Source organism: Gymnoscopelus microlampas (genome assembly GCF_963454915.1).
Source record: "Gymnoscopelus microlampas genome assembly, chromosome: 19".
In the NCBI taxonomy this organism is placed as follows: domain Eukaryota; kingdom Metazoa; phylum Chordata; class Actinopteri; order Myctophiformes; family Myctophidae; genus Gymnoscopelus; species Gymnoscopelus microlampas.
In genome coordinates this window covers 5,740,881-5,812,969 of record NC_139956.1, presented here as the reverse complement: position 1 = coordinate 5,812,969, position 72,089 = coordinate 5,740,881, and the positions used below count along the sequence as shown (strand labels likewise).

General features: G+C 40.5%; 1 protein-coding gene and 2 pseudogenes across 4 annotated transcripts in view; 1 reads left to right on the top strand and 2 right to left on the bottom strand.

The window, feature by feature from the left end:
- The window catches only part of LOC311035235 (hepatic lectin-like), a 12,107-nt gene extending 11,303 nt beyond the window's left edge, over window positions 1-804 (top strand). For both annotated transcript variants that reach the window (XM_084043323.1, XM_084043322.1), the window contains exon 6: window positions 553-804. In XM_084043323.1, coding sequence (XP_083899449.1) covers window positions 553-721 — 169 coding nt within the window. In that variant the 3' untranslated portion in view covers window positions 722-804. The remainder of the gene's footprint in view (window positions 1-552) is intronic.
- A 41,998-nt stretch (window positions 805-42,802) lies between these two features.
- On the bottom strand, window positions 42,803-49,892 carry LOC311035066 (E3 ubiquitin-protein ligase TRIM47-like; annotated as a pseudogene). The gene is made up of 8 exons: window positions 49,647-49,892; window positions 48,347-48,726; window positions 47,367-47,462; window positions 46,329-46,562; window positions 45,155-45,314; window positions 43,500-43,550; window positions 43,250-43,320; window positions 42,803-43,204 (listed from the first exon to the last, which is right to left on the bottom strand). The product of its transcript is annotated as an E3 ubiquitin-protein ligase TRIM47-like (transcript).
- Window positions 49,893-56,998: 7,106 nt separating this feature from the next.
- LOC311035065 (E3 ubiquitin-protein ligase TRIM47-like) overlaps window positions 56,999-72,089 on the bottom strand; it is a 24,634-nt pseudogene continuing 9,543 nt past the window's right edge. The window contains exons 5-11 of the transcript in view: window positions 69,245-69,478; window positions 62,535-62,694; window positions 61,648-61,698; window positions 61,120-61,497; window positions 58,699-58,824; window positions 57,823-57,864; window positions 56,999-57,672 (exon numbers count right to left, since the gene is read on the bottom strand). The product of the transcript in view is annotated as an E3 ubiquitin-protein ligase TRIM47-like (transcript). The remainder of the gene's footprint in view (window positions 57,673-57,822; window positions 57,865-58,698; window positions 58,825-61,119; window positions 61,498-61,647; window positions 61,699-62,534; window positions 62,695-69,244; window positions 69,479-72,089) is intronic.

The window sequence follows — 72,089 nt, the reverse complement described above, 5'->3', positions numbered from 1 at the left end:
CGGACCACTGGTTGAGAACCACTGCTCTAGTGCATCAACAGTCCCAACAGTGCCATCCACTGGCTTGAAATAATCAAGACACAGAAAAACTCCTGCAGCCGCACTGCAGCCATAGAGTTAAAACATAAGGCAATAATGCTTCCTGTGGGTTAATTTGGTAACTAGTAATTTATTACTGTTCCTGAGATCCAGGTGAACCACTCATCATTAGTGAAATATATACAAATAGGCTAATTATATATATATATATTTTTTCTTTCTATATCAGTACTTTGTGTGCACTCATCTCAATAGCCTTAAATACATAGAACTATTTATTCATTCATTTATCCCACACATTTTCCAAAGCGGCAAAATAAGCCGATCTACAAGCTTATACACATGCTTGTAGATCATGTCAACATGTTGTGAGCTTGTAGATCGGCTAATTTAGCAACGAATACGTTTGAAAACCACTGAATATAGAATGTGATGATTAAAAAACAAACGATTTAGAGTGAAAAACCACCCTTGTAAAAGTATTGTATTAATTATATGTTCCTACTTCTACAGGTACTGGAGGCATGGTCAGCCTCATTATGAAGACAACGAGTACCCTAATGCAGACCAAGACTGTGTTGAGTATTATGATGCGTCTGTGTCTGGCTCTCCTGGCAAAGGATGGAACGACATACCGTGTCATTGGTCCATCTCCTGGATGTGTGAAAGAGCTCTGTGCTGAAACCATCATGTTCACCATGTATCAGTTAGCTGGTGTGTTGCTACACTGTATCAGTTAGCTGGTGTGTTGCTACACTGTATCAGTTAGCTGGTGTGTTGGTACAATGTATTAGTTAGTTGGTGTGTTGTCTGCCTTGCAAGTTCTACCCAATATGCACTGTAGGCATTACATAAAATTTATATTCATATTTTCATATTTATAGTTAAAGGGAAGCATATTAGAATGTTAATAACATTAATCTAACAGCCATCTGTTACATTTTAATACCATGTTTCATGTAAATTAATATAATGTTTGTTCTGTTTTTAAAACAGTGCAAGAGAAGTTATGCATCTATTTCTCAACAGTTTTAAGCATTTTATTTTATTTTATTTGCCATTTAACTTTCTTATTGATTGATTATGTGCTTTAACCACTTAAGCCCTATTTTATACTTTGGCTATTGGAAAATAGCAGATCTACAACACACACACAATGTGTTGTGAGGTTGTAGATCTGCTACAGGACCACAATGAAAACAAGCCTCTAGGGATCTTTGTGTTATCCTTTTAGCATCATTGTAAAATCAGACCACTGTACTATTTGCAAACTGTTAATAAAGTATTCAATAAATCAAATGCTATTTTTTTTATTTTAATGTAAAGCACTATCATGTTTTGTATCGAAGGTAATATACAAAGTTGTACAAGTTGCATCATTAGTATTATTATCATCATCATCATTATTATTATGTCTGTAAAGCATTATAAACACATTCATGAGACAACACTCTCATACAGTATGTTTATAATCATGCAAGACATCTTATATCAATGTTTATAAAGTATAGGTCGTGGGCATATTGAACATTATACATAAATGCTATTCTCACGTTGAATTATTATTATTATTATTATTATTAACTCAACAGAAGTAACAGAATTACTGTTTGTACTCATTTGATCATTAATGTCTCTTATGATGGAGCTTTGTTAACATGGAAATGATAGACGTACTCTAGCACCACCTTGTGGAGACTAGATTAAGTGTCACCTTCCTAAACTAAGCCATTTTTTGAGGAAAATGATATTAGATTTGTCAGCTCCTCATGACAAATCTCCTAAATGGAAACAATGAAAAGGATCATGCTGTTCCCTCCCCTTTTAGTATAATGGCCTATCTCCCTAGTGTGACTTAGGCCAAAATAGGCCATTTATTCGGCCTAAGTCAGGTTTAATCCTATTTAAACCTATTTAAATCTCTTATGTTACATAACTGACAGACTGTGTTGTTTTTATGTTAATAGTCATAATGTGTTATAAACGTTTTGGGTGAAATGATTAAGAAATATATAGATATGTTTTGGATTTTATTTTTATTCTGAAAAACCTTTTAAAAAATTACTAAAATGACTAATGGCCTATATAATATATAATACTAGGCCATTAGTAGGAAGGTGATGAAAGGTTAGTAGAAGGTTTATTCAAACATCATCATAGTCAGAGGCATCATTTGCGCGTCTTAATCTATTAAGACCGGGGAAGCATCTGTGTGTCATTTTCAGTTTTCTTTGGCTATTCAAAAATAGCAGATCTACAAGCTCATAGCGCGGCACCAAGTGCCATAATGTGCCATAATATCATTAATGACACTCACGCTTGACATAACTTAAAATGTAGTTAGGCCTACTGTGGTCAGCCTTTGGATGGCAGTATAGATCCGGAACAGTTGCCTTTTCAGCAGTGGTGTAAAGTAACTAAGTACATTTACTCAAGTACTGTACTTAAGTTAGCCTGGTAAACCCTCCCTCCAGAAATCTCATTTCCATTTGATTTCACTCCTGAAATCAAATGGAAATGAGATACTTAAGTACAATTTTGAGGTACTTTTGCTTTACTAGAGTATTTCCATTTTTCAATACTTTTACTTTTACTCCACTAGATCTCAGAGGTCATTATTGTACTTTTACTCCACTACAATTATTTGAAAACGTTAGTTACTTGTTACTTTGTAGATTATGATTATTATTACAAAACACACATTAACCACTTCAGCCATATATACATTTCGGCCATTTGAAAATAGCAGATCTACAAGCTCACAATACGTTGCAACGCATTGGTGGAAAATTGTGTACTTTTTCCACCACTGCTTTTCAGAAAATGTATCATTTAAGTAGTTTGGATATAATTAGATAAAAGAGCAACAACTGATATTGTTGCAGATGTTTTGTACATTCTGAAGTTTGTCCCATATCTGTTGCTCTACCTTTAATGACTCTATACCAGACTCCCTCCTTTTCCTCTATCGTTGCTGTCCATAACAGCTCCTTTTATTATTATTTTAAAAACATTTCAAAATAGTCAAAATAGCAGATCTACAAGCTCACAATGCGACGCAATGCGTTGGGAGCTTGTAGATCTGCTATTTTCACTGCTTTTGTGAGACACTCTTGTATGGTGAAGTAGGGCATCAATTGAAAAAAAAAGTTGAGATACAAGGTTTCTGCCCGACAACAACGCTGTATACACCATATCTCTTCACCAGAAATAGCAGATCTACAAGTTTGTGTTCTGAGCTCAAAGATACGCTATTTTCGACAAGTGTCTCTAGGGTCCATGTTTAATTTTTTATGTTGTGGAACAAATGGAAATTTGACTGATACACACACACACACACACACACACACACACACACACACACACACACACACACACACACACACACACACACACACACACACACACACACACACACACACACACACACACAGTGGAATAGCGTGTGTGTATTATAACATTAAGGTGTGCATAACCACATTGTCCTCATATATAAGTTAACAATTCCACGCTATAATGGACCATGATATCTGTATATAAATGTAGCAGGGCTATGTTAAGCAATGACTACGCCACCCACACATATAGGAGTGAGGGATCCTTTAAACACATTAACCATATACTGTATATATATATATAGATATATAGGACTGAACAAGGGAAGGTTCTCCAGAAAGGTACGGGTTCAGAATGAACAGAACCAGAGGCTGATGTATCAAATGGGTCAAGTTTATTCAAACGGTTGGTATAAAAAATAGTCAGGTTAAAATACAGAAAGGAAGAAAGCGGTTAGTATTACTGGGAGTTCTGCAAAGGGACTAAACTCAAGAGGCAAAGGGGCAATAAGGGTAAGGGCTTTGGGGCCTACTTGGGCCTCTAAACTAAATATACAGAAATTAAACAAATCCAATCCAAATAATGCAAAACCAAAAGCAAATAAAGTAAATAATCAAAACAAACTACAAATACACAAAACCAAACTCATGCAATGCTACTTAATGGCCCAGTATAGCTCTGTCCTCAGTCAACCCTATTGTACACAGTCCAATAGCAAAAACCCATCTAAATAGTATATATGGCACGGTGGGAAAAACAGTGATGGTTAGTTCAGCTCCTACAACAAATCAAATAATAAAGCATTAGGCCAGCCCTCCAACAATTCATCCCAGACATTAGGCCCCTACAGCCAGATGACAAAATACAGCAAAATAACAAACATACCCAATGAGTCAATATATGTTCATGGCTCCCATTGATATAGGCTGCACAGCCACAGGGTACTGCTGCTCAAAGGACCTGGAGGCTTCTGGAAATACAGATATATGTTAGTATAATTAACAACAGGCCTAATATTGTCAGCCTATCTAAACTCTTATATATATACTATTGCTACGATGAGTTATAAAAACCTTGTCATTTGTTTCAGATTGTCTTACCGAGAATTAGTCTGTACCCCTCATGCCTCCAGGTCTCTCTCACAAACACTCAAGCCAGGCTTCTGGCTAGACCGGAGGCCACAAACCTAGCCACCCCTCTTTATGCACTTTCCTTAAAGGGCCAGTGCTACATAAAGATAAAGCCAGGCCAGATATACTGAACCTGAAGAAGAACTACAGCTGTTTATCTGTATATCAGAGATACAACAGTTAAATGTCATGAAACAATAAACAAATAAAAACATATTACCTATAAGTCATTGTTGTCTGTGTAACTAGTGTTTAAGCATTCATTTACAGCAGTGGTTCTCAAACCTTTTCGTGCCAAGGACCCCCGAATTGATATATATTTGGCCACGGACCCCCATCTGAAAATCATTTATGCCAGGGACCCCCAGAAGATGGGATTTGTTACGGTCTCCAAACAATAGTCCAAAAACCAATGGCTCCAATAGGAGACCCCAACATAAAATGGACACCACACAAATGGGCAAAGATTTTAATTGTTTTATTTAACGTCCCACAACAAAAATGAGAATATTGAGGAACAAACATAATGGAAACTAGTAACTCAAAAGGAGGCCTGGAGATGCCGGTCAAACTAAATATAATGGAGGGGGGGCCCAGGTCACCCCCTATAGGGACGTTAAAGCTGCTCCCCCCTCCCTACCTAACAAAACCAAGTTCTACTGAACTAAAAACTAAACGAAAAGATAGAACTACCGGCCGTCTCCAGGCCAAACTAAAAGAAACTAAGTAACTTACCCCTTTAAGACCGGGAACGCATCTGTGTGTCATTTTAAGATTTCTTTGGGCTATTCAAAAATAGCAGATCTACAAGCTCATAGCGCAATGAGCTTGTAGATCTGCTATTTATTTGAAACATCGTGAAAATGTGTGCAAATCTTTGAATACCTTTTTTTTTCTGTAGCGCACATTTTTAACTATGTTACAACTTCTGGGGGTGGGGGGGGGGGGGGGTCCCTGGAACAAAATAGTTTGAGATGGGGGTCCGCGGCCAAAATTCATATAAGGGGGTCCTTGACATGAAAAAGTTTGAGAACCACTGATTATAGCCAAATAAATTCAAAAATGGCAGATCTACAAGCTCATAGCGCGTGAGCTTGTATATCTGCCATTTTTGAACAGCCAAAGAAATCTAAAAAAGACACAGATTATTTCCCGGTCTTAATGGGTTAAAGAAAAGGCTTTTAAGCCTGAATAATCAAGGTATGCTGGGTCTGTGTCTGGAGTGGATCTGAATCTGGCTTTTATCCACCTGTTTCCTAGGCTTTTCACTGTGTTCCACGTCCTGTCTTTTGAGCCAATGAAATCCAATGAAACCGGTCAGATGACTAATGATATCCAATGAAATCCGACAGGAAGTGGAAAACACACAGCCAAGAAACAGGTGAATAGAGGCTGGTAATTGCAATCCCAGATCAGCTGCAGGTGTGCCAGCCTGGGTGAGAGGAGAGACAGTGGGGGTTAATGATTGATTACGGGAATGATGTCATGGTCACACGCAATAGACCATATTCACACGGCGGCCATATTGGAATTTAACATTGAAAGTGCCACCACCCGGGGTGGCTACTTTCATTGACTTCATAGAAACATGACCGCCGTGTGAATATGGTCTATAGTTATTCATTATCAAAATCTTTTTAACATTTTTGATATTTTTCAAATATTTTCAAAAATAGCAGATATACAAGCTTGTGAGCTTGTAGATCTGCTATTTTTGAATAGCCAACATACAAATGGATAACGTGGTTAAAATGATGATGCTATGTTAACTACTTTGGCTGGGGAACCCCCCCCCCCCCCCCCAAGGACCCCTGGGGGTCCCCGGACCCCACTTTGAGAACCAATGATTTACAGCAGTGGTTTTCAACCCTTTTCATATCAAGATCATCTCAGACCCAAAAATGTGTATATTTTGTCAAACAAAAAAAATGTGTACTTAAGTACTGTAGACTACATGAGTAAATGTACTTAGTTACTTTACACCACTGAGGGGGGCCCTGAGCTCTTGGGCCCCTGGGCCTATAGGTCAAGGGTCAGTGTAAATGTTCCTATCCACTTCCATGGAGAATATTCCTCTCTTTCTCTGCACTATAGCGACTCCTACAGGTTGGTCAGGGTATCTGTTCAGCAGGATTAGAACAACTCTATCAAATTATCAACCAAATCCTCAGTGTTAATGTAACTCTGAGAGCGTACAAATGGTTCCATTTGTACGCTCTCAGAGTTACAGAACTTTCCCGACAAACAATATTTTAGCCAGTCAAGGTCACTGGTAGAGAACCAGTGATCTACAGTGGTCCTTCCCCTTGTCCTCACATGGTCCACAGGCTGAAGCTAGGAGAGATGAGTAAACCCACACCCCCTGGGCTAAGCAAACAAGCATGTACACACACACACACACACACGCACGCACGCACGCACGTGTGTATGCACGCTCGCATGCACGCACATATCTTCATTTGTGTTTTAGATTAAAAACATGGATCATATCAAAATCTAAATATATCAGTCAAAATGCAATGCAGATCATGATCAGAATTGTCTGTATGAGCTAGAAACAAGCAGACTACCAGTTATTATGGATATACTGTAGGTGACATCATCCTTTACACATAAAATAAAGGATGATGTGTGTGTGTGTGTGTGTGCGTGCGTGCGTGCGTGCGTGCGTGCGTGCGTGCGTGCGTGCGTGCGTGCGTGCGTGCGTGCGTGCGTATATTAGTGCATTTTTCAGAGACATATCTATTGTACAATTTGTACATCAGTAACCAGCAGTTTTTTTGTCCAGGACTTTGTTGCCAGTTTCAACAAGAGGATACTGTATATTGTCGCTGTTATGCAGAAAATCTATCTCAAATCTTATCTTCATATTTCAACTTTATATGTTTTTTTTCTTTTTTTAAATAATGCCCTACTTCGTGGCGTGACACTGTTGCACAAAGGTAGTGAAAATAAGACATTGTGTTAAACATAGCAAAACAAAAATGTGTTTAATGACATGGCAAAAAAAAAGATGTAGTCACACAGGACTCCAGCTGATATTAGTATAGTTCCGACTGGAACTACAGTATACAGGAAACACTGTAGTCCAAGTAGTCTATAGGAGGAACTGAGGTTCACCCTGTGATGTCACAGAGTAAACATTCCAAATTCAAAATAAAATCATAGAAGCACTGCCAAATCATCTTTATTTTGAAACTTTTTTGACTAAATAAACAAAACAAAATGATACAGTAAATATACTTAGGACTTCTATATTCAATATTATTTTACGCTTAAAAACCCCAGCATCCGTATAGTGGTCACAGAAAATAGCCGATCGACAAGCTCACAACGCGTCACGCTGCGACGCGTTGTGAGCTTGTCGATCGGCTATTTTCAGCGAAAGCTTTCCCCACAATAACCCAGAACAGAAAAGACACTAGTATTGAGCCCTGAGGGACTCTGGTTACCCATATGGGGTTTAAGTGGAATCAGTTTCTGAAATATAATCATTAGTCTACTGTGCATGCATAATATGTCACATTCTGAGATATTATGATTGAATGGTGTTTTTAGAAAAACATAATTTTTTTCCCCCAGATGTTTTGGTTTTGTAGGTCTTGACTTCACTGGACATAAAAAACAGGGGTCCAGGGGTGCAAACATTTTTTCTATACAGATAGAAACTACTCTCAAAAAAGCATTTCATGTTATTGTTTAAAAATTGCACATGTCGGAATTAACAGGGTCATGTTTGTACAATGTAATCTGTAATGAGTGGGGTTTGAACCAGTGACCTTCGGAAGATGAGGCTATTCTTTATTGATTGCGGTATTCAATCCACAGCCTCAGACAGTGAGAAAGGAGAATCCAACAAAACAAAACAAAAGGGGGAATGAAGTACGTCATACAAAAAACTACTCTCAAATGAGCATTTCACGTTATCTTTAACAATTGCACGTGTATTCATTGATACAGTCATGTTGTGTGCAATGCAATTGAGATGAAGTCTGCATGAGGTGGGATTTGAACCGGCAACCCTGTGGTTTCAAGGCAGATGATTAAGCGATCAAGCCATTGGACCAACAGACCTGAACTGGTGAAAAAGGAGTTGACACAGATGACACAGTTTCACCCAAATTGCTCAGAAATCCTGGGTTTAAATGTTTTTCAAACTGCTCAAAATTGCAGACAATCTAAGGGCGGAGCTTACTGGTCAAAGTGATAGATGTGTTCCTCGTGAGTCAAGGCACATGTGTAAGTAAGTGTCACGGCTGTCAGCTAAACAAGGCATGACTTTTGCCTGTTTAAAGTTTGCATTTTCAAAAAATTGCTATAGCGCCCCCCTTTGACCAATTGGAGTAAGATTGGTTTCAGTGATAATAATAATATTAATAATAATAATAATAATAATGCATTTTATTTATAAAGCACTTTACATTTTTTCAAATCTCAAAGTGCTACAGAGTTAAAAATCAAGGCATAGCGGAAAAAAACAATCAAAGAGAAAGTGATAATAATAATAATGAAAAAACAAGTACATAATAATAATACAAGTACATAGTAATAATAATGAAAAAACAGACATTTCTAGACTAAAAATGGTAACACTTTAGAATAACTATCCGTTATAAGTAGTTAATAGATCATTCATAAACTGTTAATTAATGAGTTATCAATGCCTTGTTAAGCATTAGTTAATAGTCAGTTAAGGATTAATAACAATGCCTTATAACATTTTAATAGATCATCTATAAACCATTATTTAATGAGTTATTAATGTTTTGTTAAATATTTGTTAACAGCTAGTTAAGGACTTGTAACCATGCCTTATAGATAGTTAATAAACTACTCACAAACTATTAGTTAATGAGTTAACAATGATTTGTTAAATATGTTTTAGTAGTATGTTAAGGATTTATAAATATGCCTTAGATAGATAATAGATCACTCACAAATGATTAGTTAACTGACTTATTAACTGTCTGCCAATGATGTATGACTGTCTTATCAATGCATTATAGCTAGTTAATAGATCATTTATAGACCATTAGTTAATGAGTTAATAATGTACTTGTTAAATATTTGTTAACAGTTAGTAAGGAGTTATAACTATTCCTTATAGATAAGGGATAGATTACTCACAAACTAACTACACCTTATATATGTTCAAAGGATTATGAGCAAGCTATTAGTAACTCACTTACTAATGGCTAGTTAAGTATTTGTTAATGGTTAATATATGTTATTGGGTAGTTATTCTAAAGTTGCAACTATTCCTCATTTACTAACATGAGTTAAGTATTTGTTAATGGTTTATTTATGTTATTGGGTAGTTATGCTAAAGTTGGAACTACTCCTCATTAACTAACATGAGTTAAATATTTGTTAATGGTTAATTTATGTTATTGGGTAGTTATTCTAAAGTTGCAACTACTCCTCATTTACTAACTATTAACAAATGCTTAACTTACCTTTTACAGATCAATTGTTAATGATTTGATTCCCATCTACTAATACCAGAGACACTTTGTACAACAGCAAATGGGTGGTACAGAAATTTGATGGGATACTGTGGACATATTTCACATTTTGGTACCTCAACCTTGTTCAATATTTTACAAAAGAAATACCACAGATGAAAGTGAACAATTTATTTATAATTAATAAAGAAAATAATACACAAATAATAAATGCATCCATCTAAAATAACAATAGCAAATAAAGAAATAGTCATATCAACAGTAATACAGTAATTAGAAATAACCAAAAGGAATCCCCTCCCATCATAATCCACCTTTACAGTCCAGATTACATAGCTTTATCCAGTGGATACATAGCACACACTTTAGCTTTAGCTTTATAGCAGGCCTTCTGCAGTAAAGCAGTATGGCCACAGCAACACCATGTGCTAAAATTGTAGCTATGCTAATATTGTAGCTAACAGGCTAAAAGTGTTCCCAAATTATAAATCTTACTCTTTTTCATCAAACAAACAAAAACGAATTATTTACATTAACTAATAAACACAACAGTTCATACAGTTGTCATGGTTTTGCACTACATCACCTGAAATGCATAAAATAGAATACACAATGGCATCAGATACAGAACAATGGTTCCTTCTCTTGTGTCTTGTTCACAATAGTCTCGCGTCACCAGACTACTATTCCACAATCTCTGAAGTATATAGAGTCTGGAGCTCCACTTCCCGAAAGCTGTGTAACGGAAGTTGTTCAGACCGGAAAGACATTCGACCAATCACGACGCGGTGCCCGCGGACCTGTAGTCCTAGTGGAAACAGAACAGAGGCGGAAGCATAGTCATAGGAGCGGTAGATTCATGTTATTTGTGCGAGGATTGTTTATCACAGAAAACTGAGAAAGCTATCATGGAATTAACGCCGAAAAAACTGTGAAAGAAGACACTAGTAGACATAAACGATGTTTATGAGATTCGTTGATTCCAGTCGGACTCTGCACAATGCTGAAACGGACGTGGGTAGGGGGAGGGGCATCCGCTTTCCACTTACACATGATCAGAGCTTCCGAGTCCCAGAATGTATGTCGGAAACATTTGTAAATTGTGGGAGGCAACAGTCTGGCCACGCGAGACTATGTTCACAACAACTGAACAACATCCTGCTCCTTTCAAAATAAAAGGCAGTTGAGCTTCAGAAATCCATTGAGACACACTGCCATCTACTGACGCAAAGTGGTATTGGTACTATATTACAGACTAGTGTAGTTACATGAACTGAACTGTATAGGACAATAAAATAAAAATAAATGGAACATACATGGAACATTCTCCATAAATGACAGATCTACAAGCTCACAGCAAGACGCATTTCAACGTGTTGTGAGCTTGTAGATCTGCTATTCCGGATATTTCTGGCGAATGAAGAGAAACGGAAGAAAATAATTGCAACCTCACAAATTTCAAATTGAGGGTTATTGCTTCTAAAAAGGCCCAGTAAACACCTAGGGGTCAATTTATGAGTCCATTTCTGGTCATGGCCTGTAATATTGAAATGGGGCATTTCTCTTGAGTTTTTCTTCACTCAGTAGAAATATCAGATTAGAAATGGCATGATCTACAAGCTCACAGCATGTCTTGCTGTGAGCAAGATTTGTTATTTCTAGCAAAAACATCTGGTGTAGTAGAAGGAAATGAGAGCAGACTAAGATTGATGGTGGCTCTTTTTGTTTTTAAGCTTTAGTCCAGGTTTACGAGAATACTGTTAAAAACACTGCCGTTTTACTGTTCATTGTGTTCTGTTATTTAGCTACAGTAAGTAATGCTCACAATGATCAATAATGCCTAAGGCATAATTACAGTATGTAGCCTATGTGGTGATATGAAACATATTTGGCCATAGCTGTGTTCTTAATGTTAAGTGTTTAATATTGACCCCTCATTGCATGTTTTATTGTATTTTTATTTGATTGTCAGTTCATGTAACTACACTAGTCTGTAATATAGTACCAATACCACTTTGCGTCAGTAGATGGCAGTGTGTCTCAATGGATTTCTGAAGCTCAACTGCCTTTTATTTTGAAAGAAGCAGGATGTTGTTCAGTTATTGTGAACAAGACACAAGAGAAGGAACCATTGTTCTGTATCTGATGCCATTGTGTATTCTATTTTATGCATAACCATGACTGTATGAACTGTTGTGTTTATTAGTTAGTGTAAAGAAGTCGTTTTTGTTTGTTTGATGAAAAAGAGTAAGATTTATAATTTGGGAACACTTTTAGCCTGTTAGCTACAATATTAGCATAGCTACAATTTTAGCACATGGTGTTGCTGTGGCCATACTGCTTTACTGCAGAAGGCCTGCTATAAAGCTAAAGCTAATGTGTGTGCTATATATCCAGTGGATAAAGCTTTGTAATCTGGACTGTAAATTGAATTATGATGGGATTTGAAGGTACTGTATTCCTTTTGGTTATTTATAATTACTGTATTACTGTTGATATGACTATTTCTTTATTTGCTATTGTTATTTTAGATGGATGCATTTATTATTTGTGTATTGTTTTCTTTATTCATTAAAAATAAAGTGTTCACTATTTCATTTGTGATATTTATTTTGTAAAATATTGAACAAGGTTGAGGTACCAAAATGTGAAATATGTCCACAGTATCCCATCAAATTTCTGTACCACCCATTTGCTGTTGTACAAAGTGTCACTGATTAACACTTGATCTGTAAAAGGTAAGTTAAGCATTTGTTAATAGTTAGTAAATGAGGAGTAGTTGCAACTTTAGAATAACTACCCAATAACATATGTTAACTATTAACAAATATTTAACTTATGTTAGTAAATGAGGAGTAGCTGCAACTTTAGAATAACTACCCAATAACATATATTAACTATTAACAAATACTTAACTTTTGTTAGTAAATGAGGAGTAGCTGCAACTTTAGAATAACTACACAATAACATATATTAACCATTAACAAAAACGTAATTCATGTTAGCAAATGAGGAGTAGTTGCAACTTTAGAATAACTACCCAATAACACATATTAACCATTAACAAATACTTAATTCATGTTAGTAAATGAGGAGTAGTTGCAACTTTAGAATAACTAACCAATAACATATATTAACCATTAACAAATACTTAACTAGCCATTAGTAAGTGAGTTACTAATAGCTTGCTCATAATCCTTTGAACATATATAAGGTGTAGTTAGTTTGTGAGTAATCTATCCCTTATCTATAAGGAATAGTTATAACTCCTTACTAACTGTTAACAAATATTTAACAAGTACATAATTAACTCATTAACTAATGGTCTATAAATGATCTATTAACTAGTTATAAGGCATTGATAAGACAGTCATACATCATTAGCAGAGTGAGTGATCTATTATCTATCTAAGGCATATTTATAAATCCTTAACATACTACTAAAACATAATTAACAAATCATTGTTAACTCATTAACTAATAGTTTGTGAGTAGTCTATTAACTATCTATAAGGCATGGTTACAAGTCCTCAACTGACTATTAACTAATGCTTAACAAGGCATTAATAACTCATTAACTAACAGTTTATGAATGATCTATGAACTACTTATAACGGATAGTTATTAATCCTTAACTAACTATTAACTAATGCTTAACAAGGCATTAATAACTCATTAACTAACAGTTTATGAATGATTTATTAACTACTTATAACGGGTAGTTATTCTAAAGTGTTACCCTAAAAATGGGTCTAAAGCAAACTACAACTAGGGCACTGACAAAAGTACAAAGATCACAGTAAGATTAAAAAATCACACCCAGTGTGAAGTGGGCGGTGTGTGGTCATCACAACATGACTCACTTTTAAAAAAGATAAATGACTTTTTTAAAAGGCCATACTGCTATTCATAGGGCTGCACATGTGTCATGTGTTTCGCTAGCCAATCACAGTCCTGAATTTGCAAAGTCAGCCAATCACATTACAGTTAGTGGTGATGACACTAGCTGTAATGTGATTGGCTGATATGAAAAAAGTATCGATTTGCATTAACAATGGAAGGGTTAGGGGGTACATACATTTTTTGGTCGGTGTCCAAAACCCACTTATAGGGGGCGGCTACACCGCCCCAAAAAACACACCCAGTGTGAAGTGGGCGGTGTGTGGTCATCACAACATGACTCACTTTAAAAAAAGGATAAATTACTTTTTTAAAAGTCCATACTGCTATTCATAGGGCTGCACATGTGTCATGTGTTTCGCTAGCCAATCACAGTCCTGAATTTGCAAAGTCAGCCAATCACATTACAGTTAGTGGTGATGACACTAGCTGTAATGTGATTGGCTGATATGAAAAAAGTATCGATTTGCATTAACAATGGAAGGGTTAGGGGGTACACACATTTTTTGGTCGGTGTCCAAAACTCACTTATAGGGGGCGGCTACACCGCCCCAAAAAATGCTTTGTTAAAAAGGTGCGTTTTGAGTCCGTTTTTAAAACTGTCTGTGGACTGGGGCGCTCTCAGGTGTACAGGGAGGGCGTTCCACAGACTTGGGGCTGAGTAGCTGAAAGCCCGGTCGCCCATTGTGCGCAAGTTGGTGTCGGGGGTGAGCAGAAGGTTGGTGTTGGATGAGCGGAGGTTTCGAGAGTCTGGTTTTCGATTTAGGAGTTCTTTGAGGTAGGAGGGGGCATTTCCATAGAGGCATTGGTGAGTGATGAGGGAGATCTTGTATTCAGACCTGAAGGTGATGGGGAGCCAGTGGTGTGAACGGAGGATGGGAGTAATATGGTCGTATTTGCGTATTCGCATCAGGATCCTGGCGGCGCAATTTTGAATATATTGAAGCCTTTGGAGGCTCTTACTGGGGATTCCAAAGAATAGGGCATTGCAGTAGTCCAGCCTGGAGGAGATGAAGGCGTGGACGAGTTTTTCAGCATCTGGCAGAGTGAGTGTGGAGCGGAGTTTGGAAATGTTCCTGAGATGAAAAAACGATGTCTTACAGAGATTTTGGATGTGTGCCTGAAAATGTAGTTGTGGGTCCATTTTAACACCTAGGTTGGTGACTGAGGATGAGAGGGTTTGATTGTGACCGGAGAAAGAGATGCTGTTTATGGGACAGGATTGGATCTGGTGGGGGGTGCCAATTAACATAGCTTCTGTTTTTGAACTGTTTAGCTGACGAAAGTTGAGGTTCATCCACGCCTTGATCTCCTCCAGGCAGGCTGTCAGGGTGGATGATGGACATACTGCTGGCTGGTCTGCAGGGGTGGGGAAGGAGGTGACGGTGGTTGGGTTTTGGGTGGTGGCTGGTCTGCGGGGGGGGGGGTGTTGATTTTTAGATATAGCTGGGTGTCGTCAGCATAACAATGAAAGGAGATGCCGTGCTTGGTGATTATGTGACCGAGGGAGAGCATATAAAGAGTGAACAGAGTGGGGCCGAGTACGGATCCTTGGGGGACGCCGCAGGTGACAGTGTGTGTCCGGGATTTTTCCCTTCCCAAGGAAACGTACTCGGACCTTTCGGAGAGGTAGGAATGGAACCAATTTAAAGCGGAAACTGAAAGACCATGTGTCATGGTGAACTGTATCAAATGCTGCGGTTAGGTCAAGGAGGATGAGGAGAGAGGGGGAGCCGACATCAGCTGCCATCAACAGGTCATTTGTGACACGGATGAGGGCTGTCTCCGTGCTGTGGGCTGCGCGGAAGCCGGACTGGAATTTCTCTGCTATGCTCTTGATGTGGAGATGATCCTGGAGTTGGGCTGCTACCACTTTTTCTAAAACCTTGGAGATGAAGGGGAGATTTGAGATGGGCCTATAGTTTGCAAGATTGTCCGGGTCTAATGTGGGTTTTTTGAGCAGGGGTGTGATGATGGCAGTCTTGAGTGCAGAGGGAACAAGGCCAGACTGGAGTGAGAGATTTATGATTTGGGTTATGAGAGGACTTAATGTGCAGGTGTAGAGTTTTATTAAGGTTGTGGGGAAAGGGTCCAGGGCGCAGGTGGAGGATTTCATCTTATTGATGATCCCCTCAACCTCTCGCTGCGTGGTGGTGGCAAAACAGCAGAGAGGCCGAGAGATCACCGGATCGGGGGCGGGGGGGGGGCTGGTAGTGTGATGGAGCTGGAGAGTTTGGAGCGGATGGTGTTGACTTTAGTATTGAAGAAGGTTAAGAAGTTATTGCATTTCTCCTCAGTGCATTCTGTGTTAATGGGACATTGTGGTTTGAGGAACTGGTTTACAGTGGAGAAAAGCTGCTTAGAGTTTCCAGGGGTGTTATTTATGATGTCAGAGTAATATTTAGAACGGGCGAGTTTGAGGGCTTTAGAATAGAGCTTCTGGTGTTGTTTGTAGATCTGTTTGTGTACTGTGAGACCGGTGGCTTTTAGACGCCGCTCACAGTGGCGGCTGGTCACTTATTGGGACGGGGGTGCGTCCCAATAAGTGCGCGTGCGCGAAAAAATGTTTAGGTTTTTTTTTTTATTATCCTCAAATCTAGCTAATTTGACACTGTGTTATGTTAATTCCCATTATCAGTCATATGACTTGAACATTTTCAAAACTAAACAAAAAGTGCCTTATAAGTGCAAAATAAATCTACAGAAAAATAACCAGTGCCAATAAAGTGGTTAAAAGGATTGTGACACTATATTAACACATTTGGCTGGCGACCCACTGGTACCCCCCCCCCCCCCCCCCATACATACATGGAACATTCTCCATAAATGACAGATCTACAAGCTCACAGCAAGACGCATTTCAACGTGTTGTGAGCTTGTAGATCTGCTATTCCGGATATTTCTGGCGAATGAAGAGAAACGGAAGAAAATAATTGCAACCTCACAAATTTCAAATTGAGGGTTATTGCTTCTAAAAAGGCCCAGTAAACACCTAGGGGTCAATTTATGAGTCCATTTCTGGTCATGGCCTGTAATATTGAAATGGGGCATTTCTCTTGAGTTTTTCTTCACTCAGTAGAAATATCAGATTAGAAATGGCATGATCTACAAGCTCACAGCATGTCTTGCTGTGAGCAAGATTTGTTATTTCTAGCAAAAACATCTGGTGTAGTAGAAGGAAATGAGAGCAGACTAAGATTGATGGTGGCTCTTTTTGTTTTTAAGCTTTAGTCCAGGTTTACGAGAATACTGTTAAAAACACTGCCGTTTTACTGTTCATTGTGTTCTGTTATTTAGCTACAGTAAGTAATGCTCACAATGATCAATAATGCCTAAGGCATAATTACAGTATGTAGCCTATGTGGTGATATGAAACATATTTGGCCACATGCCATAGCTGTGTTCTTAATGTTAAGTGTTTAATATTGACCCCTCATTGCATGTTTTATTGTATTTTTATTTGATTGTCAGTTCATGTAACTACACTAGTCTGTAATATAGTACCAATACCACTTTGCGTCAGTAGATGGCAGTGTGTCTCAATGGATTTCTGAAGCTCAACTGCCTTTTATTTTGAAAGAAGCAGGATGTTGTTCAGTTATTGTGAACAAGACACAAGAGAAGGAACCATTGTTCTGTATCTGATGCCATTGTGTATTCTATTTTATGCATAACCATGACTGTATGAACTGTTGTGTTTATTAGTTAGTGTAAAGAAGTCGTTTTTGTTTGTTTGATGAAAAAGAGTAAGATTTATAATTTGGGAACACTTTTAGCCTGTTAGCTACAATATTAGCATAGCTACAATTTTAGCACATGGTGTTGCTGTGGCCATACTGCTTTACTGCAGAAGGCCTGCTATAAAGCTAAAGCTAATGTGTGTGCTATATATCCAGTGGATAAAGCTTTGTAATCTGGACTGTAAATTGAATTATGATGGGATTTGAAGGTACTGTATTCCTTTTGGTTATTTATAATTACTGTATTACTGTTGATATGACTATTTCTTTATTTGCTATTGTTATTTTAGATGGATGCATTTATTATTTGTGTATTGTTTTCTTTATTCATTAAAAATAAAGTGTTCACTATTTCATTTGTGATATTTATTTTGTAAAATATTGAACAAGGTTGAGGTACCAAAATGTGAAATATGTCCACAGTATCCCATCAAATTTCTGTACCACCCATTTGCTGTTGTACAAAGTGTCACTGATTAACACTTGATCTGTAAAAGGTAAGTTAAGCATTTGTTAATAGTTAGTAAATGAGGAGTAGTTGCAACTTTAGAATAACTACCCAATAACATATGTTAACTATTAACAAATATTTAACTTATGTTAGTAAATGAGGAGTAGCTGCAACTTTAGAATAACTACCCAATAACATATATTAACTATTAACAAATACTTAACTTTTGTTAGTAAATGAGGAGTAGCTGCAACTTTAGAATAACTACACAATAACATATATTAACCATTAACAAAAACGTAATTCATGTTAGCAAATGAGGAGTAGTTGCAACTTTAGAATAACTACCCAATAACACATATTAACCATTAACAAATACTTAATTCATGTTAGTAAATGAGGAGTAGTTGCAACTTTAGAATAACTAACCAATAACATATATTAACCATTAACAAATACTTAACTAGCCATTAGTAAGTGAGTTACTAATAGCTTGCTCATAATCCTTTGAACATATATAAGGTGTAGTTAGTTTGTGAGTAATCTATCCCTTATCTATAAGGAATAGTTATAACTCCTTACTAACTGTTAACAAATATTTAACAAGTACATAATTAACTCATTAACTAATGGTCTATAAATGATCTATTAACTAGTTATAAGGCATTGATAAGACAGTCATACATCATTAGCAGAGTGAGTGATCTATTATCTATCTAAGGCATATTTATAAATCCTTAACATACTACTAAAACATAATTAACAAATCATTGTTAACTCATTAACTAATAGTTTGTGAGTAGTCTATTAACTATCTATAAGGCATGGTTACAAGTCCTCAACTGACTATTAACTAATGCTTAACAAGGCATTAATAACTCATTAACTAACAGTTTATGAATGATCTATGAACTACTTATAACGGATAGTTATTAATCCTTAACTAACTATTAACTAATGCTTAACAAGGCATTAATAACTCATTAACTAACAGTTTATGAATGATTTATTAACTACTTATAACGGGTAGTTATTCTAAAGTGTTACCCTAAAAATGGGTCTAAAGCAAACTACAACTAGGGCACTGACAAAAGTACAAAGATCACAGTAAGATTAAAAAATCACACCCAGTGTGAAGTGGGCGGTGTGTGGTCATCACAACATGACTCACTTTTAAAAAAGATAAATGACTTTTTTAAAAGGCCATACTGCTATTCATAGGGCTGCACATGTGTCATGTGTTTCGCTAGCCAATCACAGTCCTGAATTTGCAAAGTCAGCCAATCACATTACAGTTAGTGGTGATGACACTAGCTGTAATGTGATTGGCTGATATGAAAAAAGTATCGATTTGCATTAACAATGGAAGGGTTAGGGGGTACATACATTTTTTGGTCGGTGTCCAAAACCCACTTATAGGGGGCGGCTACACCGCCCCAAAAAACACACCCAGTGTGAAGTGGGCGGTGTGTGGTCATCACAACATGACTCACTTTAAAAAAAGGATAAATTACTTTTTTAAAAGTCCATACTGCTATTCATAGGGCTGCACATGTGTCATGTGTTTCGCTAGCCAATCACAGTCCTGAATTTGCAAAGTCAGCCAATCACATTACAGTTAGTGGTGATGACACTAGCTGTAATGTGATTGGCTGATATGAAAAAAGTATCGATTTGCATTAACAATGGAAGGGTTAGGGGGTACACACATTTTTTGGTCGGTGTCCAAAACTCACTTATAGGGGGCGGCTACACCGCCCCAAAAAATGCTTTGTTAAAAAGGTGCGTTTTGAGTCCGTTTTTAAAACTGTCTGTGGACTGGGGCGCTCTCAGGTGTACAGGGAGGGCGTTCCACAGACTTGGGGCTGAGTAGCTGAAAGCCCGGTCGCCCATTGTGCGCAAGTTGGTGTCGGGGGTGAGCAGAAGGTTGGTGTTGGATGAGCGGAGGTTTCGAGAGTCTGGTTTTCGATTTAGGAGTTCTTTGAGGTAGGAGGGGGCATTTCCATAGAGGCATTGGTGAGTGATGAGGGAGATCTTGTATTCAGACCTGAAGGTGATGGGGAGCCAGTGGTGTGAACGGAGGATGGGAGTAATATGGTCGTATTTGCGTATTCGCATCAGGATCCTGGCGGCGCAATTTTGAATATATTGAAGCCTTTGGAGGCTCTTACTGGGGATTCCAAAGAATAGGGCATTGCAGTAGTCCAGCCTGGAGGAGATGAAGGCGTGGACGAGTTTTTCAGCATCTGGCAGAGTGAGTGTGGAGCGGAGTTTGGAAATGTTCCTGAGATGAAAAAACGATGTCTTACAGAGATTTTGGATGTGTGCCTGAAAATGTAGTTGTGGGTCCATTTTAACACCTAGGTTGGTGACTGAGGATGAGAGGGTTTGATTGTGACCGGAGAAAGAGATGCTGTTTATGGGACAGGATTGGATCTGGTGGGGGGTGCCAATTAACATAGCTTCTGTTTTTGAACTGTTTAGCTGACGAAAGTTGAGGTTCATCCACGCCTTGATCTCCTCCAGGCAGGCTGTCAGGGTGGATGATGGACATACTGCTGGCTGGTCTGCAGGGGTGGGGAAGGAGGTGACGGTGGTTGGGTTTTGGGTGGTGGCTGGTCTGCGGGGGGGGGGGTGTTGATTTTTAGATATAGCTGGGTGTCGTCAGCATAACAATGAAAGGAGATGCCGTGCTTGGTGATTATGTGACCGAGGGAGAGCATATAAAGAGTGAACAGAGTGGGGCCGAGTACGGATCCTTGGGGGACGCCGCAGGTGACAGTGTGTGTCCGGGATTTTTCCCTTCCCAAGGAAACGTACTCGGACCTTTCGGAGAGGTAGGAATGGAACCAATTTAAAGCGGAAACTGAAAGACCATGTGTCATGGTGAACTGTATCAAATGCTGCGGTTAGGTCAAGGAGGATGAGGAGAGAGGGGGAGCCGACATCAGCTGCCATCAACAGGTCATTTGTGACACGGATGAGGGCTGTCTCCGTGCTGTGGGCTGCGCGGAAGCCGGACTGGAATTTCTCTGCTATGCTCTTGATGTGGAGATGATCCTGGAGTTGGGCTGCTACCACTTTTTCTAAAACCTTGGAGATGAAGGGGAGATTTGAGATGGGCCTATAGTTTGCAAGATTGTCCGGGTCTAATGTGGGTTTTTTGAGCAGGGGTGTGATGATGGCAGTCTTGAGTGCAGAGGGAACAAGGCCAGACTGGAGTGAGAGATTTATGATTTGGGTTATGAGAGGACTTAATGTGCAGGTGTAGAGTTTTATTAAGGTTGTGGGGAAAGGGTCCAGGGCGCAGGTGGAGGATTTCATCTTATTGATGATCCCCTCAACCTCTCGCTGCGTGGTGGTGGCAAAACAGCAGAGAGGCCGAGAGATCACCGGATCGGGGGCGGGGGGGGGCTGGTAGTGTGATGGAGCTGGAGAGTTTGGAGCGGATGGTGTTGACTTTAGTATTGAAGAAGGTTAAGAAGTTATTGCATTTCTCCTCAGTGCATTCTGTGTTAATGGGACATTGTGGTTTGAGGAACTGGTTTACAGTGGAGAAAAGCTGCTTAGAGTTTCCAGGGGTGTTATTTATGATGTCAGAGTAATATTTAGAACGGGCGAGTTTGAGGGCTTTAGAATAGAGCTTCTGGTGTTGTTTGTAGATCTGTTTGTGTACTGTGAGACCGGTGGCTTTTAGACGCCGCTCACAGTGGCGGCTGGTCACTTATTGGGACGGGGGTGCGTCCCAATAAGTGCGCGTGCGCGAAAAAATGTTTAGGTTTTTTTTTTTATTATCCTCAAATCTAGCTAATTTGACACTGTGTTATGTTAATTCCCATTATCAGTCATATGACTTGAACATTTTCAAAACTAAACAAAAAGTGCCTTATAAGTGCAAAATAAATCTACAGAAAAATAACCAGTGCCAATAAAGTGGTTAAAAGGATTGTGACACTATATTAACACATTTGGCTGGCGACCCACTGGTACCCCTGGTACCCCCCCCCCCCCCCCCCCCCCCCCCCAAGAGTAATATTTAGAACGGGCGAGTTTGAGGGCTTTAGAATAGAGCTTCTGGTGTTGTTTGTAGATCTGTTTGTGTACTGTGAGACCGGTGGCTTTTAGACGCCGCTCACAGTGGCGGCTGGTCACTTATTGGGACGGGGGTGCGTCCCAATAAGTGCGCGTGCGCGAAAAAATGTTTAGGTTTTTATTTTTATTATCCTCAAATCTAGCTAATTTGACACTGTGTTATGTTAATTCCCATTATCAGTCATATGACTTGAACATTTTCAAAACTAAACAAAAAAGTGCCTTATAAGTGCAAAATAAATCTACAGAAAAATAACCAGTGCCAATAAAGTGGTTAAAAGGATTGTGACCCACTGGTACCCCCCCCCCCCCCCCCCAAGGACCCATGGGGGTCAACACGCTTGCATTTGTCTTATCTTTGAAACTAACAAGGAATTATTTTAAATGTCTTTACGGTTCAAAACAAAACAAAAAAACAATAAAGACTGCTGCTGGTAATTGCTTAGAAAACTGTATATTTATATTTATAATATATTTATAATTAAATACACAGCAGGAGTTTTTCCAAATGGTCCTTAGCTTAACTTAGTTTTCTGAGTGATGTTGACATCATCAGGTTGATCAGGTCCAAGCTGTTTTATTTTTAGTTTATCTGGCAGTGTTCTCCTCTCAAAAGGAGTTTTCTGCAGTGATTTGACTGAGTTCTATTTTTCCTCCATCCTTTTACACCATAGAGTAAAAAAAATAAGGTTAACACTACTTTACTCTTTACTGTCTGTTTCCACAACGCTTCTCCTCCTCAATATCATTCATTGATGAACGCTGTGTGTCACTGTCTGTCTCTCTCTGTTATGAGCTGTATGCTGCCCCCAAGAGGTTGGTGGTGTGTATTGGTCTGAACGCAGCTAATGTGCGACCAACAGGTCTCCTATCGTTTGCATTGAAGAGGAGCCACTGCGCATGTCCAACTTACAACGAGAGGCACTGAGTAAAGATCTCTGCGCACAAACATGTGACAGTCTGTAACCTATCAGTAACGTTATACAACGTAGAACATTTTGATCAACATTTGACATTTAATCAGGGCATATTATACCTTTTACCCACTGGTTAGGCCTACTTGCTATTATATATTTACCTTGCTCATTTTAAATAAATGACAGGACAACGCAGATATCAAAGTGAAAGTGATTTTTATTCAGCTCGGTGGGGGTGGTGGTGCGGCGCACTTGCGCCCCCTATGGACCAGCCGCCACTGGCCGCTCAAGAACGCGTCCTGCTGACTTCATTTTACGCAGCTCAGAGGTAAACCATGGGGCTGAGAGTGAAAAAGTGACTGTACGTGTTTTGGTTGGGGCATGGAGATCCAGGAGAGTGGTCAGGGAGTTATTGTAGTAGTCCAGCTGTATTGGCGGTTTGGAATTTTGCGGTGGAGAGATGGTGGAGGTCCTGTGTTTATGTTTTTAATGTTCCTGAAATGTATTTGACGTTTGGGTTTGATGGGATGGGGTAGGAATGGAAGCTCCATTGCGATGACACTGTGGTCTTAGATGCCAAGGTCATACACGGTGAGGTTGCTGATAGGGGCAGAGTGAGTGATGACGAGGTCCAGAGTATTTCCTTTGGTGTGAGTGGGGACGTGAACATGTTGGTGGAGGTCGAGGCAGTCCAACAATTGTTGGAGGTCCAAAGCAGAGGGGCAGGAGGGTTTATTGACGTGAATGTTGATGTCGCCTAAAATGACAAGGTTGGCAGTAGTTGCGCAGAGGGTTGTGAGAAGGTCCTGTAACTCTTGAAAAAACGCTAATGTGGGTTTGGGTGGTGGCCGGTAGATCAGTAATAGTGTCATGGGGGATGGTGGTTTACAGGTAAAAGCCAGGGATTCAAAGGTAGTGTATATTGGTAGGGGGAGGGGGGACAGATCCAGGTCAAGACGGTGGAAGATTGCTAAACCACCTCCACGGCTGGTGTTACAGGCTTTCTCAAGGTATTTGTAGCCAGGGGGACATGATTCATTTAATGCCTTGCAGACATCCCGGCTGCTGCCAGGTCTCTGTAAGACACATAAGGTCCAGTTTATTGTCTACAATGTGATCGAAAATGAGAGTGGATTTTTCAGTAAGGGCTTGAATATTGAGGAGCTCACATTTGATTATAGATGGGGTGATGTATTTATTTAGGGGGCGCAGTAGAGTGAAATTTACAGTACTGATGGGGTGAGAGTATGAGGGGGAGGGGGGGTAAAATCTGGAAACTGTGATATGAACAGGAATGGTATATACACTATCATGAGATGAAATGGATTTTATACTGTCATGGTCTGCCAGGCAATAGGTGGCGCTAGTGGCTGTTTGGATTTGATGTAGAGTGACAGAAGAAGAAGTGGGGAGTACATCCGGTGATATAGTAAATAGTCAATAATGAGGAGATAACGGCAGCTGGTCATTATGGACGGTAACGCGAAAATGCTCTTTTAACAATCACGCGCCCATGTCGTTTAAATGAATTCCGTCCCATTTAAACGATTCGTGGTGGTTCCAAAGAAGGTCGAAATTATTTATAAAACCTAATCTGTGGGCGCTGCACTCCGTGTGAAGCCAGTTGTGGAGGCTGAGGACTTTGTTGTAGCGGACGCTTGAACCACGGGGAATAGTAGCAGTTGGACCGGAGATAAAGGCGCTGATGCCGGACTCCTTCAGGACTTTAAAAAGATCCGCAAAGTGCCTCTTTACGTCCTCAAAGAACTGTGATGCTGTGTCATTATATCCTACGTGTATGATCAAGCGTTTTATTGTTGGGGGGAGTGAAGGCAGAGCATCATGGAGGTGTTTTAGGATGACTGGGACTGTGGCGCCTGGGAGGCAGGATGTGATTGAATTTATGAAGCGGACATTCCTGATTATTGAATCACCGATTATGAAAGTTGTTGGAGTGGGAGCGAAAAGTGACGGGATGGAGGGCGGCTCAGTGGCGGCCGAAGATGGAAGAGGGGCGCTGGTCACTTCCTCGTTGCCAGAGGGGGATGTTGGTACTGACTGAGGAGGAGTACGATTTTGTTTATGTGCAGCGGGACTAACATTTACTTCCAATGGGGGGGTGGGGATGGTGGGCGTATGCTTTCCTGACCGCCTATTGACTGCTGACCGCAGCAGCTGGCTACGAGCAGCTTGAGCCGGGCGATGCTCATGCCGTGGTTCCGTAGACGGTCGGGGGACGTTTAGGACGGGGGCATGAGGTGGTGGACAGTCCAGGATGGAGAACCTATTACAGGTGGAGATTTTGGAGGCTTGCGGGGAGGGGGGCGAGGTTTTCCGCGCCCGGCGGCTGGCTTCCACGGGACCGGTGTTGAGCACGCGAGGCTCGGCTTAGCATCCCGCTGGACCCAGCGGGCGTCCTTTTCCAGGCGCATTGGGATGGTGTCGTCCAGGTCAGTTCTAGCAGGGACGACAGCCGGGCCGGAGCCCGCAGCGGCAGGCACGCCGGAGTGCTGTGCCGGGACAGTCTCGTCCAGCTGAGGCTCTGGTCCCAGGATGGAGGCGATGTCGTCCGGGCAGATGAGCAGGGAATCAAAAATACGTTCATCGTCGCGGATCTGGTACAGCCTGGTTATCCTTTCTTCCAGCTCGGACACCTTCAGGGTCATGCGGAGGCAGCTGTCACAGTCGGAGATGGAGGTAAGTGCTGAGGGCATGTTGCTGGTTGTGGTGGTTGTGGTGGGGGTGGCGATGATGACGATGAAGATGAAACCTAGGGGAGAAAAATAGCTGTGGCCAGTAAAAGTGTCTTTGATTTTGGATAGAGAGAGTTTGCAGTGGGAGAGAGGCTCAGGGTAGGACGTACCCGCAAGGGCCACAAAAGTGGCCCACCGTGTTGTATAAGGTATAATAATTATGTTATGGACAGTAGTCAATCGATAGGTCCAGGGAACGAGACTTCCCTGGCAGGCCCAGAGACTGGGCCTATTGCGGTTGATGGGTCTTAGATGGTTTCTTCTCTGTCTGTAGAGCAGCTTGTGCTGTGGAGCTGGGTAGCCGGCTAGCTGTCAGACTGGCTTGCTGTGAAGCCGGTTAGCTGTCACCGGCTAGCGGTGTCGAGTCCACGGGAGCAGGGATCCGTATTTCTCGCGAACAGAGTGGCCGATTTTAAAGATTATTTTGCCAACGTGTAGAAAAAAAGTAAAACTAAACGTGGCTTAGAGTAGAAAGTGAAATTTAATGTTAGAAAAGGTTAAAATGTATTAAAAACGGCAGCAGTACTGAACGCTGTTTTTGCTGCTGCTGCTGCTAGTCCCCGCATGCGCATCGAGGGTTGAACCTACTTGGAATGACCCTCTACATTATTGCAAAGTTTCAAACAAATGTGAGTCTGCATGTACGTGTTAGGGGCAGACGAATAATTTTCATAAAACTGCAATATTCATTGGCTCATAAAAGCTTCATTTTTTTCCACTTATGGAAAATCTGCTTCCCCAGTTTGTCGGCATAGGTCCAAAGCTCACATGTAAAATGTTTCGTGCAGATTGCTCAAAGATCCCAGGAGGAGATAGATTTTGTGGCTGTAGGTCAAACAGGGCATGAGTTGTACCTGTTCAAAGTTGGCATTTTCAATTGACTGCTACAGCGCCACCCTTTGGCCGATGGTTGTGAGTTTCGGGCCTTGGCCGTTTGGCATAGCCCTCTACCATATTGCTGAGTTTCGTAAAAAGTGACCACACGGTTGGGCCAGAACTGAAAAAACTGCGGAAGAAAGCCTAGTGTTTCAAAGAGGTTACGAGCCTGATAGGCCTCGAAACCTCAATAATGTTTTGATCGTTATTTACAAAATCATGCAGTATGTGCATGGGTGTGGGAAAATGCATGTTAAACAGCTCCATTCATGAGATATACGGCGTCCAATATACAAAATGTGGAGAACATCGGCGCGAGGAGCAATGGCCGTCAGTCCGACCTGCTCCATTCCTCTGGACTTGAATCTGATCCTTGCCTTCTCGCTCAGAGGCGGGACTAAGGCGCGAGTGGAGGACGCACATGTGGAAGTTGGAGTGTTGGAATTTGGCTACACATACACTCATAAAACATACTACCTCAGGGTCGTAACATTAGGAAGATCAACAAGCATCGACTTCACTGATTGGCTAATGAAACCCATCAGGCTTTGTGGATTGGCCAAGCTTTTTATGACGTTTGTCCTGTGTCATATAGTATGTGTTTGTGGATGGACGACACACCTTTATAGGACAAGCTTTGTGGATTACTTTATAGAGGTATCGTCGCTGGTCGGTGTATGAAATGTTGCGCATCACAGCGCGTCTCACAAGATGTCCAAGCTTATACTATGCCGCTTCCGTGGTGGTGGGAAGCGAGATGTACGCCTTTGGAGATCTCTGTTACTGTTTTGGGGGGATTTCCAGGGACCAGATGGAGGTGCATGTTTTCTACACAGTCTCTTTGCGCTGGAGGATGTTGCCTCTTGTGACAACTGAACGAAGAGAGCGCCCCCCTGAGGTTCCCCCTAAGTGCTTCGGCCACACAGCTGTGGTAATAGAAGCTATCGTCTACATCTGGGGAGGGGCTAATAGGAGAATGAAGGAGTACTACGACGTGCTTTATGCGTTTGATGTGGACGCCCACAGCTGGTTCAGGCCCGAGGTATCAGGGTCTCTTCCACCTGAGAGGATGTGTCACTCAGCCTGTGTCTTGGAGAAGATCATGTATGTCTTTGGAGGAGCTAGGTGGTTCAATCCAGTTGGTCCGTTCGATGAGCATAGTCTCTCCAAAGACATCTTCAAGTTCGACACCACCACAATGGTCTGGTCTTCAATTAAACTAAGAGGCACTCCGCCACCTCCGTCAATACAACACTCTGCCACCATCATCGGGAGAAAGATGTTTGTATTTGGTGGTTTTGCGGGTCACAGACCTCAGTACGGCCACGACCTCAGTATTTTTGACATTGACACCAACTGCTGGACGAGGATGCCTTCTGCAGACCTCTGGCCAAGATGTGTGTTTGCTCCCTCAGCCTTTGCCCACAATGGAGAGCTGTACTTGCTTAAAACCAATGAGGTATGGAAATATATTCCAGAGATCTCCTCCTGGAAGACGGTTGAGCCAAAGGGGAAGACTCTGTGTTGGGCGGAAGGGATGTACTGTTGCACGGTGGGAGATCGTATCATCCTCTTTGGAAGATTCGATCCACAACACGGTGAACACACACATATCCTGTACATCTTAGACGTAAGCCCTAGTCTGAAGACTTTATGCAAGCTAGCAGTTATTCAGTTCAGCCTGGAGCAGTCAGGACTCCCACATGATATCAGGTGGGAACTGGCAAACATGACAACCGACAGCAACTGATAAGAGCTCCTGGAAATGGAACAGAGGAATGGGAAAGATGAGGAGATTGTCAGCCTTAAAAAAATGACTCCTTCATTCAGATGGGAAAGAAAGATCAGCTCCCCCTATGGGAGACTGGATATGTCACTTTTCCTTCGTTTGACCAAACGGTCTCAAATCCGGGGCATGTGTCTCATAAGAGTCTGAGCGGCCTGAACTCGGTTCTGAGGGGGAGACCGAGGTTAACGACATTTGTGCCGGGCATCGAATAATGTTTATGCCGGCTTTATGCAGAATGTAGAATGCTGGAGGATTGTATTCGTTTTCTCCATCAAAGTGAATGTTTTTATTTGGTTTTGTGAGCAGTGTTACACAACGGTATTCAATCATAAATGCTACGGTACTAGTGATCTTGTGAATACGCAGAGGGGTCTTGTTTGAATATAACGTTTTTAAATGGACTTTTACAACTCTGTTTCCCAATATGGCAGCTACAGATTTAACAAAAACTAAGACGAGAGAACATGTTACTCCAGTTCTAGCTTCACCGCACTGGCCCCCGGTAGTTTTTAGGATTGATTTGACTAGTTTTTAAAGCTCTAAATGGTCTTGCACCTTCCTACCCCTATGACTGCCTGCCTAGATATGTTCCAAACCGCCCCCTCAGGTCTTCAAGTGCTGACCTGCTCGAAGTGCCTACAATGACATATAAAAAACATGGTGAAGCAGCATTCTGCTTCTACAGACCGACAGCATGGAATAAACTCCCATTAAACCTAAGACAGGCAGTCTCTGTGGTTGAGCTTTAAAGCACAGCTCAAGACACACTTCTTCACTCTTGCTTTTGGTTGATTTTAAATCACTCTGTTGTTATTCATGTTCTCACAGTTTTGCTATTATTTTTGCCAGACCCAAGGGGTCGGCCTACAGGAGGCTTTGTCGGTCGGTCGGTCGGTCAGTCGGTCTGCCCCCACATGTCATGCGAAGTCCGGCCATTCAGATTTCAACCACTAGGGGTCTGGCAGTGCTCCGAGGAGCACCTTTTCTAGTAATGTTGTTTTATGCTTTTTAGTTTCTTTCTTTTTTCTTTATCGTTAAATTAGTTGTACTTTTCTGTAATTGTATTCTTGCTCTGTAAAGCACTTTGAGATGCATTTCATGTAATGAAAGGTGCTATACAAATAAAGTGTATTATTATTATTATTATTAATATACAGGAGGGTTCCTCGTGTGTGATCTGATCTGGAGGACTAGGTCTAGGCCTACAGTACATACTCAGCAAGCCTAGTCCAAACTACTGCGAGATCAACTAAAGGACATCATCATGCCACTGGCACGGGAAAGAGGAGAACTGCACTATGATTAAAAAATCCCACCCCGTGTGAAGAGAGTGGTGCCTTTGATGAGCCCCGTATTGATGTTGTCATCAATGTTTGTTTATTGGACATACGGACACACAGACCAAGTCAGATATAGGAGTGGTTGGCACCACTCAAAAAAACACCAAGAGCAAGAGACAACTTTTACAATCATTTCAGCCAGGAGGTGGTCGCAAGCTGTTTGACGACGTGAAACCAGGCGCCAAGGAATCGCCACTGGATTTGAAGCCCATTTCCTGAATCTCTTAAGCCTGCAGTTCCCATTAATGGCCCAGCAGATGTCGCTATTTCACCCATGATTTCCGCCCTGCTCGCTGCAGAAGCAATAATTCTCTATTCAAGCGAATCGTTTTTTGGACAGACTTTACACTTGTTTTTATTACCTTAATAAACATCGTCATAAATACTTTATGCTTTCAGTCACTAGTTTAAAGTCTTCTTTCAATTCCAATGATATGCGTTTAGTAAATTGTGGTCCATGATTCTTTTTAAATTAATAATAAAGTAGGGTTAGGGTAGCTCTGGTCCATAGCGTTCTGGTCCATAAGGAGTTCTCCTTAACGCTATGGTACTTTCGATTCTTTCCCCTCGCACCGCGGTAGCGCAGCCTCTCGTCTTTAGTTAAAAAAAAGAAAATACACCTTAGCTACTCACCAAAACAAAGACGGTTTCATGGAGTTGAAAGCCTACTCTACTTATCACTAAGTACTAGTCCCACTAAGTCTTAGTGGGAACACTCTGAGCCCCCCACCTCACGTGACTTTACAAATACACTTTTTTGCTAGAAGAATCAGGTCAATAGGAAAATTCCATTGACCAGATCTGTAGGGGGCGCAGTGGAGTAGCCAAACACTTTTTTCCTTCCGGTGAAATATTTTCTTTTCTGGCCAAAAAGTGTATTTTAGACGTGAGGTGGAGGCTCAGAGTGTTCCTAATTAGTAGAGTAGGCTTTCAACTCCATAAAACCGTCTTTGTTTTGGTGAGTAGCGAAAGTTTTTTTTTTTTTTTTTTACTACAGACGAGTGCGAGGGGCTCGAAAGGCTTGAAAGTACCATAGCGTTAAGGAGAACTCCTTCAAACGCTATGGACCAGAGCTAGGGTTAGGGTATGTTTTTAGGGCTTCTGCTGGTTCTACCGAGTGAAGACCCGTCTGTAGAAACCAACAGTACTCCCTTTGTCCATATTTTTGGGGAGGTGTAGCCGCCCCCTATAAGTGAGTTTTGGACACCGACCAAAAAATGTGTGTACCCCCTAACCCTTCCATTGTTAATGCAAATCGATACTTTTTTCATATCAGCCAATCACATTACAGCTAGTGTCATCACCACTAACTGTAATGTGATTGGCTGACTTTGCAAATTCAGGACTGTGATTGGCTAGCGAAACACATGACACATGTGCAGCCCTATGAATAGCAGTATGGACTTTAAAAAAAGTCATTTATCCTTTTTTTTAAAGTGAGTCATGTTGTGATGACCACAGACCGCCCACTTCACACTGGGTGTGATTTTTTACAGTCAAAGCACCAAATGTATCCTCAAATCTAAAAACCTGTCATTCAATGAGACGCCTAGCAGTATTAACCAATTAAGACCGTGTCATTTTAAATGTCTTTGGCTATTCAAAAAATAGCAGATCTACAAGCTCATAGCGCTGCACTAGGTGCAGCGCTATGAGCTTGTAGATCTGCTATTTTTTGAAAAATCTTGAAAATGTGTGCAAATCTTTGAATATTATATATGTTTTAAAGCAAACATTTTGAACTACGATCTGTGCTTCTGGGGGTCCCTGGAACAACATATTTTGAGATGGGGGTCCGCGGCCAAATACATATCACTTTGGGGGTCCTTGACATGGAAAAAGCTAGAGCACCACTGAAATAGCAACACGTTTTTTCAAAAAACTGATTTAGAAGACAGTTGTAGAATATATTCAAAGATTTGCACACATTTTTAAAAATAGCAGATCTACAAGATCATAGTGCGGCACTCGGTGCCGCGCTATGAGCTTGTACATCTGCTATTTTTGAATAGCCAAAGATATCTAAAGGGACACATTTGCGTTCCCGGATTGACTGGGTTAAATTGTGAGGGGTCAAACTAAGGGTTTTCATGATTCTGAATCCATTGCAAGCATTTGTTTTGCACCAAAACCTTTCAGATTGGAAGTTTTCCTGATGATATTCCCTGACTAGAGGGGTTGGGTGTGCAGATAGTTGTGGATTTACTCCGTCTTTGTCTATAAAACGTTGCTATATGTATATAGGTGCAAACGGCAAGGCAGTTTTATTTGTGTTGCACATGTCCAGCAACAAGGCAATTCAACGTACTTTATGACAGACAATTGTTCAAGTCGCTCCGGTCCGAGTCCAAGTCATTTGGTCCCATGTCCAAGTCGAGTCCCAAGTCGTTTGGTCCCAAGTCCAAGTCGAGTCCCAAGTCATTTGGTCCCAAGTCGAGTCCCAAGTCAATCCAACCCTCAGGTCCGAGTCCCAAGTCGAGTCCCAAGTCATTTGGTCCCAAGTCCAAGTCAAGTCCCAAGTCTTTCTGTTGTGGGCAAGTCAAGTCGAGTCACAAGGTTGTCAAGTCGAGTCACAAGGTTGTGTCAAGTCCCTCACTACTATTGTCCCCCAGCCCACCCACAAAGCACTCAGGTTTATATCTTGAAGAGAGAAACCGTATCTTAAAGTCAAGAATTAAACCAGCATAAAGCTGTTCATTTATCCATTACAACATTACATGTCTGATCATTTAGTTAGAACTAGGGAAAGGCTAAATTACACTAAAGCAGTGTTTCTCAACCTTTTTTGTGCCAAGGCACACCTGGCATAGCCAAAAGATCCCAGGGCACACCTAGATATACGGTGTGTGTGTGTGTGTGTGTGTGTGTGTGTGTGTGTGTGTGTGTGTGTGTGTGTGTGTGACACACACACACACACACACACACACACACACACACACACACACACACACACACACACACACACACACACACACACACACACACACACACACACTTCTTGATTATCAAGTCCACACAGGTGCAACTAATTATTGGCATGTTACACTGAAGTCTCTCAAACAAAGTTTACATTTGCACATTTTGATAACACACATCAGATACATCACAAATCAATGAAAGGCACAACTACAATAAGCATTTACCGTGTGCGCCTCTTGAACCATGTGCAGAACTTTGGCAATATTATTCTCTCTCTCTCTCTGGAGTTTCTTAAATGTGACCTCTCTGGATCAGCTCTGCTTGCTTCTGACTTGATTGACAAGCTTCACTCTGACCATGTGACTGTGCCCAATTTACCGTGAACCCTCTAAGCAATGGGCACAGCATTTTTACCTTAAATCTTGTACTATATAAACCCTTTTAATCTATTTATTGTAACTTTTAGTACTATTTATTCATAATTAAATCAATCTTTTTAACCCAGTGTGTACATGAATTTTACATAAACAACCATATTTATCATTATAACTGAAACCACTGTCTCTCCTTCTGGGACAGAACACTCCCACCAAATTACTGTAATTCTTTAGTGTACATATTATAATAAATTCAGTAATTTCTTGAACCAAACTTTTAACTCTCAGGTCAAGACCTTTTAACATTTTCTCTCAGGTAAAATGAAATACACCAACTTTTACTCCACACAGGTAAGTATGTACAGCTTGTTCACTTAGAACCCATTTTCATTGTTTCCTATCAACACAACCAACTTAGGAAAAGGACCATTAATCAATACCCCTTTGGCACATTTCTAGGAAGGGAAATAGGACCTCTAGTGGGTCAAACACAGAGGCTACAGTAGTGAATATTCCGCTCTGTGTTAGTGGTTTCTCATTTGTGTCTGATCTGCATGTATTTGCAGATTTTGCACTTTACGTTTCCTTTCCACTTCCGGTTCTGGTACCACTTTGTAAGTGCAGTGGGTCTCTTTCTTTGAGGCTTCCATCTCCTCTTCCAGACTGAGTGCTGTGGAACTTGTCTTTTGTCTCAAGCTCTTTAACTCTGCTGTTCTCTGTGTCTCTATTGTCCTCTGTGTCTCTATTGTCCTCTGTGTCTCTGTTGACAGGAGCTGGTGTCATTGGCAGAAGTTCTTTAACTGATATCCGATGACACAGACCAGTCACATCTGTTGACTTTACTTTCTGTGGTACGCTGCCAACTATGCTCCAGCCCAAGTCCGTCTTTATAGCATATGGCTCGTCATCACCTCCTGTGATAACTCTCCGTGGCGCCAATGCTTTAGAGCAGTCGTACCCTATTAGTAACCCCACCTTGACATCAATCAGCCATGACATTTTGTATGCTATGCCATCCAAATGCTTCCATCTTCTGGCCGTCTCTGCGGTAGGTATTTGGGAACGCTCATGTGGGATAAAATCCCTGGTGTAGGCAGGTGGAAAGTCAATATAGTTGTCTAAGTCAAGTCCTCTAACTCTATCACTCTTGACACTGGAGTCTTTTCCCATCATAGTAGTTAGCTTTAACTTGACTGGTTCCATACCTGCCCCAAGCTTCTCACACACTTCCTCGTCTACAAAGGTGTTGCTACTCTGTCTAATAGGCCATACACTAGGGTCTGTGTTTTAGGGGTGGTGGTCGAGGAAAGCCATACAGGTACTATCATGGATGTGCTCCCACCATCACCTGTGTTTACACTGCAAGTAAGGGAAGAGGTACTTTCTTCTACTTGCTCAACCTGAGAAGATGATTTGTCTCCAACAGGACGGTCTTCATGAAGGGGTGTCGGATGATATTTCTTACATATGTTGCAAGTAGCTTTTTTCTTGCAGTCCTTTGAAATGTGTCCACTTCTTAGACAGCCGAAACATAGGTTATTGTCAAATACAAACTTTTTCTTGTCCTCAACAGATTTGTCACTGAACATCTTGCATTTGTAGATGAAGTGACTCTCTCTACAGCATGTACATTTCACTGTGTTTGAGGATGCTGTTACTTCCTCATCTTCGGAAGCCTCCTCCGAGCTACTCTCCTCTGCACTGTGTGTTTTTGCCACTGTTTTTGGCTTGTCTCTGGTGCTTAGGTTTGTGACAAACACATTTGCCTTTGGGCGCGTCATGTCTCTAGATTGCCTCTCTTCAGTATGCTTCAGTGCATGGAAGGAGGTTATTGGATTGCACGCGATATATACTTCTTGTGCAATATACTCAGCAAATTCTTTAAACCTAGGTTAATCTTCATTTTCCTTTAGACGTTTTGAGACTATTCCACTGAGAGGTAACCCAGTCAGGGAGTTTTTGAAGCATCTCTTGATTACTTTCACAGTCGTTCAACGCTTGAAGCCCCACATGTGGCATGGCATTGCTGCAAGCTTTAAGAAAATAACCGAACTGTCTTAGTTTAAATGACTCTCGAGAGACAATCTTTGGCCAGTTCTTCAGCTTATCTCTGAAGGCACGCTGGATTATGAAGGGTTGACCATAACGCTCATTCAGTGCCTCCCATGCCTGACCGTAGGCTTCCTCATCCTTTCTGAAGAAGCTTCCTTCCAACACAGATCGTGCCTCTCCACTGACGTATTTTTGCAGGTAAAAGAGCCTGTCTGCTGTATTTGTGCATCGGCGCTCAATTAAAGCTTTGAAGCTCACGCTCCACTCTAGGAAGTTCAGTGGGTCGCCTGTGAAGACGGAGGGCTCAGGTGTAGGCAGTCTGGTAAGCACCATTGTGTCATAAAGGGCTTGTACTATTGACACTTTGTTGTTAGTACTGTTTGATTGTACATTGTCCTTATATGTTCTTTCACCTTTTATCTCTTTCTTGAGTACTGCGTGAGGAATGATCACTTTACTGCGAACTGATTTCTCATCACAGCCCTCACCCAAGTCAGCTTCAGAGTATGCCTTATGCTTGGCAGTTAGTACTTGAATATCCCTCTGATTTTCTCGCTTTTTAAGCTCTGCTGCCATAGTTTGTTGCTGCGCTGCCATATCTGCCGCCATACTGTAGCTTGTTGCTGCGTTACCATAGCTTGTTTTTGTGCAGCAATAACATCCTCCATCTGCATTTCTACTTGTTTGGCAGCCAATTCTGCTGCATAATCCGCAATTTTTACTCTAACGTCGTCTTTCCAATGTCCACACAGTGAGTTGAATTTACTCTCCATTTTAGAAATCTCTTGTTGCTTCAGCTCCTGCATTTTTGGAGTGAACCCTCTCTCTCTATTGGATTTCCGTGTTTGATCTTGCTTTTGCGTGGAGGTAAGCTCCTTTTTTGACACTTGGAGTATTTGTATTTCAGCATGAATTTCACCTATTAGTGTCTCCAGCCTTTCTCTTTCTTTATCATCAGTTTCTGTTTCAAGTTGTTCTTTTAGTTTGTCATAGTCCTTTTGAAGAGACTCCATTTCTTTCTCATCACCTTGTGGTGTTCCACCGCCAGCAGGCATAATTCTGTTGTATGCTGTGCTGTATTTAAGATCAACTTAAAAGGTGCTCTTAAACCTCGAGTGCAATGAGTGTAAACCAAAACCCAATTTGTATAGCAATTCAAAAATAAACTTTGTGTGCACTCTTTGATTACAGCGACTCTCAATTATCAAATTGAGAGACCCCTGGGGGCCCCCGGACCCCACCATGAGAACCAATGCTCTATAGCCCATGACTTTGTCATACTGCAGGTTTGCACAAAAGTATAGCAAAAATAGCCGATCTACAAGATCACAACGCCTCACGATACGAGCTTGTAGATCGGTAGTTTTAGCTCCTTTGCCCAAAATAAATCAAATGAAAGTGGAAAGTAAGTAACATACAAGGTTTCCACCCGACAGAGGCGATTTAAAGTTTTGAAGCTCTCATCCAATCTCCTTCCAATTCCAGCACTAGAGTAAGAGAATTCCAGACTAAAAATAACGTGGACTGCGTTTATATACGGCACTTCTTTTTATCCTCGGCTCTCAGACTCTCAAATCAATCTTGGGGGGGACGGGGCTCCCTCCGTGACACGTGTGTTTGATGTTGGATCGTTGTGCACACAACGCATGTCCCCGTATCCATGGCAACCAGTGTCATTGGCTTCTGACAGCAAAGTTTTAGAGGTATAGAGGGTGCTCGTGACCAGTGGTGGAAAGTAACTAAGTACATTTACTTAAGCACTGTAGGCTACTTACGTACAATTGAGGTATTTGTACTTTACTTGAGTATTTCCAATTTCCAATACTTTTACTTCTACTCCGCTACATCTCAGAGGCAAATATTGTACTTTTACTCCACTACAATTATTTGAAATCTTTAGTTACTAGTTACTTTGCAGATATAAATTATTATATTATAAAACATACATTAACCACTTTAGCCCTATTTTATACCTAAGCTATCTACAAGCTCAAAACGTGTCGCAGTGCGACACGTTTTGAGCTTGTAGATCTGCTATTTTTGCTACTTTTGAATTGGAATACAGATTTTTTTTTTGATATGTTTGGATTGGAATCTTGAAATATTTAATTTAAAATGCATGTAGTCATACCTATGTTAACTTTATGAACTTAAATACAAATACATTGGACATAATAAATACAATAGAATTGTAATACTAGTCATTAAGCTACTAAAATAGACTGCATATTAATAAGTCATTAAAGCGGGTCATGTTTGCATGTTTGGAATTGTAACAGCTGAAATCAATAATATACCAGTAATCCGTGTATGTATGCTCTAGTCTACACATTTGAGTTCCGCTTCAACTCCAAGACCTGTCACCTGTACAACGACATACTGTACAACTCTACCTCTCCACCAAGACTGTCACCACTGTCACCCACTCCACCCTCACCACCTGCCTCACAGACATCAACACGTGGATGCAAAATAACTTCCTCAAACTCAACTGTATAACAAATCAGAAATTCTAATCATCGGCCCAGACTCCCTCACCCTCTTCACCCAGAACTTCACTCTCGACATTGACGGCTCCACTGTAACAACCTCCACCACCCACGTCCGTAGCCTCGGTGTCATATTCGATTCCGACCTCTCATTCCTCCCCCACGCAGTGGTGGAAAGTAACTAAGTACATTTACTTAAGTAACATTTTGAGGCATTTGTACTTTACTTGAGTATTTCTAATACTTTCACTTCTACTCCACTACATCTCAGAGGCAAATATTGTACTTTTACTCCACTACAATTACTTGAAAACTTGAGTTACTAGTTACTTTTTCAGATATAAATTTTGATATTACAAAACATACATTAACCACTTTAGCCCCATTTTCTACATTGGCTATTTGAAAATAGCAGATCTACAAGCTCACAACGCGTCGCATCGCAACGCGTTGTGGGCTTGTAGATCTGCTATTTTCAAATATTTTAGTACTTTTACTTTTGGTACTTTAAGTAACTTTTTATGCCAATACTTTTGAAATTTTACTCAAGTAAATTTGGAATTCTGGACTTTTACTTGTAACAGAGTATTTTTATATTGCAGTATTGGTACTTTTACTTAAGTAAAGAATTTGAGTACTTTTTCCACCACTGCCCCCACATAAACCAGATCACCAAAACTGCCCTTTTTCACCTCAGGAATTATTGCCTGCCCTCCGGCCCTCTCTGACCTTCCCAGCTGCTGAAACACTCATTCACGCATTCATCACATCCTGGCTTGATTACTGCAACAGTATCCTCAACCGTGAGTTTGGTGTAGTGTAGAATCAGAATCAGGTTTATTGTCACATCACAGGGTTTACAAGGTAAAAAAGTGGGTGAAATTCGCTTTCGTTCCCATCGCAACGTTATTTCCATAGAAAGAAGGGGAGAAGAGGGGGAGTGTAATAGTTAGACCCTTCAGAAAAATGTGATCGCATAATTTACCGCATAATCAGCAAAATGGCGCATAATTCTAGCCGCAGGGGTAATGTTTTTTTCAAAAAGGCTGCATCGCATCGCATAATAAGCGCTTCGAAGCGTATATGTCCGCATATTTCGCAACTTTTCACATATTTCGCATTTTTTGCAGGTACAGAGAAGCGAGGGTTAGTTATCATTGTTAACATATCGCCACGATTCTTTTTTACTTGTATGGGACATAACAAAACACAGAAGGACCAAGAAAAACAACAGCAGCAACCACAACTGTGAAAAGGAAAAAACTAAAACAGAAACACAAATGAACAGAAAGAAAGTAGATAAATAAATATCCATCTATCACATCTATCTTCAGATCCTGTATAAAACTTCATCTAAACATGGAGACGACTTTCACAGAGAGACAGAAACAGAAAGAGAAACATTCTTCAAAATAAGACACTCTGCTATAGAGGTTGCAGCCACAGTGCTCACATGTATTCCTTTATATGAATTGAAACATTTGTTCATTTAGCCAGATCTTGTAGATCGGCTATTAAAGAAATTACAAAAGTTTTTTTCCCCTCTTTTTTTAACATGCCAGGTTTTAAGTTTTTAACTGTTGAAGCCCTATATTTTAGTTAGCCTTGTAGAAAACAAGGTTTACAATATTTCCACTGTTATCTCAAATAGAGTTCCCAGGACAAGGAGTGACTTTAAACGCTCTGCAAATACAGCAAATTTAACTGGCATTCCATGTAGAGGAAACAACCAAGTAGTTGAATGCCTTAAGCTAAACTTGGCCCTACTTAACATCAGGTCACTTAATCACAAGTCTTCCTCTGTAAATGATATCATCTGTAAAGAGAAACTAGATATTATCTTTCTAACAGAAACCTGGCTTGGTTCTGATGGAGCGGTGCTCTTATCTGCAGCATGCCCACCAAAGTACAGTTTCATTCACTCAGGACGTGAGGGAAAAAAAGGAGGTGGTCTGGCGAATATCTTTTCTGACACTTTAAAATTCAAACCTCTGACAAACCTTGGCAGTTTTAAATCATTTGAATACCAGGCCACCATATTGGAGAGTCAATCGTCTGTGCTTATGATTAGTATGTATCGACCTCCAAAGTGCAGCAAAGCCTTATTTCTAACAGAAATATCAGAACTTTTATCTATCTGTTCCACTAATTATGACAGAACTCTGATTACTGGAGATGCTAATTTGTATGTTGACATTGTTTCAGATGTTGTGGCTATGGGTTTCCTACAGTTACTGCACAATTTTGACTTTATTCAACATGTTGTTGGGCCAACACATAAACATGGCCACACCCTGGACTTGGTGATCACTAAAGGTTTGAATATCACTGTTGACAGTATTATTGATAAGCCCGAACTAACAGACCACTATTTATTGTGTTTTAATATAACTGTCTTTGATCTAAGGAAAAACAATACAGAATATACTATAAAAAAACGTTTTTTTAGCTCATCTGCAGCAAACGAGTTTCCTCGTCATCTGGCGTGTGTGCAGGTGCCCCCCCTACTTGCTCCCTCAGTGAATGATATGGTTCAACATTTTAATCTCAAATTAGAGTCAGCTCTCGACATAGTGGCTCCTATGAAAACTAAAAAGAAACTTAATTCTAGAGTAACACCCTGGATCAACGAGCACATGCGCTCACTCAAGAAAGAATGTCGTAGAGCTGAGCGAATTTGGAGAAAAAACAAACTCACTGTCCACCTAGAGATTTTTAAGAAGTCAACAGTGGCCTATAACAAAGCACTGCGCTTGGCAAGGCAAGCATATTTTTCAGGCATTATCAATGACAACAAGCAAAATGCCAGAGTCTTATTCTCTACCATTGAACATCTCTTAAACCCCCCCCAGGCTTACAAGGAGTCGCTCCCTGCTTCTAAAGCTAAGTGTGATGAGTTTGCGTCCTTTTTTGCAAACAAATTTTTTAGCATTCGAGCTGGTATTATGAATGCTGCTGCTAGCACTGCAAATGCTGCAAATGGTGCATGGTGCAAAAACGTAGATCACTCCAGAGGAAGTCTAATATCTTTCTGCACAATTAATGAAGAGGAACTCCGTAAAACTATATCACAGATGACATCATCATCTTGTTCACTGGATGCAATACCCACCCCGTTTCTCAAAGAGGTTTTAGACAGCGTGATTGGAGATATCCTAAGAATTGTAAACAGCTCTCTACTTTCAGGCGTCTTTCCAGACTCACTGAAAACGGCTGTAGTCAGGCCGTTACTCAAGAAACACAACCTTGATCCATTGGTGCTGGGTAATTATAGACCAATCTCTAATCTGCCATTTCTGGGAAAGGTCTTAGAAAAAACTATCTTTCATCAACTGGATGTGTTCCTACAGAACAATAAGGTTCATAACAAATTCCAATCTGGCTTCAGGAAAGGTCATAGCACAGAAACAGCACTTGTAAAAGTAATTAATGATCTTAGGGTGTCCGCTGACAACAAAAATATATCTGTTCTCCTACTCCTTGACTTAACCGCTGCTTTTGACACGATTGATCACAAAATTCTACTACAACGCATGGAGTACTGGATTGGTTTGTCAGGCACAGCCTTGTCTTGGTTTTACTCTTACCTAACAGGCAGAAGCTATTTTGTCAGCCTAGCTAATTTTGACTCAGACAAACATGACATCTGTTCTGGTATTCCACAGGGCTCAATTCTGGGTCCCTTATTGTTCTCCCTGTATATACTACCACTGGGAGAACTCATCGCCGATCACGGAGTGAACTTCCATTTCTATGCTGATGATACCCAGCTGTATCTTTCGGTAGCTCCAGACGACCCCTGCGCTCTAGACCCATTGTTGACCTGTCTGTCCAGTATAAAATGCTGGATGAGTGAGAACTTTCTTAAGCTAAATGAGGATAAAACAGAAATTCTCATAATTGGCTCCAGTGAGCAGAGAGAATTAATAATAAGTAGACTTGGTAACCTGGCTGTAGGAAGTAACACCACAGTAAAGAACCTGGGGGTTATTATCGACTCTGAATTGAATTTTAATGCACACATTAATCATGTCACCAAGATTGCTTTCTTTCATCTTAGAAATATTGCGCGAATTAGAGACTATCTGTCGTTAGACGACGCAAAAACGCTGATCCACGCTTTTGTTTTCTCTCGGCTTGATTACTGCAATGCACTCTACTCTGGCTTGCCTAAGAAAACAACTGACAGATTACAACTTGTTCAAAATGCGGCAGCCAGAATTTTAACTAAAACTAGAATGAGAGAACATATCACTCCAGTACTAGCTTCACTACACTGGCTCCCGGTTGTTTTTAGGATTGATTTTAAAATTCTTTTAATAGTTTATAAAGCTCTAAATGGTCTGGCACCTTCCTACCTCTATGACTGCCTAGAGAGACATGATCCAAACCGGACCCTCAGGTCTTCAAGTGCTGACCTACTCGAGGTGCCTAAAATGACATATAAAAAATACGGTGAAGCAGCATTCTGCTTTTACGGACCAACAGTGTGGAATAAACTCCCATTACACCTAAAACAGGCAGCCTCTGTCGATAGCTTTAAAGCACAGCTCAAGACCTATTTCTTCACTCTTGCTTTTAGCTGACTCTTTGGTTGATTTTTAAGTCCTCACTGTATTGCCTATTTTAATGTTTTATGCTTTTGCTTTTATTTTATTTTATTTTTTGTTTGCTTTATTGTTACATTGGTTGTAACTGTAACTGTATTCTTGCTCTGTAAAGCACTTTGCGCTGCATTTCATGTCATGAAAGGTGCTATACAAATAAAGTTTATTATTTATTATTATTATTATTGGACTCCAGGGTTCTTACTGCATTTACAAAATCGGAGAAACAAGAAGAAAATAAAAAGGGGGGGGGGGGGGGTGAAAAAAAACTAAGAAACAAAAAAATATTAAAATAAATTTTGAATAAGTGATTCAATCGATTAGTTTGATTAAGCGTTGCACCCTTATTGACACATTGAGGAGTAAGACATTACACCAGTGGTTCTCAAACTTTTCAGGCTGCGAACCTCCAAAATAATACAGTAGTATTTTAACTGCAAACCGCCAAAATAATCAAATTTGAACTGGGGACCCCCCCAAATAATCATATTTTAACTGGGGACCGCCCAACATCAGTATTCTTAACATGTCTACCATGTCTTACACAGCTCTGCTGTATCTCCATAGTTCCCCCAAACCCCTATCCCTGGATAGAGAGGTTGTGTGAACGTGGTTTGAACTGTGTGTAGGAGGGTCATTGTGTCAGAAACACTGTAGAAGGACAGAGTACCTGCCTTGTGGTCCAGGTACACCCCCAATCTGGAGGAGAAAGGCCCTGACACTTTAGTCTGAACCTCGTTGTGTATGAACAGATAGTCATTACCAATGCACCGTAAACACCAGGATTTATCATTGGATTCTAAGTCGGTTTGTCTGCTGATATCTTTATAACAGACTGCTATACGAACCTCTCTACCACTCCACTCTACTTCCCAGTAACAACGTTCAGACAGACCCTCTGTACACATCACCTGAGCGTACCTAGTAAATCTCTATGCATGATCAGGGTAAGGTTGATATTGTTGTGTTAAAGTCACCTTCCTCTTCTCATCTGACAGGGAGAGATGTTTGCTTATTGTGTTCATGTCCAGAGACAGAGGAGAGGAATCTGTGAGAACACACGACAAAAGAAAAATCAAACCTCATGAACCTTATTGTGTTTAGAGTTTAGATCAGAGTGTTTAGATGTAGAGTGTTTAGAGTTTAGATCAAACTCATTAGAGCTTTAAATAACAACATATCAGAATGAAACTTCAACGTTCAGAACCTGCATCAACATGGACTCACATTGTAAAAAGTCCTTTCTGGTCTGAGGCTCCACTGGATGTAAAACATCAACTGGAGACACAAGAAAACAGTAAAGGTCATCATGACATCATACTGAAGAACAGAGAACTGAATTTCCAAGTGTTTTGTCAAACACTTAAGCTATTATAGCTTGATAGTAGTCATTGCTATAGTGTTTGTTCACTAACAGCTGTCTCCCCGTCTCTCCAGCTCTTTAGTAAAACAGAAAATACATTTTCAGGTGGGTTACACATTTCATCCAATCAGGAGAGAGAAATCCTCAAATCATTTAATAATAACAAAAACATAAATATAACAAAAGTATTATAATAACACTAATGAAAATAATAATAATGAATGGCAATGGTAAATGGTGCATTAATATACTGTAGCGCAGTGTTTCTCAACAGGGCAGTACAGCGCCCTCAGGGGGCGTTCAGAGAACTTTGGGGGGCACTGGAAGCTATATGTTTTAAAGGGGAGTGCTGAGGTGCTGTTGGGGGACGCCAGTTTAATATATTCAGGTTTACATTTTCTTCACTTGCTCGTAGACGTCCTCTCATCAACACTGCAGTCAAAAGAGGCGTGGTTTCTGAATTGTGTGTAGCTGCACATTTTTTATTGGGATGATGACGGTAGTTATTTAGCTGTACAGTATTTTTTTTTTTAACCTTTATTTCCATAGAACAGAGTAGATTGACTAGCCTCGCGTAGGCAGACTATATCACTGTGTGGACATGAGTCTGGTGCTTCTATGAGGACGTTTTCCTTTCCAAGGGGACGGGATCAAAACACTCTGTGGACGCAATTAGTTACAACCAACTACCATTTACAGTCTCCCGTATTTGAATACTGGGCCCTGATTGGTCACCCCAGACTTCAGGTGCAGGAAATTGAATCACAACAGAGCGGTGCCAGACCCAAATCGCAGAGGGCACTTTTTGTTTTGCACTGGCAGATTTGTCTGGTCCTAGGCTATAGATTGACATGGAGTCGGGGAGTCACTCACAGCAACGGTCCACTGGGCTCGGGAATCGAACCCGGGACTCGCGGTCAGGCTGCATCAGCGCCTATAGAGTATGTTGTATGCACCTTAACCACTCTGCCATCGGCGCCCCAAGATGTCCAGTACATTTCTCAGTGTTGAATGTAATTTGTACAGGTGGAAGCATGTCTGGGAAGGCTACTAAAGCCTATACTCTGTAGTATGATGTTGTTGCTTGCCGAAAAAAACACATCTACACGCCAACAACTTGTCATGATGCAACGCGTTGTTGGCTTGTAGATATGTGTTCTTTTCTGCAAGCGACACAATCATGCAATCAGTGGCTGGTCACATTGGCTGGTCAGAACATAATGGCAGTCACCATGCCAAAGAGGGGCAAATCAAGTCAGCTGTGTATTGAACATTCAAAGTTTTGCTACCGGTGGCAACAGCATGTGAGCAATGTACAATAAATGCCCCCAACACCCAATTTTTATTGACGGTCTTCCGCCAATTTGCATTGGGTGGGACACACACACACACACAGACAGCCAACCTGTGTACCATCAGTCTGCTCCAGTTCAAATATCTCCAGTTGCCTTCTGACTTCATCAATCCATGTTTACTATGATGGCTGGTTAGAAAAACAAGAAACACATTTAAATCTCACCTCTCTGTGATATCTCTGGCCAAGTTGTCTTCAGGATGTTGTCTAGTTGGTCTCTCAGACCAGACACCACATCAATCACATCTGTGAAGGACTTCACAGGACAGATGACCACACTGGGTGAGACTGGAGATCCACTGGAACTGGAGAGAGACTGGAAACTCTGGAGAGAGACAAGTAAACCAGTATAGACAGGGATGGAAGATCATTAAACCAAGAGATCAATAAATTGGTACATTGACCACACACACACACGCGTCACCCAGACAGTCGAACTGTAGACAAACTATCAGTAAAAGTTATTTGTAATAAATGACGATTTAATTTGTCTCTAATTCTCATGCAAATAATTGCGATTAACAATGTGATTGTGTTTTTAGCATTGAGCATATCAATAAAAATACATTTCTGTTCCAATCTATGAACACAAATTGTACAGGGCAGATATTGAATCATTTTATACTTTCAAAATATTTGACAAAATAGTGGAAATAGACAATCTATAAGCTCAGAAGCTGATCTTGTAGATCTGCTATTTTTGGATGTTTACAATTATAAAAATTGTGGAAAATAATTGTGATTAGGCAATTATGTAATAATTGTGACAGGCCTAATTCTGACAATGTTATTGTGGTCTATAAACTACTGTATCTAGCAACTATATTAGCATTAGTAACTACCAGCATTAATAATGTCATATTATGTAATATACTATGATGTAATAATAATATGACATGATGGAATGAGATGAAAGAGATGAAATATGAAGCTGATTTCTCCTAAATGAGTCAAAACCAAACAGTAAAATCATAGATAAAGAAACCTAGATACCTCATTGGCCTCTGCAGTTCATTGTAGCGACTGGTATCTCAATACAAGGCTCTTCCGCAGGGCTGTTTGACTACTGATCAATCACATCACGTTAACTACTGGCCAATCACAGCGCGTCTAACTGACTAGTTACTGCGCGGCTGCCTCTTAAGAAAAGACCCGCCCCACCTGCCTCTGATTGGCCTACCGAACGCCCCCTTCTGTGACGCACACGGATGTTTCCAGCTTGCCCAAGCCTTATATGGGATAGCCCTGCGGAACAAGGAAGCGCGCCCGAGATACGAACGCTTCAGAGCCGAAGGCGTCTACCTTTATATGTCTATGAGTAAAATGCCATGTGTGGAACCTGAATGAAAGTGATGCTGTCATCAGTGTTGGACAGCTCCTCCAGGTCAGCATGTCTCTCCAGCTGCTCCATGTGGTCCTCCAGCTGCCTCAGGAGAGCCTCAGTCTGAGCCACTGCAGTCTGCTGCTGATCTCTGATCAGTTCTTTAAGCTCACTGCGTCTTCTCTCAATGGAGACCATCATCTCACTGAAGATCCTGTCACTGGCCTCCACTGCTGCTTCTGCAGAGCTCTGCTTCACACACACACACACACACACACACACACACACACACACACACACACACACACACACACACACACACACACGCACACACGCACACACACACACACACACACACACACAGTACATAAAACAATGGTTGAAAATCTCCTAATTGCAAAAAATAGCCGTTCTACAAGTTAACAAGACATGGCGAACTCGTCGTAACGCGTTGTGAGCTTGTAGCGGCAGTGGTGGCCTAAAGGTTAGAGGAGCGCCCTCGTTGCCGGAAGGTTGCCGGTTCGAATCCCCGGACCGGCAGGAAAAATCTGGGTGGGGAAGTGAATGTTCACCACTTCCCCAACACCACTGAAGTGCCCTTGAGCAAGGCACTGAACCCCAACTGCTCCAGTGGAGCTGCGTAGTGGCCAACAGTATAAGACTGTGGTTGTACTTGTCAGCTCCCAGGTTTTAATGTGTCTGTCTGTCTGTGTGTTTCTATGTGCAGGGCGTTGCTGAAAATGAGCACGTGTGCTCAGCTATTACCCTGGGTAAATAAAAATAAAAAAATAAATAAAAAAAAAGATCTGCTATCTTGGGAGAATGTGAAAAAATATGAATAACTTTGTAGCATTTCAACAACACAAATGTGGGCTGCTGGAAACAAATATTCTAAAATGTGGGTCTGCAGACAAATTCATATTAATTGGGGGTCCCTGAGATGAAAAGGTTTGAGAACCACTGCTTTAGTGCTACTGATGACACAAGGCACTGTCTCATCCATATAGCATCACAGTAAACACAAGAACAAGAACCATTATCATAATATCAGCTCACGTTCAGGGCCTTCATGACCTGTCTCAGGTCTTTCAGCTCCTTCTTTTTCTCCTGGATCTCCTGCTGGACTTTCTTCTGAATTGTCACCAGCTGTTTCTGCAAGAAACAGGAAGAGACAGTTTGGCTTGTAAACAAAGCACATTTTCAAGTAGGGATACCGATTCTATCCAATCAGGAGAAAGAGAACTCATACAGGATACAAGTTAAAAATGTGTGAGATTTAGATCCACACATCATCTTAAATAAACTTTGTAACTTCCTCAAAATACACTTTTGCAGGGGCAAGATTAATTAACTCATTCTATCTGGGAACACATCTGTGTCATTTTAGATTTTAGCTATAACCATTATTCTTATACCTTGGTTATTCAAAAATAGAAGATCTACAAGCTTGTAGAACTTCTATTTTTGAAAAATCTCTAACATGTGTGCAAATCTTTGAATGCATTTTTTGAAACAACATTTTTAACTCAAATCTTTGCTTCTGGGGGTCCCTGGAACAACATATTTTGATGGGGATCGGCGGCCTAAAACAACATTTTGGGGGTCCTTGACAAGAAAAGGTTTGAGTGCCACTGATATAGCAACAATAGTTTTTCAGAAAATTAAGACATTTGTTGAGATATTTGAAAGTTACAAATGTTCGCTTTAAGAAATATGTATTCAAAGATTTTTCAAAATTAGCAGATCTACATGCTCATAGTGCAGCACTCGGTGCCACGATATGAGCATGTGTATTGTGTATCTGCTATTTTTGAATAGCCAAAGACATCTAAAATGCCAGAGCATTCCCAGATTGAATGGGTTACCATATGAAAAGTGATCAATTGCGTTTTCATTGGGTCCAAAAGGAGCTAGTGTACTTCATCCTTATATACTTTTTATTGTACATCACCCTGGTTTGTGCTTTTAATGATTCTGCTTCTGTCTTTAAAACATGATCTATCTCATGATTTGTTTTCAAGTGATCATGGTCCTACCTGTTTCTCTGCCTTCTCTGCAGCAGCTGACACCGTGTCATGGCCCTTATGTTCATCCATGAGGCACTGATAGCAGATACAGTACACTGGCGGTCTGTGCGACAGAACACCTCCATCAGCTTGTCATGACTGGAGCACATCTTCTCCTGCAGTTTGTTGGTGGCTGGGACCAGCTTGTGCTTCTTCAACACAGGAACATTGTAGTGAGGCTGGAGGTGAGTCTCACAGTAAGAGGCCAGACACACCAGACAAGACATGAGAGCTTTGTGACGTCTGGCTCCGGTGCAGAAATCACAGGCCACGTCTGCTGGACCGGCGTACAGCAGAGCAGCAGAGACAGAAGACTGCTGACCTCCTGTACTGCTCAGCTTCATCACAACCTGGAAGTAAAGAGAAGAGGAGGGGAGGTCACTCACTGATGACAAATACAACACAGTCATTGTGAGGTTCATGGTGATAAACACAGTGAGACATTACAGGTATTAGTTCATCTAGTAAGATCATTGTAACATTATCTGAACACTGTGGTTCTGAACTTTGCATTCCATAAAGTTGATTGCTTTACAGTCTGTGGTAAAACATTTACAATGTAAGCGTTTAGCAGACACTCTTAACCACTAGAACACCATGTATCTGCTATTATGTTTGCCTACAGTGAATTCCATGGCAACAATAGCGACGCTAGAGTTTAATGATTAACCAGTGACTAACAAGTCAAAGATCAGAGTAAATGACCCTAGTCAACAAAATGACAGCATAAGGTAAGTATGTAGACTGCAAAGAAACTAAGACACCATCAAACCTAGTATCTGTTTAAACCAGTGGTTCTCAAACCTTTTCATGTCAAGGACCCCCAAAGTAATGGCCACGGACCCCCATATGAAAATACTTTGTGCCAGGGACCCCCATACAAGATTTATGTAGTTAATGTTTCAAAAAATATATTGCATATCGCATTGCGATGCATTGTGAGCTTGTAGATCTGTCATTTTCAAGTACTGTAGCTGATGTACAGTATAGGGTTACAGTGGTTAAACAGACTGTGATGCTCTTTTAAAACATTTTGTTGGGGACCCCCTGGAACCCCCTCATGGACCCTTGGGGGTTCCCAGACCCAACTTTGAGAACCACTGGTCTAACAGTTCTTAGTATTTGTGGACATTATCAACATACATAACATAATGTGTAGTAAGTAACCAACATATAGTATAACTACCATCTATCACAATAGTCAACAAGGAGTTTTGTGTATCAGAACATGTAGTTTAATGTGTGGTTGTAACTTGTAAGGTCATCTCACCTCAGCCAGCATGGTGTTCTTCCTCAGAACAGGTCTGGGACTGAAGCTCTCTCTGCACTGGGGACAGCTGTAGACTCCAGTCTCCTCATACTGGTCCCAGTAACCCTCAATACAGCTTCTACAGTAACTGTGTCCACACTGTAGAGTCACTGGTTCCTTTAGAAGGTCCAGACAGACAGGACAGCAGAACTGGTCCTGGTCCAGATAACGTGTCTGTTGTTGCTTCTCCTGCTGCTGTTCTGCCATTTGACTGACAACCACACTCACACTGAGAGAAAACACACAACACTTTGGTTTACTCTGAAGAGAAGTGGGAGAGGCAAAGGGAGGGACTTCCTGGATGTTTACTAGAATAAATAAAGAAGGATGAATTACAGGGGCGTGTCCCAGCGTAGTACCGGGGTATTGCACATGCGCAGTTTTATCAGGAAGTGCACGACGGAGTGTTCCAGCAGAGGCGCTACATAAAACTCCCAGGATCCCTTCTCAGTCGGTCGAGGTGTGTGTTTGTTGTTCTCTCCACTCAGCACCTAAACAGCTGGAGGTTTGTAATTCTAATACACAAGTGGACTAAATAACTTACATAGTTATAAAGAACAACAACAAAGTGACATAAACCCCCATATCCAAGTTATTAATATGCATATCTATTGTGTTTATGTCCCTACTGTTTATTATGTGCTTTTTGAATAAATAAAAAATGATCTTGATTCTATATAGCATTGTGTGCATTGTTTTTAATTCTCAAATATGTTTACTGAGTTAGCCTTACAAAAGACAGCTCTACAACAAGCATGTGGTGTTCACAATCAACAAATAAAAATACATTTTGAAGACGAATATAAGTTTTTATACTGTGAGCATATCTAAACGCATATGCCATATATATATATATATATATATATATATATATATATATATATATATATATGTATATATATATACTTTTTTTTACCTAATCTCTTCTATGCAGCGACTCCAAATATAGTCTTAATATGTGGGCTACAAATCCAATAAAGTAGCCTACACTAGTTGTCATACTCTGTATGTAGTTCCAAATGCAATTTCGGAGCACTAACATTTTCCTATTTAAAAGTATTTCTATTTATGTGTATGGTCATGGTTATGGTGTAATTAAAAACAATGCTGTTTATTACCACACTACAGCACATCTGAATCTCGAGCACTTCAATTTGCACAAAATACCTGACAGTAAAGCATCAGTAGATGAGAATTTTAATGATTTCTATAACTTTGGGCTAATATTCATTCAGTGATATGCCACACAATTGTGCCTATTATGGCACTAAATAGGCCTACTTGTTTTGGCCATATTAACATTTAATTTCAGCAAATAAAGATCTTCAGCAGGTCTCCGTGGCTACTGAAGTGACACAAAACAAACACTACCGTTTAAGGGTCACACGCTGCCATCTACTGAGCCTTTTTGTATGTTCAGGCAGGATTTTACTGCGCATGTGCAATACCCCGGTACTACGCTGGGACACGCCCCTGTAATTCATCCTTCTTTATTTATTCTAGGATGTTTACAGGAGGCAGTGGTTTTAAAGAGACAGTGAATGTGTAGCACAAACAGGTTCAGCTTGTGGTTGAACGTTGTACAGCTGGACTCTCACACTGACTACACCATCATTTCCCCTCCGTGTGGAAAAGCCTGGTGGTGGTGACACGAGGTTACAAGATAATCAGGGGTATTTATTTGGGATAGAGTATGGCAGAAAATGTGTATTTTAGTAAAATATCTCGACTTTCTCACTAGTTCCACACTCTCTCCACTTCCTCCAGACTCCAGTGAGCTCATATATTATAGTGAAACACTCTAATACTCTCTAGGATTACAAATAAGTCATGGCAAGACAGGTGAACTCATAATAAAGGGGAAACCTGAAAATTACACACGGATGACATCTGGTGGCCAATTCAGTGATGCCTTATTGCTGCTTTGTCATTTCTTGTCATCTACTTTTTTCTTATTTTTTGTTGTCCCCTCACTTCAGTTTCAGCTGGAGTTGCACCTGAAGTGTTCATGGAATTATTCATTGTGTGTTATTTCAGGAAACAAGATTAAGTTCCTACAGAAGTGAGAGCAAATACCAGTCAAATTGAATGATGAATGAATTCCATTCAGTATTGTGACCTCAGTGGACAGGACAGTGGTACAGTCGACTGGACCTTTGGTTTAACAGCTTTAACTGTTAGGGGACACGTGATCTCATGGACACACATGAACATGTAACCTATAGTTTAATACACTTGTCATTGGAAGCAAACAGGATTTTGCTCAAATTTGCTTCTGAGTTGCATTTCATCCTATCAAGTGTAGCCTATAGTTGATACTGTTAATGTAATTGTTGTACTTCGCACAACATTTTTTTAACAAGCATGATGCGTCTGCCATCATTTTGAAATATGAATTTCCCAGGGAATCAGTTTTTGAAATATAATCATTAGTCTAATTAGATACATAATAATGTCACATTCTGAGACATTATGGTTGAATGATGGACAAAACATGTTTTTCCCCAGATTCTTTGGTTATTTAGGGCTTGACTTCAATGTAAAAAAAAAAATCACAGCCTGTGTGAAGGAAGAGGTGCCTTTGGGGCGGGGCTTAACTCATTTCAGTTCGTCCCTATTGGTGGTCTGACTACTTAGTCCACTTAAACAACATCTATGACATTGTGTGCTATAAAACCTCTCCTACAGTAATTCATAGCTGTGTTATGTACATGGTCCAGATGAAAAAGCACAGAACACACAAGTTTCAAATTATACACACTTTTAAGCATTGGCTGTTGGTTTACATGGAATAGAAAAGCATATAGGTGTAGAGACCAAATTATAGGCCTATAATCTTGTATTGTAATTAAAATACACTAGAAGGTAGACTGACAGACAGACAACTTATGATGAAGAAAAGGTCAGCATTAAAAGGGGAAATGGAATATAGTAAATCTCTGTTCAACAACGGAACGGTCAACACCTCATGTGCTTTGACAGCAAAGCAACAGACATTATGCAAGCAGGCTACTGTATTCTGGAAGGAAAACAAGGAACCATTCATTAAAAACACTCTCAGACCTCTGAATAGGACCTCATAATAATCACTAGCTTTCCCTTTCCAAGCCTCACTGTGTCAATATTTCACAGTGAGAATTGAATGTACGTATTTGTTAAACTTGTGGAATTCTAAAAGCAAAACAAAAACAAACAATACTGTGAATGCAAAGTTGCATTAAATGAGATTCTGTTTCAGGTTATGTTTCACTTTGGACACAAGGGGGCAGAGTTCACCATTCGTTTGCTTATAGCCATGCAGGATTTTGCTGTCAATACAAATGAAACTATTTTTTTCTTGAGCAAATATCAGAGTAAAGGCAAAATGATTTTGTACAATATTTAGTTTGAGGACACTATCAACCCAACAGAGTAGTGTTTCATGAATCTCTTGGTTAAGGTCCACTGCTCTTGAAAAGGACTATGACATGAAAAGTACAGCTTATTAAATTAATGTTTTATTGGATAAACTTACGCTTGTTCAAGCTCACATTCGAACTATCAAAAATACTGTATTGTCGCTGTTAATGCGAAAACCTTTCTCTCCATATTTCAACTTTATATGATTTTTTCTTAAAATAAATAATGCCCTACTTTGTGACACTGTTGCACAAAGGTAGTGAAAATAACACATTTTATTAAACATAGCAAAAAATAAATCATATTTTTGTTTAATGACATGGCCAAAATAGGGACAGCAGAACTATTTGGAGCGTACACACATGAGAAGATGTAGTCACACAGGACTCCAGCTGATATTAGTATAGTTCCGACTGGAACTACAGTATACAGGAAACACTGTAGTCCAAGTAGTCTATAGGAGGAACTGAGGTTCACCCTGTGATGTCACAGAGTAAACATTCCAAATTCAAAATAAAATCATAGAAGCACTGCCAAATCATCTTTATTTTGTCCTCGACTTCATGAAAACAGGATTTGGGTTCAAAATCAGGGAAGTGGTCCTTTAAGTCTGTCTGTGATTTTCATAAATGTTTAACTGATGAAAAGCATTAAAGAGAGCTTGTGACTAAATAAACAAAACAAAATGATGCAGCAAATGTACTTAGGACTTCTATATTCAATATTATTTTTAACCACTTAAAAACTCCAGCTTCCGTATAGTGGTCACAGAAAATAGCAGATCGACAAGCTCACAACGCGTCGCGCTGCGGCGCGTTGTGAGCTTGTAGATCTGCTATTTTCAGCGAAAGCTTTACCCACAATAACCCAAAACAAAAAAAGACACTAGTATTGAGCCCTGAGGGACTCTGGTTACCCATATGGGGTTTAAGTGGTTAATAAACATGATAAGCGTCTGCCTTCATTTTGAAATATGTATTTCCCAGGGAATCAGTTTCTGAAATATAATCATTAGTCTACTGTGCATGCATAATATGTCACATTCTGAGATATTATGATTGAATGATGTTTTTAGAAAAACAATATTTTTTTCCCCCAGATGTTTTGGTTTTGTAGGTCTTGACTGATAAAAACAGGGTGCTCAGCATTCTTTTCTATAGGAGGCCAAACTGACTTTGCTTTGATAAAGTGAGTGAAGGGCCAAACATTGGATTTTTTAATTGAAACTTGAAACACATAGTGGTGAATTATGTTTAAAAAAAAAAATGTTTACAGCTGTGCTGTCTGTATCACTCACTTTATCAAACATATTCCCTATTTTGCACTATTTAAAACATAGAAAGTGGATAAAAGCAAACTCAGCATTATATTTACACTTATGTATAATATGTAATTATTATCATTGTGCAGGGAACAATGTAGCATAGTTTCTTTTACACACATATTTTTAATTGAAACTTGAAACACATAGTGGTGAATTATGTTAAAACATTTTTTTTTTACAGCTGTGCTGTCTGTATCACTCACTTTATCAAACATATTCCCTATTTTGCACGGCGTCTTATGACTTATCTTAATTTTTATTTTGAAAACCATTTTAAAATAGCGAAAATAGCTTCACTGCAGATCAGCTACCGTATTTTGTAACGTGCAGTTTTAACACTTTGCTAAATTACCCAATTTAAAGGCCTATAATCTTTCATTGTACAGTCTGTTACCAGTTCAATTATGATTATTTTTGGGGGTCACAGCCTGAACAGGTTGAGAACCACTGGGTTATAGATAAACAACAGCCTATTGACTGACTTAGTGACTATTAATTCTCCACTACATCTCAGAGGCAATTAAGGAGTATTTGAGTGATGGGATGTAGTTTTAAGACAGTCAAAGGGTCAATGCCCCCAGTACCTAGAACCCCAATGGAAACAAGACCGCAAGGACTTTTGTGGTGTTATCCTTTTAGACAAAGTGTTTGACTGTACTCGTGCTGTTCTTACATTTCTGTCCAATAAAATGTTAAAAAGGGTAAGTACTACAGTAAAGTAAAAATAACTCTGAATTGTAATTAAGTAGTACAATAACAGTACTTGAGTACACATACTTAGTTACTTTACACCACTGGTCTATTGTACTATTGAGGAAGTGATGTGAACTTGAAAACGTCTTCTATTTTGCTGAAGAAGTTCTAATAAACTGACTGAAGAAAAGAGACGGTTCATTAATTATTGTGCAACGGGAAAATAAGTAATAAATGATACAAAGTCCAGTTGTAATCCAAAGTTAATGAGTCATTAACCCATGATATGTCATGTCAATGATGTCATTCATTATGAATCTATGTGTGGAAGCCTCTGATGGAAAGTCATTACATGTATATAGAATGTATTGAAGATTACTGGCAACATTGTTTAAATGTACAATTAGTAAAACATAGAAAGTGGATAAAAGCAAACTCAGCATTATATTTACACTATGTATAATATTTAATTATTATCATTGTGCAGGAACAATGTAGCATAGACACAAGTTAGACTTTTACACACATATGTTTATAAATGATTAAATCGATTAACCGTTGACACACAATACCCTATTGACACATTGAGGAGTAAGACCTTACACCAGTGGTTCTCACACTTTTCAGGCCGCGACCTCCCAGAATAATACTATTTGAACTGGGGACCCCCCAACATAATGTTTGAACTGGGGACCCCCCAAAATAATGTTTGAACTGGGGACCCCCCAAAATAATGTTTGAACTGGGGACCCCCCAAAATAATATTTGAACTGGGGACCCCCCAAAATACTATTTGAACTGGGGACCCCCCAACATAATGTTTGAACTGGGGACCCCCCAACATAATGTTTGAACTGGGGACCCCCCACCCTGACAAGCACTTGGAATTGCAGGAGTAGAAGCATTACATTTAGTGTAACTTCATTAATATTGTGAAAATAGCAGATCTACAAGCTCACAACGCCTCGCGTTGCAAAGGGTTGTGAGCTTGTAGATCAGCTATTTTCACATTTTCTGTCTCTAAGTCAGGTAATATTTGGCCAATGTTTGAGCCCGCATTTTGAATTTTTTAGAGGTATTCAATAGGTATTAAAAGTCCTTACATTGTCACTTTAGAAATGTGCAGATACCCTGTATACACTATACATACTATATGTTGGTTTGTTTACTGTTGAGTGAGAAAACAATGTTGCACATTAAGCATAATATCATCATTTGGGGACCCCCTGGAGGTCCAGACCCACAGTTTGAGAACCACTACATTCAGTAGAACCAATCTACACAGACTGACAGAGGGCTCTGTAGTAATATCAACAAGATAACAGGGCATACTGTATAATGATTGTCTGCAGCAGGCTTATTAACCCATTAAGACCGGGAACACATCTGTCAGTGTCATTTTAAGATTTAATTAGCTATTTAAAAAAATAGCAGATCTACAAGCTCATAGCGCGGCACCGAGTGCCACGCTAAGAGCTTGTAGATCTGCTACTTTTTGAAAATGTGTGAACATTTGTGCAAATCTTTGAATATATATATTTTTTAATGCAAACATTTGTAACTCAAATCTCCTACCGGAAATAAACACAGTCATCAAATTATTGGCTTAGGAATGAGACAAAAACAAAAATAAATCCATGAATTCAAGGCTTCATGGGGTGTGTAATTGATAGAAAATAAGTCGTTTTTTGGGTGAACTATCCCTTTAAAACACACATATTCAAAGATTTGCACAAATCTTCCAAGATTTTTCGAAAAATAGCAGATATACGAGCTCATAGCGCGGCACCGAGTGCCGCGCTATGAGCTTGTAGATCTGCTATTTTTTGAATAGCCAAAGTATAAAACATGGCTAGAGTGGTTACACAGACTCGTTCCCGGTTTGAATGGGTTAAAGAAATGCAATGAACAGAACACAATGGATGTATTGATCATGATGGTGTAGTATACTGTACACATCATTCTTACACATGCTTTATCTAGAAGAGACAATCTATCATCAAATGAAGAAAACTAAGTTTTCAGCTGAATATCATCATCAGTATTCTTAACATGTCTACCATGTCTTACACAGCTCTGCTGTATCTCCATAGCTATAAAGCCTTATCCCTGGATAGAGAGGTTGTGTGAACGTGGTTTGAACTGTGTGTAGGAGGGTCATTGTGTCAGAAACACTGTAGAAGGACAGAGTACCTGCCTTGTGGTCCAGGTACACCCCCACTCTGGAGGAGAAAGGCCCTGACACTTTAGTGTTAACACTGTTGTGTGTGAAACTGTAGTTTTTATCATAGCACTGTAAACACCAGGATTTATCATTGTCTTCAAAGTAGCTTTGTCTGCTGATGTCTTTATAACAGACTGCTATAAGAACCGCTCCACCACTCCACTCTACTTCCCAGTAACAACGTCCAGACAGACCCTCTGTACACATCACCTGACGGTACCCAGTAAATCTCTCTGCATGATCAGGGTAAGGTTGTTGGTGATGTGTATAAGTCACCTTCCTCTTCTCCTCTGACAGGGAGAGATATCTGCTTATTGTGTTCATGTCCAGAGACAGAGGAGAGGAATCTGTGAGAACACACGACAAAAGACAAATCAAACCTCATGAACCTTATTGTGTTTAGAGTTAGTCTCTCAGATCAAACTCATTAGAGCTTTAAATAACAACATATCAGAATGAAACTTCAACGTTCAGAACCTGCATCAACATGGACTCACATTGTAAAAAGTCCTTTCTGGTCGGAGGCTGGAAAATATCAACTGGAGACACAAGAAAACAGTAAAGGTCATCATGACATTGTAAAGGATTTCTATGTCCACACAAATCGTCAAATCCAATAGACTTTACTGCTGACTTCAGGCATGTAAAACATACAGCGTGAGCCTACAGGAGGTCACAACATACGACTGACGTAAAAGACAACAGACCTGCTTTACGGCAGTGTCGTAACGTAGCTCTCTTAAAGGCACAGACACATATATAGCACATATGACAGACATCATACTGAAGAATGGATTAAACTGAAGTTCCAAGGGTTTTGTCAAAACGTTCAAGCTATTATAGCACCATTGCTTACATTGCTTTAACAGCTGTCTACCCGTCTCTCATTTTACATTTATAATACATTTTCAGGTGGGTTACAAATGTCATCCAACCAGGAGAGAGAACTCCTCAAGATCATTTATTGAGCACAAACATATAATAATAACAATAATAAAGAATGGTAAATGGTGCATTTATATACTGTAGCGGGTGACATGAAACACAGGTCACACTAATGTATTGCCCCCCATACTACAGGCTTTAGTAGCCTTCCCAGACATACTTCCACCTGTACAAACTGTTTCAACACTTAGAAATGTACTGTACAGTATAGGGGCCGGTTAAAACACAATAAAGACATTTAAATCTAACCCTAACCTCTCCTTTGAGGAATATTCTGGCTTAAATTCTTAAATTGTACGGTCTAATCTGACAGACAGCCAACCTGTGTACCATCAGATATCAAATATCTCCAGTTGCCTTCTGACTTCATCAATCCATGTTTACTATGATGGCTGGTTAGAAAAACAAGAAACACATTTAAATCTCACCTCTCTTTGATATCTCTGGCCAAGTTGTCTTCAGGATGTTGTCTAGTTGGTCTCTCAGACCAGACACCACATCAATCACATCTGTGAAGGACCTCAACCAAGGATTCAGAACCGCACTGGGTGAGACTGGAGAGAGACTGGAATAGTAGACAGACTGGAAACTCTGGAGAGAGACAAGTAAACCAGTATAGACAGGGATAGATTAGAATATTGATCACAATTGGTGGAGTTGAGCTGATGTCCTTGTTGTTCAACCAGCACACACTACGAACACAAAGTGTACAGGGCAGATATTGAATAATGTTATACTTTAAAAATATTTTACAAAACAGTGGAAGAAGCCAATCTACAAGTTCAGAAGCTGATCTTGTAGATCTTCTATTTTTTTTGGAAAATGTTTACAATATTGGCATTTGTAGATAATAATTGTGATTATCTCAAATAATTGTGATTAGGCCATTATGTAATAATTGTGACAGGCCTAATTCTGACATTGTTATTGTTTCTGTACAACTACTGTATTCTAGAACTATATTAGTATTAGTAACTACAAGCACAAATTATGCCAAGACATAATGTAATGTAATGTAATAATGTAATCGAGTGGAATGAAAAGCAGATTTCTCCTAAATGAGTCAAAACCAAACAGTAAAATGCCATGTGTGGAACCTGAATGAAAGTGATGTCATCAGTGTTGGACAGCTCCTCCTAGGTTACGTCTGGGTTGGAGTATCTGCGGCAAAATACTACGTTTCAGAATTGTCCTCTTAAAAATATGACTGCAATAGGCACAATACTGACTAAGGGCGCGCTCCCACCAAAACATGGTCGGCTAGCGTTAAACGCAGGTTGTGCGCAGCCACAGTTTTTTGCAGCCAGCGGATTCTAAAAAACGGGAGTGACGCACCTGTCACTCACTTTCAAGACCCTCCCCGTAGCCCGCACCGCCTTCTGCCTTGAGCACATAAAGCCATAGACATATAAGGTAGACGCCTCCTTCGGCTCTGAGGCATTTATCTCGGGCGCCATTTTCGCGTAGGCAAGCTGTAGGCAAGCTTTCGTCGTGTGTCACACGTCGTGTGTCACAGGCCTACCGAACACACAGGGTGTTCGGTAGGCCAATCAGAGGCAGGTGGGGGCGGGACAACTAGATTCTGACAAGTCTCAGAAAAGACGCACTGTGATTGGCCAGTAGTCACTTTGAGTGTCCGTTTGCCCACGCGAAAATGGCGGCCGCGATACGAGTTGCTCCAACGAACTGCAGAGGCCAATGAGGTATCTAGGTTTCTATATCTATGCATAGAGCACCATGGTGCTTCCTGAGTCTTGGGACGGTCCGCCTTCAACTCACCCGATTGGACAGAGGGGGAAATCAGCTCCTGCCTCCAGCAGTTTTCTGCTTCAAATGGACAAGTCGTGTAGAGCAGATAAACGCAAGGTCTGCGCGACATAAGGAAAGATCCGCTCTTGCGTGAATCCATGCATTTACATTGACAAAGCATTGGCAGATTCTGCCCCAGAGGTAAAATAAAAGTGCGGTGGGAGCGCGCCCTAACAGCTCAGAATGTCAAGCGGAAACAGGAAGGTCCCTGGTTCAACCCACAAGACGGGGTCTAACAGCATGGCTTGTCATGTCATGACTGTGACGCAGTGTTCATTTTGACACCAAATTTTGATTTAATTTGAATCTTTTGAATTTAGTTTAGTTTTAGTCATATTTTAGTCATCTGAAATGTTTGTTTTTGTCTAGTTTTAGTCAACTAAATATCATAAGATTTTAGTCGACTAAATTGATTTTATCGGCAAAAACGGTATTTTGGCGGTGCCTTGATGGCGTCGTAATGCCAGATTTTACACTTGGTTGCATGCTGAAAATAGCCGATCTACTGCTGTGACTTCATATTGACTTCTTAATATGGAGTTTGCCTCCCCATCTCCACACACACACACACACACACACACACACACACACACACACACACACACACACACACACACACACACACACACACACACACATTAGTATAACCAATCTACACAGACTGACAGAGGGCTCTGTCGTAATATCAACAAGATAACAGGGCATACTGTATAATGATTGTCTGCAGCAGGCTTATCAAAGAAATGCAATGAGCGGAACACAATGGATGTATTGATCATGATGGTGTAGTATACTGTACACATCATTCTTACACATGCTTTATCTAGAAGAGACAATCTATCATCAAATGAAGAAAACTAAGTTTTCAACTGAATATCATCATCAGTATTCTTAACATGTCTACCATGTCTTACACAGCTCTGCTGTATCTCCATAGTACCCCCAAACCCCTATCCCTGGATAGAGAGGTTGTGTGAACGTGGTTTGAACTGTGTGTAGGAGGGTCATTGTGTCAGAAACACTGTAGAAGGACAGAGTACCTGCCTTGTGGTCCAGGTACACCCCCACTCTGGAGGAGAAAGGCCCTGACACTTTAGTGTCAACACTGTTGTGTATGAACAGGTAGTCTTTACCATAGCACTCTAAACACCAGGATTTATCATTGTATCCAAAGCGTGTTTGTCTGTTGATGTCTTTATAACAGGCTGCTATACGAACCCCACTACCACTCCACTCTACTTCCCAGTAACAACGTTCAGACAGACCCTCTGTACACATCACCTGACGGTACCCAGTAAATCTCTCTGCATGATCAGGGTAAGGTTGTGGTTGATCTGCATAAGTCATCTTCCTCTTCTCCTCTGACAGGGAGAGATATTTGCTTATTGTGTTCATGTCCAGAGACAGAGGAGAGGAATCTGTGAGAACACATGACAAAAGAAAAATCAAACCTCATGAACCTTATTGTGTTTAGAGTTAGTCTCTCAGATCAAACTCATTAGAGCTTTAAATAACAACATATCAGAATGAAACTTCAACGTTCAGAACCTGCATCAACATGGACTCACATTGTAAAAAGTCCTTTCTGGTCTGAGTCTCCACTGGAAGTAAAACATCAACTGGAGACACAAGAAAACAGAAAAGGTCATCATGACATTGTAAAGAATTTCAATGTCCACACAAAGGGTCAAATCCAATAGACTTTACTGCTGACTTCAGGCATGTAAAACATACAGCGTGAGCCTACAGGAGGTCACAACAAACGACTGACATAAAAGACAACAACAGACCTGCTTTAGCAGTGTCGTAACGTAGCTCTCTTAAAGGCACAGGCACATATATAGCATATATGACAGACATCATATTGAAGAATGCATTAAACTGAAGTTCCAAGCAAGCTATTATAGCATCATTGCTATTATATAGTGTTTGTTCAGTAACAGCTGTCTCCCCGTCTCTCATTTTACATTTATAATACATTTTCAGGTGGGTTACAAATGTCATCCAATCAGGAGAGAGAACTCCTCAAGATCATTTATTGAGCACAAAAATATAATAATAATAATAAATGGTAAATGGTAAATGGTGCATTTATATACTGTAGCGGGTGACATGAAGCACAGGTCACACTAATTTACTGCCCCCCATACTACAGGCTTTAGTAGCCTTCCCAGACATACTTCCACCTGTACAAACTGTTTCAGCACTTGAATTGTACTGTACAGTATAGGGGCCGGTTAAAACACAATAAAGACATTTAAATCTAACCCTAACCTCTCCTTTGAGGAATATTCTTGCTTAAATTCTTCAATGTTACTGTCCAATCTGACAGACAGCCAACCTGTGTACCATCAGTCTGCTCCAGTTCAAATATCTCCAGTTGCCTTCTGACTTCATCAATCCATGTTTACTATGATGGCTGGTTAGAAAAACAAGAAACACATTTAAATCTCACCTCTCTTTGATATCTCTGGCCAAGTTGTCTTCAGGATGTTGTCTAGTTGGTCTCTCAGACCAGACACCACATCAATCACATCTGTGAAGGACTTCAGAGGACAGATGACCACACTGGGTGAGACTGGAGATCCACTGGAACTGGAGAGAGACTGGAAACTCTGTAGAGAGACAAGTAAACCAGTATAGACAGGGATAGAAGATCAATGGATTAGTACATTGATCACAATTGGTGGAGTTGAGCTGATGTCCTTCTTGTTCAACCAGTGCACGCACGCGCGCACACACACACACACACACACACACACACACACACACACACACACACACACACACACACACACACACACACACACACACACACACACACACACACACACACACACACACACACACACACACACACACGCACACACGCACGCACACACACACAATCAGTAAAATGTGATTGTGTTTTTGGCATTGAGCATATCAAAAAATTCTGTTCCAATGTATTTCAGATCAAATGCCTGGATGCGCTACGTCGTACCCAATACTAAATCTGAGGCAGGGAAAAATCTGCTATTTTCAAATAGCCTAGGTATAAAGTATGGCTAAAGTGGTTAATGTATATGTTTCATTATATCATAGTTTATATCTGAAAAGTAACTGGTAAATATAGCTGCAAGCAGCGATAATACGGGGCCAGTGAATAGAGAGAGAGAGAGACATGGAAACGGAATAGATTGAAGAGAGAGAGAGAGTGACATGGAAACAATAGATTGATGAGAGAGAGAGATGGAAACATAATGGTTTGATTGGACATCTCAACCTACTGCCATTAACAGGATTCGAACTCTCAACCTTCAGACTAATAGGCTGCAACACTACCTATAGTGCTATAGCTTTGTCCAGGCTGATATTGTCTGTTGAAGATCATAAACTCTTGCCTTCTTTCATGAACCAAGCCCCTGTTTCACTAACACTAAGATCACTCGTTCACAAACCATTTACCAATGAAGAAATTGTACATCTCCTCAGAACCAAAACTAGTGAAAGTAGCCGATCTACAAGCTCACAAACCATGAAAAGTTGTGAGATTGTAGATCAGCTATTTTCAGAATGAAGTATGTCATACGTTGAAAAAACGTACTCTCAAATAAGCATTTCAGGTTATCTTTACCATTTGCATATGTATTCATTGATACAGTCATGTTGTTTGCAATTCAACTTAAATTAAGTCTGCATCAAGTGAGGCTTGAACTGGCAACCTTGAGATTGTGAGGCCTTCATTTAAGGGAGACACCATTGGCCCAACAGACAAGTAACTGTGAAAAAGGAGATCACACAGATGATACAGTTTCACGCAAATAGCTGAAAAATCCTGGGTTTAAGTGTTTTTCAAAATGTTCAAAATTGCGGACAATCTAAGGGCGGCACTTACTGGTCAAAACGATAGATGTGTTCCTCATAAGTCAAGGCACATGTGTAAGCAAGTTTCACGACTTTCGGCCAAACGAGGCATGACTTATGCCTGTTTAAAGTCTGCCTTTTCAAAAAATTGCTATAGCGCCCCCTTTTGGCCAATTGGAGTAAGATTGGTTTCAGTGATATTTGGAATGACCCTGTACATTTCTGCAAAGTTTCAAAGAAATGTGAGTCTGCATGTATGTTTTAGGCACAGATGAATAATTTTCATAAAACTGTAATAGTTAAAATCTATCTCCTCCTGGGATTTTTGAGCAATCTGCACGAAACGTTTAACACTTGAACTTTGGACCTCTGCATACAAAAATTTCCAACGGATTTTCCATAAGTGAAAAAATGCAGAAGTTAGGAGCCAATGACTGTTTTTCATATAATGCAAAATGGTGGGAGATCTAAAGGTCATAGGTCAAAAGTCAGAGGGTGAAAGTTGTTCAGCATGAGGAGACGCATATGTGTATTCAAGTTTCATGGCTCTAGGTCAAACAGGGCATGAGTTGTACCTGTTCCAAGTTGCCATTTTCAATTGAGTGCTATAGCGCCACCTTTGGACGAAAGATTGTGAGAATTATTTCTTGATCGTTTTTCATGACCATCTACCATATGGCCGAGTTTCGTAAAAAGCGTATGCACGGTTCAGCCAGAACTGCGAAAAGTGGCAGAAGAAGTGACAGAATACTGCCAATAACAAAACAGGTCCAGAGCTGAGCTCTGGCCCCGTAATAATAGCACAATAAGACATGGAAAGGGAATAGATTGAAATTGAGACAAAGCAAATGATTCCAACAGGCGAATATTCTTTTCAGCCCAACCCAGCTGAGGTGGTCATATATAGGACGCAGGGGGGCAATCCCATGTGAAAAACCTCACCCATTAACATCTCAACCTATTGCCATTGACAGGAATCAAACTCTCGACCTTTGGATTCACAGGCTGAGACACTACCTATAGGGCTATAGCTTTGTCCAGGCTGAGGTCATCTGTTGAAGATAAAAGTGAACCAGTGAAAGCAGCCGATCTACAAGCTCAGAAACATGTTGCTATCTGAAAAGTTTTGAGATTGTAGATCGGTTATTTTCACAATGAAGTTTGTCATACATTAAAAAAACATACTCTCTCCAAGAAGCATTTCATCATTACCTTTAACAGTTGCACATGTATTCAATGATACAGTCATGTTGTTTGCAATTCAACTTAAATGAAGTCTGCATCAAGTGAGGCTTGAACTGGCGACCCTGAGATTGTGAGGCCTTCATTTAAGGGAGACGCCATTGGCCCAACAGATAAGTAACTGTGAAAAAGGAGATCACACAGATGATACAGTTTCACGCAAATAGCTGAAAAATCCTGGGTTTAAGTGTTTTTCAAACTGCTCAAAATTGCGGACAATCTAAGGGCGGAGCTTACTGGTCAAAGCGATAGATGTGTTCCTCATGAGTCAAGGCACATGTGTAAGCAAGTTTCACGACTTTCGGCCAAACGAGGCATGACTTATGCCTGTTTAAAGTATGCCTTTTCAAAAAATTGCTATAGCGCCCCCTTTTGGCCAATTGGAGTGAGATTGGTTTCAGTGATATTTGGAATGACCCTGTACATTTCTGCCAAGTTTCAAAGAAATGTGAGTCTGCATGAATGTTTTAGGCACAGATGAATAATTTTCATAAAACTGTAATATTTAAAATCTATCTCCTCCTGGGATTTTTGAGCAATCTGCACGAAACATTTTACACATGAACTTTGGACCACTGCCTACAAAAATTTCCAACGGATTTTCCATAAGTGAAAAAATGCAGAAGTTAGGAGCCAATGACTGTTTTTCATATAATTCAAAATGGTGGGCGATCTAAAGGTCAGAGGTCAAAAGTCAGACCACGAAAGTTGTCGGGCATGAAGAGACGCATGTGTGTATCGAAGTTTCATGGTTGTAGGTCAAACAGGGCATGAGTTGTACCTGTTCAAAGTTGGCACTTTCAATTGAGTGCTATAGCGCCACCCTTTGACGAATGAGTGTGAGAATTATTTCTTGGTAGTTTTTCATGAGCATCTACCATATGGCCGAGTTTCGTAAAAAGCGTATGCACGGTTAAGCCAGAACTGGCAAAAACAAGTATTTTTCAAACTGCTCAAAATTGCGGAAAATCTAAGGGCGGAGCTTAATGGTCAAATCGATACGTGTGTTCCTCATGAGTCAAGGCACATGTGTAAGCAAGTTTCACGACTTTCGGCCAAACGAGGCATGACTTATGCCTGTTTAAAGTCTGCCTTTTAAAAAAATTGCTATAGCGCCCCCTTTTGGCCAATTGGAGTAAGATTGGTTTCAGTGATATTTGGAATGACCCTCTACATTTCTGCAAAGTTTCAAAGAAATGTGATTCTGCATGTATGTTTTAGGCACAGATGAATAATTTTCATAAAACTGTAATAGTTAAAATCTATCTCCTCCTGGGATTTTTGAGCAATCTGCACGAAACGTTTCACACTTGAACTTTGGACCACTTTCTACAAAAATTTCCAACGGATTTTCCATAAGTGAAAAAATGCAGAAGTTAGGAGCCAATGACTGTTTTTCATATAATTCAAAATGGTGGGAGATCTAAAGGTCAGAGGTCAAAAGTCAGAGTGTGAAAGTTGTTCAGCATGAGGAGACGCATATGTGTATCCAAGTTTCATGGCTGTAGGTCAAACAGGGCATGAGTTGTACCTGTTCAAAGTTGGCATTTTTCAATTGAGTGCTATAGCGCCACCTTTTGACGAATGAGTGTGAGAATTATTTCTTGATCGTTTTTCATGACCATCTACCATATGGCCGAGTTTCGTAAAAAGCGACTGCACGGTTCAGCCAGAACTGCGAAAAGTGGCAGAAGAAGTGACAGAATAATGCGAATAACAATACGTGTCCAGAGCAGAGCTCTGGCCCCGTAACTAATGTTTTCAAGTAAATGCAGTGGAGTAAAAGTACAATATTTGCCTCTGAAATGTAGTGGAGTAGAAGTAAAAGTATTGGAAATTGGAAATACTCAAGTAAAGTACAAATACCTCAAAAGTGTACTTAAGTACAGTACTTAAGTAGATGTACTTAGTTACTTTCCACCACTGCTGGTTGGAATAACGTGTTCCGTCCAACCAGGGAAACTCCCCCCTGTCAGGTGATAAGAAGGTCAGTTGGCTCTCATGCATTGAAGGAGGCATGAGCTCGGCCCTGGCCTCCCTAGGTTGGTAGAGGGAGTGTAGTGCCCAGGATTACAGTACATAGAGATTGGCACTGGGTGTAAAAAATAGGGTTACAAAATCGTGGGATAAAACAGTACAAAAATAAATCTTTTAGACCTGTAGTAACAAATATGATACAATCGAAATCGTAAAGGACTATAGAGCATCGCAGTTCCGCCATTTCCTGGTCCCGGAAGTAAATACTCGATGCATTTTTCCCATTGACTTTTCCAAACATATTTATATCAATCAATTTAAGCCTAGAATCAAGCTATCCAGGATAGCGGTGAATCATGACCGTAAAAACTTTTTTTCTGTGATTTTTTAAAATTTTATATTTAATGATATGATACTATATTTAATAAATACCCTTTGTTTTGCCGTTTTCAAAAAAGTTTTTTCACAGAATCAAACGTTTTATGGTCATGATTCACCGCTATCCTGGATAGCTTGATTCTAGGCTTAAATTAATTTATATAAATATTTTTGTAAAAGTCAATGGGAAAAATGCATTGAGTATTTACTTCCGGCACCGGGGACTGCGATGCTCTATAGACGGATTTCCGCGCGACGTCATCACAGAGCAGAATGCGCAATCTGCGCATGCTCGGGGAAAACGAATTGTTGCGCCGTTCACTCTGTTGTTATGTTCGGGAGTTAGATAGCCATAATTCTGCTATTATAGGCATAATAGGCATAATGCTGCTATTATATACAAACAGATCCAACTTCCGACAAATCATTTTTATTGAGTAAACAAGGTATTACAAACTGCATAATTTAATCTACTTTCATTAAACCCGGTGAAGATCATTTCTTTTATGAATGGACATTTGACCAGAGCTGCTGCGGGTAATGGCGCCCTCTATAGGCTACCCCCGGATCTGCACGGTCATATCCTCTCATGTTTACTAACAGGAAACCTGTCTATAGACCTGTAGTATCAAATATGATACAAACACTTTTGACATCATAAAAAACAAACTCCAATGCTAAATTCTGAGAGCTCATAAGTGCATTCAAGTTATCCAGCACTTATTTCAAAATATTAGTAAAGATATACTAGGAAAACTTGCCTGAACTGCTTAAAAAATAATTGTTTGTTAGTAGTGCATCAACCTCTCCTGTTTAGTTGATGGCAGCCATTTTGGGTCAGACCACCTGAGGCTCTGTAACTACCTGCAATGCAAATGGTATGGTCCAGGGGGAAGTGGGGATGTGTCAGATATGATACAACAGGTTCTTGGTCCAAGTATTGATTACACTGATTTATTAACAAATCAGTGTAATGTATCATATATGATACGTTTGGTGACATAGGGTTAAGAGGATTGCCATGGGCACACTCTCCAGCCATTGCTCCTGCTTTGACGAGTAGCAAATGCTGCGATCTTATTAGTTTATTAGTTTTATGATGTATTGTTGTTATTAGCCTTTTAATAGTCTGTATGTGGTGCTCTTGGTAGTAGGTTTTTGGTATTACAGATGTCATGTTTGTCTTTGTTATGTCCTGTATTGTTTTTACTGGCAGAGCTGTGTAACATTTATTTGCCTCTTCTCTTGGCCAGTGCACACTCGTAAAAGAGACAATAGTCTCAATGTGATTTTACTGGTTAAATAAAGGTTAAATTAAAAAAAAAAAAAAATCCAATCTATGAACACAAATTGTACAGGGCAGATATTGAATAATTTTATACTTTCAAAATATTGTACAAAATGGTGGAAATAGACAATCTACAAGCTCAGAAGCTGTTCTTGTAGATCTGCTATTTTTGGAAAATAATTGTGATTAGGCAATTATGTAATAATTGTGACAAGCTTAATTCTGACAATGTTATTCTGGTCTGTACAACTAGTGTACACTAGAACTATATTAGTATTAGTAACTACCAGCATTAATAATGTCATGTTATGTAATGTAATATACTATGATGTAACGGAATGTAATATAATATGACATGATGGAATGAGATGAAATATGAAGCTGATTTCTCCTAAATGAGTCAAAACCAAACAGTAAAATGCCATGTGTGGAACCTGAATGAAAGTGATGTCATCAGTGTTGGACAGCTCCTCCAGGTCAGCATGTCTCCTCTCCAGCTGCTCCATGTGGTCCTCCAGCTGCCTCAGGAGAGCCTCAGTCTGAGCCACTGCAGTCTGCTGCTGATCTCTGATCAGTTCTTTAAGCTCACTGCGTCTTCTCTCAATGGAGACCATCATCTCACTGAAGATCCTGTCACTGGCCTCCACTGCTGCTTCTGCAGAGCTCTGCTTCACACACACACACACACACACACACACACACACACACACACACACACACACACACACACGCGCGCACACACACACACACACACACACACACACACACACACACACACACACACACACACACACACACACACACGCACACACACTTTTTGTGTTATCCTTGACATGAAAAGGTGTTGAGCACCACTGATATATACAGGCTTCCTTTTTGAAGGAAGGGGGGAGGGGAGGAGAGAACGAGAGAGAGGAGACAGACCTCTGCGTCTGTCTGTGTGTGTGGGTGGGTGGGTGGGTGGGTAGTGGGGTTTGGGGTGGGTGTGTGTGTGCGTTAAACCCTGGTAAACCCTCCCTCCAGAAATCTCATTTACATTTGATTTCTGGAGTGAGTCTGGCCTGATCGCCCATTCTGCAATAATGGCTGTGGGCTGGAGTTGGGCGGGAGTAATACCGTTGACTGACAACCCCTTCAGCCAATGATCGTTTTCCCCCTTCAGCCAATCAGCAGTTCATTTTACCACTTCCAGACTATGTGACGCAACGGGACTTTTGAGACGGCCATGCCCAACATAGGTTGCCTTATTGGGATACATGCGTGCACACTCCCCGCCCCTGCCGGTTCTCTACATTTATATTTTTAAATAGGCTCTGTCATGATTAATTGACCACATATATGAAGTTAAACAACTAAATTCTATCCAAACGATATCTTAATAGTAAATTCCATGCCTCAAAAATGAAGTTTGAGACCGTTTTAAAAACGAAAGTAACTTAAAGGGTAAGACCACTTTGGTAGAGGTTTGGGTTGTGTAGTTACCTTGCCATGATGTAACTCCAAAGGTGGGCAAGAAATATAAAAATAATTGCTCCATTGATTAGAAATTGATAATTCAAAATATGCTCCTCATTGACATAAATGAACCCAAACCTAGCTGATTCAGACTGTATAGAGCATCACCAAACCCAGTACTGTTTGTTCTTTTAATAAAAATGTCAACTTCCTGTTGATTTTACTATTTGAAGATCTGGATCCGGATCTGCCGATCCAGTCCGGGTTTTCTACTTATTAAAAATGGCAAAATCAACAGGAAGTTGTCGTTTTTGTGCTAAAAGAGTGACTTTGAGAGCAGTTTTACCGTACAATGTAAGTCAATGAGGAGCATATTTTGAATTGTCAATTTCTAATCAATGGAGCAATTATTTTTGATTTCTTGCCCACCTTTGGAGTTACATCATGGCAAGGTAACTACACAGCCCAAACCTCTACCAAAGTGGTCTTGCCCTTTAAGTAAGAAGTGAAGGCACTCGCACAACAACAATGGCTGCCGTTCGTCGGCTGCACGCAGGCTGCACTCGGCTTTCATTCGGGCTCACTCGAACTCGCCACCTGATTGGCCAACTGTCGCTGTCAATCACAGAACGATGAGCGACAACGCCGATAGGCTCGTCCATTTTGGTGAACGGGCTAGAAACGCCCATACAAGCCTTCAGGCCAGACTCCTTCTTGAAATCAAATGGAAATGAGATTTCTGGAGGGAGGGGGGTTTACCAGGCTATGTGTGCGTGAAAGCAGAGCATACCTAACCACAAAACACCCAGCAGAGGAGGTCCATCAGCGGGGAGGGTGTGTGCCTCCATCGTCCAGTCCCAGCGACACTTTGTTTTCACACAGCCTGCTGAGGGGCCATATAGTGCACACAAAGGCTCTAAGCACCCTCTTTTCACCGGTGCCTACATTTCCACCACTCAGCTCTTTTCTGTCTTTACAGCTAGGCCGGCAGCACTGATTTGTGGAGGTTGTGGCTTGTCCCCCATCAACCTTTTTTTAAAAACACGTTCCTGTTATAGCAGGGACGTGCACAGATACACTCTAGGTGATGCTAGAGCACCTGCCCTTTGCCCTCTTGACCAGAAGTGCCCTTTTGAAAAAAAGGAAAAAAAGTTTTTTTTTCCCAGTTTACAGCAGGGGTCTTCAACAGGGGGTCCAGGACCCCTAGGGGGTCCTCAAAGTTACTACAGGGGGTCCGCCAAATCTTTATGTGATATGATTTTTCTTTTTACCATAACCACTCGAAACCTAGCATCCCTTTTCTGAGGAGAACTTTAGCCAAAAATAACAGATCTACAAGCCCACAACGCCTCGCAGCGCGAGGCGTTGTGGGCTTGTAGATCGGCTATTTTTGGCAAAGAGGTATAGGTGTAGAGGGAAAAAAGAGCAGACCAAGTTAAAAAAAAAAGTATAATTTACTTGAGCACCTGCCCCTCAAAATGTCTGTGCACGCCACTGGCCTGTTAGACTCATTGTCGGTGCTGCTTTCACACTTTTATCCCTTTCGCAGAGTGTTTGTCTAGTTTAGCCTCGGACGAAGTCGTTATTTGTGAGCTTTTTGTTTAATCGGGGCTCGATCAGTCACATACTGTAGCCTATAGCGTGGAGATGATGTTTTGAGTCCTGGTTGCTGGCTCAGTGTAATGGAGATCATACTGTGCTGTTGGCATGGTAAAAGGAAGCCTGTATGTATCAATATACGTTTTTCAGAAATATATTTTTAGAATTGGCCTCAGGACATCAGCTACAGTATTTGAAACAAGACCAGGAGGTTCTGCCAGACCC